The 62385-nt window shown below is 49.9% G+C and overlaps 1 protein-coding gene across 2 annotated transcripts; it reads right to left on the bottom strand.

The window, feature by feature from the left end:
* Positions 1-3849: 3849 nt before the first annotated feature.
* TBX4 (T-box transcription factor 4) lies at positions 3850-35703 on the bottom strand. Of its 2 annotated transcripts, XM_038759627.1 has the most exons (9): positions 35551-35703; positions 32616-32710; positions 20066-20185; positions 18024-18171; positions 9016-9168; positions 7533-7621; positions 7144-7379; positions 6310-6316; positions 3850-4462 (listed from the first exon to the last, which is right to left on the bottom strand). In XM_038759627.1, exons 1-9 carry the CDS (start codon positions 35701-35703, stop codon positions 3850-3852), a joined length of 1614 nt encoding a protein of 537 aa, XP_038615555.1. The 2 variants fall into 2 exon arrangements, with proteins under 2 accessions (XP_038615555.1, XP_038615554.1); XM_038759626.1 differs by lacking the exon at positions 6310-6316 and having other exon boundaries at positions 3850-4466.
* Positions 35704-62385: the final 26682 nt, after the last annotated feature.

The raw sequence follows: 62385 nt of genomic DNA, 5'->3' as shown, positions 1-62385 counted from the left end.
AAACTAATCAGGTTGGACAAATTCCATGTCCCACCTGGGGCTCACACTCTTATCCCCACTTTATAGGTGAGGTAACTGAGGCCCGGAGAAGTGAAGTGATTTGTCCAAGGTCACACAGAAGACAAGTGCCAGAGCTGGGATTTAGAACCCAAGTCTTTTTGACTCCCAAGCTTGTGCTCTAGCCACTAAGTTTAGACAAAACCTAAGCCTGCTCTCCTGGTCCCTCCACAAGCTGAATTCCCCTTCCTAGTCCTAGCTGCTGGAAGATAGTGATTCTTCAAAACCTTATTAAGGTCACATCTCCTCCATGAGGCTTTCCCTACGGTACTCTCCCAAGCACTTAGTACAGTGCTCTCCGCAAAGTACTCAATAAATACCATTGATTGATTGATTGAATGACCCTCTGGCAGCTCAGAACATGGATTCTCCACTAAGCATAGTTCTGTCTCTTCCCCTTGCCCCAATCAAGGCTGGGTTTTTTCCCTTAGGAAACAGTTATTTCATTGTCTGCTCCCTATTTTGGTTCCAGTCTTGCCAGAGCGGAGCTGGAACAAGTGAGTAGGGCACTGTTGGCACTGATCAGGTTGTAGGGTGGTGGGGGGCAGGGTCTGTCAGAACAAGGTCAGGGGGCCAGGCTGGGACTTTGGCTCTAGAAGGGAGAGTCCCAGAGGCCAACACTTGGGACCCTAACCAGAAGTTGCCTTGGAAACAAGGGGTTTTGAGTTTGTTTGGTTTTGTTTTATTTTTTAATGGTACTTGTTAGGTGCCTATTATGTGCCAAGCACTGTACTAAGTGCTAGGGTAGATACCAGAAAATCAGTCCCTGTCCCACATGGGGTTCACATCTAATTCAGAGAGAGGAGGATTTAATCCCCATTTTACAGATGAGGTAGCAGACACAGAGAAGTTAAGTGACTTACCCAAGGTCTTGATACCATTGCCAAGATCACATACAAGTGTCAGAGCTGGGATTACAACCCAAGTCCTCTGACTCTCAGATCCATGGGAGGTTCTGAAATAATAGCTGTGGGACACAGCTTTTAGAGGAAAGGCAACTGTGGAGTGAAGGTCCTGCGAAGAAATGGGGACCCTGCCTTAAATCCGACCAGCTCTTCTGCAAGAGAGGAAGGTAAAATCTGGGCGGTGGCTCCCAGGTTAGCATGTTTGTTGGGGGTGCGCAGGGAGGGAGGAGGGTGGAGTGAGAATGGAGGGGTGCAGGAAGGGGGAGGGGAAGTAAAGCTAAGCATCCAGATGAGGAAATCAAAGCCTGGATGGGATTTGGGGAGTAAAGCAACATCCCTCCCCTCTTCCTCTGTCCCAAACTAGGAATCAAGCCTCTAGTCAGTTGGCTTGTTGGGTCAACTGCTGTGGCCCTCGACTGTGAGACTCCTCTCCTTCTCTCTCGCCTTCATGGCTGATCAGAGAAGAGAAAGGGCGGGGGAGGTGGGGAGGGATTTTGCCAGGCACTGACTCATTCTCCCTAGGGTGAGGTTAGCTCAGCTGAGCTCACCCGTCTGTGTTGCTGCTCCAGGCTGGCCTGGGCTTTGACTCTAATCTTTCTCTCTCTCTCTCCTTCCCTCCCTTTCTCCCTTCCTGTCCTGGTTAAACAGCTCCACAAACCTCCCCAAGAATTCCCCCAGGGAGCGGACACCTCCTTGTATCTGGTCCAGGTTCTCCCAAGCTGCCCGAAAAGAGCTTGGAGCCGGGAAGCCCAGGCCAGCAGCCAGGGAGCAGGCCAGAGACTCGGCTGCAGGCTCCCTGTTGGTCAGGAAGAAACTTCTGTCCCCCCAGGAGTCCTTGGTAAACACGGAAACCAACTTCTCCAGCGGCAGGGTCAGCCAGTGCTGCAAGTTGAGCAAGGGCCATTATCTTGGAAAGAGAATTTGCTCTCTGTGTCTGCCCAAACCAACCCGCAGGACAGTTTCCACCCCAGTCTTGCCACAAGTGGACCTGGCATCCTCCTGACAAATGGACACGGGTCCAGGACCCCTGGCCTGGCCGTGCCCAAGGTTTTTTCCAGAGATTGCCTATTGAAAGTGGGAAGATATGAGGGACTTCCCTTCGGCGAAGACAACTTGGTCCCCTGGCAGAGAGAGATTTAAATGCTCCTGATCCTATGCTGGGTGTGCCCCACCCCTGCTGAGTCCAGAAACGGGACTGGGGGTTCTCATTCCAGCACTGCCCTCCCACCTCTCCTTGTGACTCTCTTGTATATCAGATCTGGAAGTGACATTTAAAAGTGACCAGCATCTCATGGCAGAACTCGGCTCTTTCTCGAGAGGCTGGCTTGATCTCTCAGGCTGAGAGAGAAGCAATGTTAACCCCAATCGAAGGGACCCACAGTCAGGATTGAATGCACCCAGACACGGCAGAGTTGTAAAATGGCTTTATGTTCTGATACATAAAATAAAATGTCCATGCTATGTAACAACACATAAAGTTCACCACCTGTATCTAATGTGGTTTCTAATAGATTGATCTGTAGTATATATATATATTTATATATATGTTTTTATCTAACCAATTCTTAGTTTTTACATCAAAATGTGTAATAAAAAAATCTTAAATAGATGCCTTTCCAAAACCCTTGCAACATTCATTTTATTAAGTATTTTCACTTGTAAAAGCAAAGCTGAATTGGACATGTGGCCTGCATTTGTGATATATATTTATATAATATATATATAAATAGCTATTCAGCATGCAAAGTTTGTAGTGATTTCCCAAATGTAATTACAGCCCACACTAGTCACCCATGGAGTCTGGTGACTTTCAGTATGGCAGATTTAGTTGAAAATAGCCTCTGTGGCAAAGTCCTTAGAAGGACTCTGTCAGAGAAATATGAGTTTGGGGTTCGCTGAGCTCCCTGGAATGGATTAGTCCGAAGGAGCTTGTGTTTTCTCAATTCTCAATTTACTGCTAGCAGTCTGCTTCCTTCCACGCGGGAAATCTCTCGGAGGCCGAACCCGCTTCGAGGAATGCCTGAAAGCCGATCCAGAATGGTTTCCCAGCTGCCCTGTTTGGCTAGATTGCTTTTAATTCTGGGAGGCAGATGGAAACCACAGATTTCGGAGGGATTGATGCCACAGCCAAGATCACTGACAAGAGGGGCAGTAGGTTACGTGTTTTTCCCTGATGACTGACTAGTTGATGAAAATACTCTAAGAATAATTGGCATCACATGGCACTTTGCACGTCTGTGGCCCTACCCAGCTGAGAATCCCCCTTCCTCTTCCTCCTCAGACCTCAGGGAAGGTGGGAATTCTTTCCCCAAGATGATGAGTGAGGAAGCAGCCTGCCCAAAGCTAGTGAGAGTCCGTGTCACAAGCCCCAATCCTGGGCTGACGTTACACACATCCTTTCTCTCAGCCAGCAGCCCGGGGATTTAGAAAACAAGATCAGGGACCAACCCATGCCTTGAGGCTCTCAGCTCCCCCAGAAAACAAAAGCGGAAAGCCATCAGATGAGCACCTCTATGCCCCAAGATTTCAGACAGTTTCAACCTACAAGGAGACCTGTCTGCTTGAGTGAACTGGAAATGTGCTGAAAACCTCATAATAGTACACAACCCCGGCAGCCCCGAGGGGCTGTGTTGGGAAGAGTCCTGTCAGATAGTGATGGGCCCAGGCCAGAGAACTAAAGTTTCTTCCTTGGTCACTGTTCTGTCTTCCTGACACAGCATCAGCTGGGGGTCAGAAGGGCGGTGAACTGCCTTCCTCCTCACACCCTTTCTCTGAAACACGTGTTTGTGTGGGTTTCTCTGTAGTGCCGGTAACCCACGGGTACTAACACTGGATTAACATTGTCCTGGATCGTAGACGTTCTCTGTCGGGATCCTGGGCCTCGGAGTCATCCATCAGTCCAGTTCTCCACAGTTCCCATTCCTGCGTGATACTGTAAGGACGATTCTCTAGACAAGGAGAAGCTCTGGGAATAAAGAAATTCGTTGGCAGTGTTCAGGTGTGGAGATGGGGGCTTCCTCTCACAGCCCGGCGGGAGCCCACGCTCTCGGGGGAAGGAGGCAGGTGGCCCCCGCTCCCGGCCCTGGGACTGCGAGATTTGATTGTAGACGCTGAAGTGGGTGTTTCCTGGTGGCGGGGCGCTCTGGCTGGTGATGGAGGGGAGACGGGGCATCATGGTGGTGGCAGTGAAGTGGGTGGGAAAAGGCTGGTATGGCACAGTCTCCATCGTCTGGACACTGTAGCTGGTGTAAGGGGTGACTGAAGTCCACATGTTACAGCTCAGAGGGGGCGGGGGGAGGTCATCCACTGCTGACACCCCGGCGATCTCAGCCCCCGAGCTCGAGTACATACAGGCCTCCCGGGGGGTCACCTCGCTGCAATAGGATGGACTCAGCATCTGTTGGTCATAAGGGGGAGGCGAGCGGAAATAGTGATCGTCCCCAACGGAGGAGGCGGCGTCCAGGTAGGAGCGCTTGCAGGGCAAGTCCAAGTGCCGGGTGCTCTCTGCCAGGACAGAAACAAGCCTGTAAGGGGAGGCGCCTGCCAGACCGCCCCTCGGGTTTCAGAGACATGGATCCTTCCTGCACTTTCCTGTCTATGGCACCAATAGGGCTCTCAGAGCTGTTTTTATTACCTGCGGTATTAGCGTGTGAAGGAGAAGGGAAGGAGTTGGGGCAGAATCCATGTGCAACACCATAAGCCAGCACAACGTGCATGAATCCTGCAGTTGGGGATTTATCCAATAAATTTACCCAGTTTAATCCTCCACCTTGCTGCTTTCCCAGCTCTGCCACTTGCCTGCTGAGGGACTTTGGGCAAGTCTCTGAACTTCTCCGCACCTCAGTATCCTCATCGGTAAAATGGGGATTGTCTGTTGCCCATGTGGGACTGAGTCCCAAGTGGGACATGGACTGTGTCTGACCTGATTATCTTGAATTTACCCTAGGGTTTAGTACGGTGCTTGGCACATAGTAAGCACTTAACAAATATCACAATTATTATCATCATTATTATTATTTCCTAGTTTGAGTCTGGACAATATTGTGAGACTCCAAGGAGAAGAGGAGCTTTGAGACTAAACCGGTTTACTTTCATGAAAAATTCAAATAGAATGCTTTTGCCTGGATTATTCAGGTAGTTGAGGTTAGATTGGTTTCTCCTTGAATTTTCAGGAAAGATAGCTTCGGTTTCCTACTTTAGATCTGGCCCGAAAATGTAGAAACCATATAAATCCAAGCTGTTACAGTTGCTATTATATTATGGCACATATTTCCCCAAAGAATGTTAATTCTGAAAGATACCTTCCTAAAACCTACATTGAACAGAAAATAGAAGGGGTTGGATTAGTCAAAGAAAAAATCACCTTCTATTTGGAAAGATAATATCTGTTCCTCCCATATAGGATCCTGCTGATGCTGATGTCCCCAGTCCATCTGAAAACATTTAGGGGCTGTGGTTTCCATAACTTGGCGATTTCTGTTACCATAGAGATAGTCACTCTTTCCTGCACAGATAACCTGACCAGGGGGACTCTGTAGCCTTTCTCTTGATACATCCAAGATGTCTTTGAAAAGGTCTTATCATATCCTCTCTTTCTGCCCTATACACACTGCTCTACATTTACCAGGTACCTTGCTGACGGTTTTGGACATGTTTCTAGATAAGGCCTAAGGCCTTTTCAACTAGCCCTCTGTCCCCCATAGCTCACCCCTCACCCAGTCTGTGTCCCTACTCCACCTCATTCCACTCTTCTCCCCCTTTCCTCTGAATTACTCAGTGGTTACACCATTACAGGAGCATGAGGGAGAGGAGTTGCTTGTGGGAAAGCACTCTTTGTAGCGCTAGTTAGAGCCCTGTATGGGCTAAATTTCCCAGGCTTCTTCTTTATTTTGGCTTTAATCTCCTCCTGTATCTAAATATACATTTAATATATTTAACCAGGAAGACACAGACAGCAAGGAGAGAGGAAGGAGTATAGCCCAAGCCTGAATTAACTGAACTGGTCTCATCTTCGACCCTGTTCTTGCCTGGGATCCGGGGTCAGGCCCAGTCTTTGCAGAGGTGCCAATCTAAGAAGTTGGTTTATGATGAGGATTTGTGAGCAGAGTCCTCAGAGAGACCTCATTAGGGACCAGTGGCCTAGTGGAAAAAGCATGGGCCTGAGAATCAGAGGACCTGGGTTCTTATCCTTGCTCTGTTGGTTGCCTCCTGTGCAAGTCACAACTTCTCTGTGCCACAGTTTCCTCATCTGTAAAAATGGAGATTTAAGGAATGTTCTCTCTTCTACGTAGCCTGTGAGCCCTATGTGGAACAGGGACTGTGTCCAACCCGATTAACTTGTATCCACCCCAATGCTTAGAACAGTGCTTGACACAGACCATAGTAATACTTTTCATTTTCCTTATGAGATTGGGAGAAGTCAGCATAATCATCCACTCATTTTATTTCTGATGAAGAAACTGAGGCCCAGAGAAGATAAGGGGTTTGCCCAGGGAGATACAATGCTAAGACTAGAACCTAGGTCCTCTCTCAGCTCCACTAAACTGCATTGCTTCTTGGAGAAAAAGATGATGCAAGTTTTGTAGATGGTGTCTAAAATAACAAGAACTGCCCTATCCTTAGCCTAAAATGAAAGCTTCTCAGCCTGCAAAACCTACCCCATCCTCAATTAACTGATAATCCTCATCTACTCCACAAGTCTTTGTAGAGCCTTAAATGAATGGAGGATAGAATTCTTAAGGACCAAGCGGAAACCACCAATTTCAGTGACTCGTGGCCCTGGGGACATGGAAAATCAAAATCCGCAGATAATCCAAAACCCACTGTAGCCTTTCACCTCCTGACAATGTTTCTCCTCTTCCCTGTTCCTGTCCCTCCTCTGAGGAAAGTTGAAATGACTAAAATCAGAAGGAACAAGGAGGAACAAAGAGATCTGGATAATTCATCCCTTCTCCTCAGGAAGGGTCCCAGTGTCCAACCTCTGCCTTTATGCTTCATCATTTGGTAGCTTCCCCTCCCACCAAAGGGGCCTTCGGGCTCCTCCAGGAGAAAATGGAGAGGACTGGAAGCATCCTCCAGCCCTAACTCTCTCAGAAGACCAAACAATCCATTGCCAAGAAAACCCAGAGTGACAGCCAGCAGAAGGTCTAGAGTAGAACAGTTTGACGGGAAGGACAGTTACCTCGTCTCTTCAGGCAGTGATAGAAGAGCCCTGAGTCTCTCTGTGCTGGGAAGGTGTTGAGGGGCAGGTCTTGAGCATCAGCTGTGGCAAACTGCATGTGGGCACCATTCTCATATTGATAGTGCTGCAGGGCCTGGTGGGGGCCGTGCAGGGGGCTCACATCCGGCTTGGTGGAAAGCTGAGTGGAGACAAGTCTCTGTCGCATGATGCTCTTGGAGATCACAGGGTATTCTTTACTGCAGGGGGTGGGGTGTAGGGGCGGGGTAAAGAGAGACTCAGTTAGCACCTGCTCTGTTGTCCCTGGCCACGCCTTCCCCTCCCCCTCCCCTCCAGGCTTCAGCCCTGCCAGGGTTCAGACACTGGTAGGGAGGCACCGATTCCCCTCACACCTCTGTAGCCGAGCCACACGTAGGTCACTATCGTCGCTGCCCCGGAAACCCTTGGCAAAGGGGTTGTTCTCGATTTTCAGCTGGGTGATCTGTCAGGGGAAAGCAAAAAATAGTCATGGGCTTGCTCCTCCCTGCACCAAAATCTGCATCCCCAGGAGAGGCAGAGATCCTGTTTATCAAAGCCCCTGGGGACTTCTGGGGCCCGGGACCCAAGAAAGTAGTCATCATCTCACCTCCCTTGACTTGAGTCCCTCCTCCCCTCATCCCTCCTCCCCTCACTAGAGCCCGTCTTCAGGCCCTGTAAACAACTCTCCTTCCTCTTGAGTCTGTCTGAATGGTTCTCCCATCCTCTTTTCACCAAACCACTTCCTTAAAAAAGTCTACTGACATCCCACCTCCACCAGGAGGTCACCCCTAATTGACCCTCCCACTGAAACGCCAGGTGCTCCAGGAATCCCTCAACAACTATAGGAAGAGTGGGGAAAGTAGTTCAAGTGTGGAGATGGCGCAGGTGATGGCTTGGAGGCAGCTCTCCGGCGGGCCAGAGACAAATTGGGGGAAAGGTACAAGCCCCACACCTTGTTACCCACACAAGTTATTACAGTCAACTCTCAACTATCTGGGTTATAGAAGGAGCAGCAGAGACAGTTGAATAATTGAGATATAGGATCATTCCCAAACCTTATTTTAGCCAACAGCCTGAACCTCTACCCCTAGCCAACGAGGAGCTAATATGGAACTGCTTTGGGCCAGGCAGGGGCGGGGGCGGGGGGGAGGCCTCTATCCCAGGAACAGGACCGTCCCCTCCCTGAATCCCACGGCTCATTCCCAGCAGGCCTGCACCCCAGGATACTATTTCGTGCTTTTTCCGTCTGGCAACCCAGCTCTATGGGCCAGCCCGACCCGGCATCCCTTCCCGCAGCCGTGCCAAGGAAAGAGGAGAGAAGAGGAAGAGAGACAAAGCAGCCGCTGCCTCAAGTCCTAACCACAGTGCTGGCTCCTCACTGCAGCGTTTCAGACCCACATTCCTTGTGTGTCTCCCTAAATGCATACACAGTAATTACTTTTCACTTGAGATTTACGAGTCAGCTTTGCTGGTCATTATTAGATTTGCTTGCAGTTCTGAGTGGCATCCCCAAGTTTATGAGCTCCTCGATTCATTAGGCACCGGGTTGAGGGCTGCTGCCAAGGTATTCCTACCACCCCCCCTTTGCCCTTGGCCTTCTCCTCCTCCTCCTCGGCAGCTGCGTCTAGCTTTCCCTGGTCCTTAATGGCTACGGGTCTTTTCTGGGAACTAGCTGTCCTGGCATACACCTGGTGCCTGTTCTGGCCTGGCAGCTCTCGGGCTCGGTTTCTATGGGGTCCACGTGCGGTGCCTCCCCACAGTCCCTGTTCCCTATTAGCAGGGCCACTGGGTAGGGGCTCCCAGCCAGCCTCGCTGGGTTTTGGGCCGGCGGACGGTGAAGGGGTGCGGAAGGGGTACCTTGTGGTTCTGGTACGAGGTGACTGAGATGAAGGAGGTCTCTGGGAACACGTGAGTGCAGAAAGCTGTATTCTTGGAGCCAAAAGCGTTGTTCTCGTCAGCCTTGACAATGTGCAGCCGCGGCTGGTACTTGTGCATGGAGTTGAGGATAATCTGGAAAAGAGCCGTTGTGTGTGAGGCCCCTGGCTGCTGGGGACCACATGCTGCCTGCACGGGGGCCACTGGCCAGAGGGATACCCGGAGTCCCCCTGGGTGCAGATAAGACTCCCAAGCAGCTGGGCTAGTGAGCCAAAGTACGGCCCTTAAGAGCACGGGCTTTGGAGTCAGAGGTCATGGGTTCAAATCCCGGCTCCACCAGTTGTCAGCTGTGTGACTTTGGGCAAGTCACTTAACTTCTCTGTGCCTCAGTGACCTCATCTGTAAAATGGGGATAAAGACTGTGAGTCCCCCTTGGGACAACCTGATCACCTTGTAACCTCCCCAGCGCTTAGAACAGTGCTTTGCACATAGTAAGCACTTAATAAATGCTATTATTATTATTCCCAGGGGCAGAGGCTGAGGGCAGGGAGTCCCGTCACCTTCCCCCAGCTCTCGGACTTGTGGCTGATCTTGGTGGGCGACTCAGGGAAGAGTGGAGGGTGCGAAACCCCAGCTCCAAGCTGTCTTCCTTCCCTCATCCCCCACTTACCCCAACCTCCCCCAGCCTAGCCCGGCTTAAACTTCCCTTAGTTTCCCTCCATCTACTCCCAGGGGCTGGAGCTCAGACAGGCAGAGCCAGAGCCGGGGCTGCGGCTTTTTCTGGATGCCCCAGAGGCAGAGGCTGCTGCTCCCCTATGACCTGGGGAGGCCCCAGGGTGACCCGGTTGGCCCCCAACCCTGCAGGCTGGGAAACAGTGGCCCCGATCAGAGGCAGGAGAGGGAGGGTCCCGGGCCCTTTCGGCTCGTGGCGGCAGGGCTCTCCCCACGGTAGCCGTGGCGGCATTGTGTGCCATTAAAATGTATTTTTTATTGTTGACAGTTTCCAGACAGCCCCCGCCCCCCACAGGAGGCAGAATGAGGAATTTGGGGCATTTTATCAGTGCAGCCCGGGCCGCCTGTTAACCCTTCGCCTGCCGGGCTACTACTCCTTTCCCTTTCCCTTTTGGCTCCTTTCCCACCCACCCCAGGCCCCGCTTCCTCCCAGCCCCAGTGTGGCACAGTGCGGGCTGGGGTTGGAACAGAAAAGGCCAGGGTCAGGGGAGTCGAGGGAGGGCCTGGCATCTAGAAAGGCCCAACCCGAGGGAGGTGGTGACCTTGGGAAAGCCACTTCACTCTCTGTGCCTCATCTGTAAAATGGCAATTGAAATTGTGAGCCCCACGTGGGACAGGGATTGAGTCCAACCTGATTTGCTTGTATGCACCCCAGTGCTTAGTACAGTGCTTGGCACATAGTAAGTGCTTACTAATACCCAATTACTATTATTATTATTTCCCCACCCTGCACTTAGGTCAGTACTCCTTGACTTTGATAACGAACCCATCCCCGTAGTACTTACAAATATATCCCCATATTCTGCCACTTCCCCTTTGTGTAATTTTAATGTCTGTTGTTCCCACTAGGTTGCAAACTCCTTAAGGACAGGGATTATGCCTACCTACTCTGTTGTACTGTATGCCCCTAACGGCTTAGTACAGTGCTCTGAGTACAGTAAGTGTGCTCAATATAGGCTATTAATTGATTGACCTGGACTGTCCCATCCTCTGTAATGAGCTGGCTGTGGGGCAGTCATGGCCAGAGGCAGTGGTAGCCAGACACCGGGGCCTGTTTGTGAAGTTCCTAAGTGACAGTTGAAAAGAGACGAATCTTTGCAGGGATGGGAGAAGAGAAAGCAGTAGTTTGGGTGAGTCAAGCCTCAAAACCCCCAGGAGGGAAATAGATAGAAGAGTGGGGGTGAGAGTCAGGAAAAAGGCAGGGAGAGGAGGGAAACTTTTCTGCAGTTCATCTAGCTTCTGAAGAGCACCGTTTGGTGACAGAATGGGAGAAGATTAAAGACACCGTTTGGTGAGGTTGAGGGATGATGGGTGGGTTTCATCCCCCTCCACAGGCTTTCCCTTCATCCTAACACCTTACTGCACATTAAAAGGCATGCCCAAATCTGGGCACCTACAGCACTGCTGGCCTAGTGGGGGACAGAGGGGAAGCACATGACCCTCAGGGGCAAAGAGCAGAGGGAAAAAACCTTTCTGGCTAAACCCAGAGGGACACTGCGAAATTGGAGCTGCTAGAAACTGCTGGATAATGCAGACACAGCTTCAACGCAGGCTGACCAGAGAAAGAAAACAGGCCAAAATGAGAATAGAAATGCCACAGCCTCAGCTACCTACACGCACAGACACACACACACACACACACACGCACAGAGTATCTTCACAACATATCTTCCCATCTCATTCACCCTCCCTTCTCTGTCATCTATGCAATTAAGTCTACACTCCAAAGCACTTAATCATCCCACCCACACTGCACCATGGTGTAGTGGATAAAGCCCGGGCCTGGGAGACAGGCGGTCATGGGTTCTAATCCCGACTCCACCACTTGTCTGCTGGGTGACCTTGGGCGTATCACTTCACTTCCCTGTGCCTCAGTTACCTCATCTGTAAAATGGGGATTGAGACTGTGAGCTCCTATGTGGGACAGGGACTGTGTCCAACTCAATTTGCTTGTATCCACCCCAGCACTTAGTACAGTGCCTGGCACATAGTAAGTGCTTAATAAATACCATAAATATTATTATTATTATTTATATCCTTATACTCTGTTGCTTTCCCTTTATGACACTTTAATGTCTGTCTACCAACTCTATTGTATTTTGCTGTACTCTCCCAAGCACTTAGTACAGTGCTCTGCACACAGTAAAGGCTCAGTAAATGCCAATGATTGATTAAAGTTAGCAATAATTACTCAATTACTTTGCACCCTGTAAAGAACCAGATCACTTTGGGGCCCATAATAGCCTATATGGTTCTCTTCATCAATCAAATTAACAGTATAATGGCCAAATTTCCACTTCTCATTTTTCTGTCCAGACACAACAGACCCAAGAGATCAAACCTCGCCAAGGAGGGCAGGATGGAAGAGAAAATTACATCATTTAGTGACAACACCCCAAATGATCAGCAGTAACCAAGAAGGAAAAAAGCAGAAGGACAAAGAGACCCAGTAGCCGAGCCAGAAACAGTGAAATCTCTCATCCCCAAGCCAGAGAGTCAGAGTCACCACCCCATCACTTCTAGGAGAGAGGCGAGGCCAGTCGGATCAGTTGAGACAGGAAGGACATAAATGAGGAGTCTGCAGACAGAGGGAACCCAATACCCCCATCACATGGAAGAGATAAAAAGTGAGGGTGAAAGAGCTACAGACACCTGTTCTGACATGGCCCAGTGACTACTCCTTCAATCACTTGTATTTATTGAGTGCTGTGTGCAGAGAACTGTACCAAGCATTTGGGAAAATACAATGTAAGAGAGCTGGCCCTCTCATTAGGGAATCTCTCCCAGTGACTCCTATTCCCTACCCCTTTCAGCAGCAAGAGAAGTGCTCTTGCTATCAGTGCTCTCAGCTCCATCAGAGAATGAGATGGGGATGGGGAGTTGGGGAGTTGGGGATGATGAGGATGATTCTACTCTCTCCATTCTCACTGCCCCAAAGGCAGCTGAGACTTTGGGATGGAATACAGCACTTTCCTCTGGGAGAAGGAGCTCAGAAGGGATTAAACACCACAACCAGGCTGGAGGTGGTCTTTTGGCTCAGATCCACTTGGCGAGAGGCGACAATTCAAACTCCCCTACCCTGGGGTAACTGGAACTGAACTTGTGCTCCATAAAGCATGGTTAGACTGTGTGTGACTAATACACACTTCACTCTGGGTTGGTGAATTATCCAGTTAATTTGATACATGTAGACAGCCAAACCGGACAGTACGGGCCAAAATAATCCACATGGATCAAATTAACCAGATAATTGACAAATCTCCACTTCCTTTTGGGCTTTGCCAAGAGCCTTGATCTAAGGGGAAACCATGCTGAGCAGACACACCAACAATCCCTGGGCCTCAGTGGGAAGGGAGATGGGCGGGTAGAAGAAATCTCTTTTCCCAGTCTCTATGAATGAGTAAACTTTGCCAACACTGCTCCAAAAACCAAGCGGGTTAACCGGCCCATCATCCCTCTCTCCAGCTGTACAAACACATGTGGCCCACACAGACAGCGCGCTCTGGCTGAAGCTGCCTGCTACGCTTTTCCAATGCGGAAGTATTTCTGGAATTCCAATCACCAGTTATTCCCCACAGAAAAGAGTGTTCCCATCTAATAAATGGCAGCCTGGCCAAGCCCTCCCCACTCCCTCTTCCACCATGGCTGGCACAGCAAATTAGTACAGAGAAGAGGGAAGGATTTTTTTCTATTGCACCTAGTGATGAGAGCAGCTCCAAAGATGTTCCCAGTAGTCATGGTATTTATTGAGTGCAACACACTGGATTAGCACTTGGGAAGGTAAAGTGAAGCAGAGGACATACTCCCGGTCCACAAGGACTTTACAATCAAACAAATAGCTCACCCTGCAATGGCTACAAACCTAGGCTCCGGAGCTTGACAGGTTTTCCACAAAAATTAGAAACCAGAATGTAAGTTCCTTGTGGGCAGGGAACGTGTTACTCCTTTATTCTGTACTTCCCGAGTGCCAAGCACAGGGCGCTGCAGCACCAAATGGGTGCTTAATGAATACTACTATTACTATTGTGATAGGGGGTTCTTTCAGATTCTTTTAGTAGATGAACAAAGTTTGCCATTCCAGAGAAGCCAGAGGCTGCTTGGAATCGCCTATCCCAGTACCACCTTCTTCCCCTGGCCAAGCTGCCTCTGAATCTGAATTATCTCCAAATTCTGGGCCTAATTCACAGAGAGGGCTTCATTTCTTGGTTTCCAGACTGGCAGGTGAAAATTGCCAAAACCAAATGGAACACTTAGCAGTCCATTCAGAGCTGAGGGGAGAAAGTGGTTGGGGCAGACCAAGAACAGAAAGGAGTTGGACTTGGAAAAGAAGAGGACGGACGCAACTGGTGGATGACTTCCAAGGACTCTGGTACCACTGGTGAGGCACAGTCAGACTAGGGCGCAGCCCCCTTGTCTTCATTCTAGCAGATTAGAGGGAGTCAACTGTGCTCCTTGCTGCATTCTAGATGGAACTGGAGAGCAGAGGGGAGATTAAGGGTAAAAGGGGCTTGTCCATGGTACCTGGCCCATTGAGAGTAAGGAGGAAGTCCTGAACCATAAATTTCCCAAGTAAGCAAGCTCTGCTGGAGCCAAGACTGAAAACAGAATCAATTCTAATTCAGGCTGAGGTGTTTGGGGCCCTGAATTTCGGGGATAATTGTCTCAGTGATCCATTTTCTGCTTTGCCTGTAAACCTGGCAGGAGGGAAAAGAGGAATGAAAGAAGGTAGGGAGAAGCTAAGAGGAAGTGGACTCGATGACACAGTGAGTTGTCCCCCATAACCCTCATCCCAACAATTCATTAGAAGACACACCTGACTCAAATCTTGCTGATAAAGCCAGCAAGTGAGCCAACCAGACATCCTGCCTTCCCACACAACACAGGAACTAACATCTACCCCATATGAGAGTGAGTTTTTAAAAGAAGATTTTCAGTAGAAAACTACCACAGCTATGAAACCTTGTGGGGCAAATCTGACATTCACTTGCTGACTAATGTTAGCAATGAGTGGGTTCAAATGGATGAAACAAATACCAGGAGAGGTATTTCAATCTATCAATATGACTGATTATTCAGTAGTATTTATTGAGTGCCTATGGTGAGCAGAGCACCAAGTTCTAGACTAAGTGCTCAGTAGAACTCAATAGTGTTAGAAGACACAATCCTTGCACCCAAGGAGCTTAAAGATGCAAATTACAAGTAAGAGGGAAAAGGAGAAGGGAAAGATGGATATGTGTATGACTAAGGACTCAAATGGTATAGCATGTACAGCGAACTGTACAGGAGTGCTAAGGGTGGTTGCAAAGGCATCAGGGTGGAGGCCAATCAATCAATAGTATTTTATGTGCACTTACTTTGTGCAGAACACTGAACTAAGCACTTGGGAGGATACGCTACAGCATGATCCCTACCCTCAAGGAGTTTATAGTCTAGGGGGACTGTTAGAGGCAAGTCTCATGAATCACTACTCCTGCATTCCAATCCACTCTAGGGCATCCTGATGTTGGCACACCTGATGGACACAAAGTGACACTCTCCACCTCCCCCACCATCTGTCTCCACATTCTACTGGCCAGCTTGGGTGCCCTCAGAGTAGACTCAAGTGCAGGTGGGTTGGAGTTGCGGCAAGGCCATATGCATTAGCTGTCAATTGAGCAGATATGAAGGCCAATCAAGAGGCCCTTACAAAGAAGCTCTGTACAGCCTTGCTGCCTGGTCTCCTTAAACCAAGAACTCTTAAGGTAAAGTGAGCTCAAATGCAACAAAAAACTGGTTCCTAATCCCACTTGCACTAGTAAAAACAAGGCAGAGAGCACTGGAACTATGAAGCAGCTTGTGGAATTTACTCACATCCTTTATTTACCCCCACCGCAAACTACCATAAAGTTAGCTCCTAAGGACACAAAAACAGAATGAAAAAAAGCAATGATCTGTACACCTAACCGAGGTATCATGACTTAGAATGGCTGCTTCAGGCAACTGGCAGGGAGGGAAGGGGTGGTGATGATGGTGTGATCAAAGGAGAGGAGGAGGAGGAAAAGGGGGTCAGGGAGAAGGGCAACGGGGAAGGAGATTACGAGAGGTGCTGTTCCGGCTTTTTTGGAAGGAGAACCACCCACCAACCTACTCTATCAGCTCCCTCCAGTAGCCAAGCACGGGTACCACAGCCATGGATCATTCCATTTTCATTTCCAAGAGGGGGAGTCTCCAGAAGTTTCCACCAGGTTTGACGGTTTTATGGGGAAACATGATTAAAAGCTGCTGCGTAAAATCCCTTTAAGGAGGCTCTGAGTCCCTTTTTAAACCTTGTTTGAGCTTATTCCCATCTCACTTTTGGCAAGAGAAGACCTTTCCCTCTCCCCACCCCATAACCCCCATCCTTATGCTGTCGCCCAAGTTGCACCCTCCCCCTAGGGCCTGTGGATTAAAAAGGCGCCGCTCTGTGTGTGTAAGGGACGGGACGCCTGCCCATCTCAATCCTGCATAGACCTCCTGGATTCTAAGGCTCCTTTGCTGAGGCCCTGTGGGGAGGGAGCCTTGATTATGCCTGGTTCAAGGCCATATCCTGAGGGAAGGGAAAGGGCAGACTGAACAGCTATGCTGGGCCAAGGTCATCAGGCACAGGAGGCTGTGGGAGTAATGTGTGGTTTTCTATCAAGGAGGCTTAATGGAGAAGCCCTTTTCCCTTTATGCCCCACGGCCCTTCAAACCCAAAGAGTTTTTTTTAAAAAAGACCACAGACAAAGATAGTGGGGTTCAGCTTAAACCCTAAACATTGGGGCAGCGATTTTCCTCCTCTAGGGGTACTACCAGTCCCACCCATAAACCCTTTTGCTCAAGGAATTCTAACAATACTACAAAAGTCCCGAGACACTGTGGTATATATCCATGCTGTGGGCACCTCTACAGAGAGGAAATGTATTATAAGATGCATCTACAGACAACTGTACTGTCCTACTTTCATTATGGCCCAAAATAAAAAGGTCTGCATGCTTTTTCTAGAACTGTGGTTCATAAACTCACTGAAACATTAGGCTCACTGAGCCTTAATTTAAACTAGTATATCCACCTAGGTGGTTTGGTGATTTCAGAGCACTCATTTGGGTTGAGACCTTCATGCAGTATGAGTAAGGGTTTCCTTATTTCCTTATATTGACAATTGAATTTTAAAAAGTATTTTTATCTCTGGCCACTTTGTGGATAGGAAAAGAGTTCACGTATTTATAATGAAGGAGATGAAACACATAGTAGGAGGTCCTCAATATGGATTAACAATAGATGCTGAAGAACAAGCCCCTAGGCTAAGGAAAGTTTAGTATGAGAGGAGGGGGGCAGTTTAAAGAGTTCCCTACCCCTGCCACCACCAAAATGCTGCTGGTCATTGCTTCTAGTTTCAAGATGCAACATTTCTGAGGACTCTTACCAATAATTTGAATGATTCCTAATAGAAAAAAATATACAAATTTAAGTTATCTCTATGTAGATACTTCATAGTTTAATTGTAGGCCATATGAAAAATACACACCACACTATGAAAATATGAAACCTTTCACCGCCATATGAAAAATACACACCACACTATGAAAATATGAAACCTTTCACCGTTTATTCTAATGGCAAAAACCTGTGCAGCATAAATGTCTATGTTAAGGGTGTACCACTTATGGTTGCCCCTTACTGAGCTACTCCAGTGGTGTTTCATTCAGGTTTCACTGGACCTCTTCAAAATGACTCCCGGTGGGACTAACAAGCCCCCACCAAAATACATACGCATCCATTACTGGCTGGGAAAATCTATACAATATATCCACATATTACACACCCCCGTGCTATACACAGACTACATACAATCATATCTACGGTCATCCTGGACCTCCATGACACTGGCCGTCTAGTCCTGAACTGACCGTACAATACAGTATCCATGCTGTGGAAGATAACTCCGTTATTTCCCAGTCCTACATCTGCAATACACATGAATTAAGATTTTCCAAATAAAATGTTCCCTCTTTTATGGGTCTGCTGAAGCCAGATTGGAAAATAATGAGCTTATGCAACCTGCTTGGGAGTGCCATGCATCCAGCCCGGACCAAGGGGTCAGGGTCAAACCTAAGCTGAGGGCCAGAGAATTCCACCCAGGAAGCTCAGCTGGACACTTGCCAGTGAGAGGCTGTAAGCACTCAGATGGCCGAGGGCCCCATCTCCTCTTTTTGAGCTAATTCTCCTCCCCCAGCTTTCTAGCGGGGCCCCACACTCACGTGACCAAAGGGGTCCAGGTGGTTGTTGGTCAGCTTCAGCTTCTGAAAGGAGACCAGCTGCCGCATCCAGTGGGCCCCGGTGGCAGGGGAGTCGGGGTGGACATACAGTCTCCCAGGCATGGCAGGTTCGGCCTTACCTGCCACCATCCTGCCAACACAACAGCCTTTGTTAATTATTCCCATCTCAGATTGATGGCTCTATTTTGCCCCTTCCCTTGTCCCTCAGGCCCAGCCCATTGTTTCCTGCTAGATTAATACAAAGCTCCAGCATCCATCCACTCTTCTCTGGTGAGTGACAATTTAAGCCAGAGGAATGATAAGGAATTCTAGTTTTCAGTGGAAGCAGACTCGGGAAGTTGGAGAAACAGATGGGGCGATAACTCTGATTAACTTGTATCTGCCCTAGAGTGCCCTATCTACCCTAGAAAAGTGCTTGACACATAGTAAGCACTTAACAAATATCATTATTATTAATATATACAACAACCTCACCTACCCACATCGTCTCTCTTGGCTTCCATTTTCCCAACTGTGAATGAAATAAGGATGATATCCCGGCAGCGAAGATTGCCAAGGTACAGCCTGAGCCCCTGGGTGCTATGACATTTGCCTCAACTTACTCAGCAAGTCAGAGGCAGAGCTGGGACTTGAATCCCCAATCCAGTCCTGCCTTCAACGCAGGCTACCTCCAGAAAGAGCAGCCTGCTGGGAAAGCCTCCAGAGAAAACTAAAGGTCTTGAAGCTCTTCGGAATCCAGGACCCCTGGCCAAGGCCATGATTAGGGCTGTGCAAGCAGATGCCCAGAAACAAAGTTGGGCAGTGGGGAGTGGAGGGGAAGTGGGGGTGGGGGACGGCTAGCAGTTTATGATTCAAGACTTGGGACAGGCGAAAGGAGGGGGAAGGGCTAGAAAGCAGAACCACCTCCAACTCCTAAAACTGTCCCTACCTCAGATCAAGCCCAAGGTGGTGTTAAGAGCCAGAACCAAGCCTCCTGATTCCATGCAAAGCACTACTAGAGCAGCGTATAGTTCTAGTCTTTAAACACCTTCCTCCGATCCTCCTGTTACAAAATACTCTGGTGGTGAGCTGTCAAATTGCACCGGAACACTTCTATCTCCGGTGTCAGTGTGCATGAAAGCATGGCAAATCCAGGTTACTAGCTTGTTTGGTAGCTCTCCAGCTACTCCTTTAGGTCAATGCCATAAGCAAAACATCTTAAATGTTAAAAAACATTCGGGAACCAAGACCACATCCTGAGCTAGAAGAAGTGAAGGGGGAGCACCAAACAGCCTTTCACTTGGGTACAAAAAGTTTACCTGTTCTCAATCTACCTTCCCCAGGAAATACATGGGAGGGAAACAATGTAACTTATCTAGAATAAATTGTTACATGTCCCAAGCAAGAGGGAAAGAAGCTATTCACAAGACTAAATTTAAAGAATAACAAGAAATGCTCAGAGTACTCTATACATACATAAGCATCCCCTGACTCCAGGTGGAGAAACTGAAGCCCAGAAAGGAAAAGGTCCCAGGAGAGAAGGGAGATGAGGAATAAGTGGCTATTGGCCAGTGAGTCCTACATTTAGTCCCACTTTCCCAGAGAAGCTAAAACTGCGGAGAAGTCAAGATACAATTCCTGTTCCTCCCTCAGGCTTATATCTTCCCTTCCTTGTCCCCATCTCCAAGTACAGCTAACTCCCAATTATCCATAGATGGAAAAGGAAGGTGAGGGGGAGGAAGGAAATTACCCAGATGATCTAAAAACCTCATTTTAGCCAATTGCATAGAGCCACTGGTAAGGAGCAAAATAGGCTAAGCTAGGACTCCTTGCTCACCTGCTATGGAAAGTGGTAACAAGTAGCAAAATGACTAAGAGGAGAAAAATGGCTTGGGAAATCCACAAACTGGATAATCAAGGGTTGGTTCTACTCTGGAATTGAACTTCAACAGGTCCCGGCAGAATGAAGTACTTCAGGAAACAATTCCTAGGCTACACAACAGGAGGGAAATAGCCGGGAGCACAAGAAGCCCGCAGCCTCTTACCATTTGTTGTCACAGAACTTGTAACGATGATCATCCGCAGGGACAATGTCAATCAGCAAGATGTATTTCGTCTTAGGGTTCATGCCAGTAACCTTCACCTTGTAGCTAGGGAACATCCTCCTGGGAGAAGTCAAAAGGAAACGGATGAGTGGTCTGCCAGAAATGGTGGTCTGCCAGGGCCTAGGCAGGGGATAGAGCAGACACTATTCAGAGTGTTTTAAAAGGGTCACTATACCCAAACCTCAGCATCTCATTCCTCCTTTTTTCCTCCCCCATCACAAACTGGAGCCTGGAGCACAAGACCAAGTCTGGGGTGGGTAAAGGATAGAATTTCAGGCCCACGTCCTGAATGCCAGAGTCTCCTAAGAGAGTTGGAGCAGTTGGACCCTGGGGTTTCTGCCAGCTCCTTTCTCCATGGTCTGGGATCCTCCTCACCACAAAATCCCTGAGATATTTTAATTGGCTTGTTGTTTATTTACAAAATTATTCAGATCCCCCCCGGCCCTCCCTTATCCTAGCTCCCACTTCCAGACTCAGAGACTCCTGGAGTTGGCAGGGGCTTCCGGAGGCAGGTGCAGGTCTGACCCACCATGAACAGTCTGCAGTCTGCTGTATTTATTTTTTTTATAGTCTCTAGGGATGGAGCCTCCACAAACTTCCTGTAACAGTGGTGCATGGCCCCCACGGACAAGAAGGTCTTTCCTAAAATGAGTCTGTTTGGCTCGAGTAGTCACTGAAAAGTCCGTTCAATCACACTGGTCCCCAACACTGGTCTCTCCGGGGAGGGGGGAAATGGGTTGGGGTTCTGTCTGTTATACTGTACTCTCCCAAGTTTTTAGTAGAGTGCTCTGCACACAGTAAGCACTCAATAAATGACTGAATGAGTGCTCTCCCAGGCACTTAGTACAGTGCTGTGCAAACAGCGCTCAATAAATACAATTGATTGAGTAGGGGGTGCAGAGGCGGCACTCTATCCTACAGGAGGGCAGGGAATGGGAATGTACAGTCCCTCTAGACTCGAAGCTCCTTGAGGGCAGGGAATGTGACTTTATTCTTGTAGTTCACGCTCCCAAGTGTTGGTCCAGTGCTCTGCACCCAGTAAACTTTCAATAACTAAGACTGAGTGAATGAAGGGCAGGGCCCTTGGGGTTCTGGGGCAGCCCAGGCCAGGGAAGCCCAGCCTCCAGGCCAACCCACCAAACCCATGTTCCCCTTGGGGACCCCTAAGGCAGGGCCCTGTCAATGGGGGAGTAGGGGGCGGTGGTGAAAGGACATCTTGTACGTCTCCCCCCGCCACTGCCGCTGATGCACGCACACATACATGCACAGAAGCCCCCGGCTTTGAACGTCGGGGAGTAGAGGGAAGGGGAGGACAGAACTGGCCGACACGAGGCCAAGAGCCGCTAGGTTCCCCAGGCAACGGGGCCTGTTGACTTTGGTGTGACCAGCCTCCCGCGCACACGCCTCCAAAAACAACACGGGGCCTTGGGGAGGGGTGAGGGGGCGCCAACCGGCGGGACCTGAGCACAAGGCAAAGCCCAGCCAGCACCGTTGCCTGAGGGGAGACCCCGGGGAGGGGTGGGGAGAGCCATTTGACCATTCCAGCGTGGCTGAAGAGAAGCAGTGTGGCTCAGTGGAAACAATATGGGCTTGGGGGTCAGAGGTCATGGGTTCTAATTCCTGCTCCGCCACTTGTCTGCTGTGTGACTTTGGGCAAGTCACTTAACTTCTCTGTGACTCAGTCACCTCATCCGTAAAATGGGGATTAAGAGTGTGTGCCCCACGTGGGACAGCGCCTAGAACAGTGCTTCACACATAGTAAGAGCTTAACAAGTACCATCTCATTATTCCCCACGTCCCTTGCAGCAACCTGCAGGGCAGAGGGGCCTGCAGGGCAGAGGGGCCTGTAGCCCCTCTCCCGGGTGGTCTGGACCGAGGTGAGCAGGGAGAAGGGCGGGGTACACCCGATGGGCTTCCAAGCCCTGTCGCGCCCTTGCCCGGCCGACCATTTTGTAACCAATTCGGGCCACAAAATGGGGGCAGCTCCAGCTGTGCTCCGCGTGGGCCCCCTTCGCGAGTGCCCTGCACATATTCCAGATGTTTCCCACGTAATTAGCCGGGGCGAATGGGAGGGAGGGATGGAGGGGAGGAATAGGGGACCCGGCCCACGGCGCTTTCGGCCTCCCCTCCGGCTCCTAGGTAGAGGGCACCTGTGCAAACACAGGATGATGATGATGGCATTTATTAAGCGCTTACTATGTGCAAAACACTGTTCTAAGCGCTGGGAGGGTTATAAGGTGATCAGGTTGTCCCATGGGGGCTCACAGTCTTCATCCCCATTTTCCTGATGAGGGAATTATTATAATGGCATTTATTAAGCGCTTACTATGTGCAAAGCACTGTTCCAAGCGCTGGGGAGGTTACAAGGTGATCATGTTGTCCCACAGGGGGCTCACAGGATGACAGTCCCCATCGTCCGACATCCTCTTCGGGTGGTGAGGGGGGACTGGGGGCCGGCAGGCGACCTGAGGGCCCTTGGAAAAGAGGAAACGTTCGCCTAAAACGGGGAGACGAACGGGAAAGGGCGTCAGCCTGCCGCCGGGCCGAGGATCCGAGGAGCCGCTCCCACTCGGAGATGTAACCGGCAGGCACAGGCCCGGCCCGGCCCAGGGGCGAGGGGAGGGGCCCGAGTCCTCGCCCATTCATTCCTACATTCATACATTCGTTCGTTCGTTCATTCAATCAATCAATCCGTCATTCAATCGTGTTCGTTCATTCGTGCAATCTTTCATTTATTCGTTTTTATTGAGCGCTTACTGTGTGCAGAGCACTATAGTAAGCGCTTGGGAGAGTACAATGCAACAGTATACGGACATATTCACATTCCCTGTCCACAACGAAAGTACAGTCAGTCATGCATTCGTTCAATCATATTTATTGAGCGCTATCTGTGCGCTGAGCACTGTATTAAGCGCTTGGGAGAGGATGATAAAACAATAAACAGACACGTTCACATTCCCTGTCCACAACGAGCGTACGATCAATCGTTCATTCATTCATTAAATCGTATATATTGAGCGCTTACTGTGTGCAGAGCACTGTCCTAAGCGCTTGGGAGAGGACAATACAACAATAAGCACACACATTCACATTCCCTATCTACAACGAGCATAGGGTTAATCATTCATTCAGTCGTATTTACTGAGCGCTTACTGTTGGCGTAGCACTGTAATTAAGCACTCAGGAGAGTACAATACAACAATAAGCAGACACATTCTCGTTCTCTGTCCACAACAAGCATACAGTCATGCATTCAGTCAGTCATATTTAAGAATAACAAGTGTGCAGAGCACTGTACTAAACTCTTGGGAAAGTACAGTACAACAACAGACAGTGACATTCCCTGTCCACAATGAGCTCACAGTCTAGAGTAGCGGGGGGGACAGATGTCAACACAAGTAAATAAAATTACAGATATGTACATACGTGTTTTGGGGCTGGGAGGGAGGAAGAGCAAAGGGATAAATAAAATCACAGCCTCCACCTGCCAGCGACAGCCGCCGCGGCGAGGATAAATTGGTCCTATGTCTGTTTTTTCATTCATTAATTAATTCCCTCAATTGTATTTATTAAGCGCTTACTGTGGACAAAGTACTAAGCGCTTGGGAAAGTCCCGCAGAACAATTTAGAGACACATTCCCTTCCCACAACGAGCTTACAGTACAAGAGGGGGAGACAGACGTTAATATGACAGCTATGTACAAAAATGCTGCGAGAGTGGGAGAGGGGATCAATAAAAGGAACAAGTCAGGGAGACGCATAAGGGAGTGGGAGAAGGGAAAAGAGGTGGGGGGGTTAGTCAGGGAAGGGCTTTTGGAGGAAATGTGCCTTCAGTAAGGCTTTGAATGAGTTACTGAGCACTTACTGAGTGCAGAGCACTGTACTGAGCGCTTGCAAGAGTACAATATAATAATAAACAGTCACAGAACCAATTTCACATTTGGGGGCTGTGGCACATTGAGGCGAGCTTGCTCGGGGTGGGGGGAGGGGGGAGGAGCGCCGGGGAGGAACAACCCTGACGCTCACTACACGGCAGGGGCATTCCACATTGTGCACCTGCCTCGAGCTTCCTCTTTTCTGGCTGCCCCTCATCTCCGCGGCTCCAGGATCTGGGCCCGTGGACTCTAGACTGTAAACTCGTTGTGGGCAGAGAAGGGGTCCGTTTATTGTTCTATTGTCCTCTCCCAAGCGCTTAGTAAAGTGCTCTGCACGCTGTAAGCGCTCAATAAATACGAGTGACTGAATGACTTCCCAGGCTGCTTACTCAGCTCAGAGCCTAGTCGGGATGGGCGGGGCCTTGTCCGTTGTACTGGGCTATTGTCCCAGGCGCTTAGTACAATGCTCTGTACACCGTAAGTGCTCAATAAATACGATTGACTGATTGACTGAGAAGCAGCGTGGCTCAGTGGAAAGAGCACGGGCTTTGGAGTCAGAGGTCATGGGTTCAAATCCCAGCTCCGCCAATTGTCAGCTGTGTGACTTTGGGCAAGTCACTTAACTTCTCTGTGCCTCAGTTACCTCATCTGTAAAATGGGGATTAAGACTGTGAGCCCCCCCCCCCCCCATGGGACATCCTGATAGCCTTGTAACCTCTCCAGTGCTTAGAACAGTGCTTTGCACATAGTAAGCGCTTAATAAATGTTATTATTAATATTATTATTCCCAGTCTGCTTATGCGGCCCTGAAAGCCTGATCGAGATGGCGGAGCCATGTCCGTTATATTGCTATATTGTACTCTCCCAGGCGCTTAGTACAGTGCTCTCTCGGCACACCGTGAGCGCTCAATAAATACGATTGACTGACTTCCCAGGCTGCTTACGCAGCTCTGAAATCCTGGGGAGGGGTCGGGGGCGGTGTCCGTAGGGAAACTGTCCTTGGATCCCGGCCTTTTTCGATTCCCAGCGGGCCGAATGCGGCCGAAATCCTTCAGTGGTCATAGGAGGTGTCGCGGGACTCGAGAGGCATCCCTCATTCCCTGCTGGGAAAGCCCGAATCCATTGCATTTCTTGAGCGCTTACTGTGTGCAGGGCACTGTACTAAGCGCTTGGGAGAGCACAACACAACAATAGAACACACATTCCCTGCCACAACGATTTTACAGTCTAGACGGGGAGACAGACGGTAATATAAATAAACAAATTACCGATATGTTCATAAGTGCTGTCGGTTAGGGGGTGAATAAAGGGAGCAAATCAGGAAGGATAGAGAAGCTGATTTAGGGGAGGGGGACTCTCGCCCTCCTTCTTCGCTGGGGATCTACAGGCTGGGCCATCCTGGGTCCCTTCTTCCACTCTCTGTAGACCCGACACCACCGGAGCCTGGACTCGGGGAAGAAATCCCCGAAGCAGCATGGCTTAGTGGAAAGAGCCCGGGCTTGGAAGTCAGAGGTCACGGGTTCTAAACCCGGCTCCGCCACTTGTCAGCTGTGTGACCTTGGGCAAGTTACTTAACTTCTCTGTGCCTCAGTTCCCTCATCTGTAAAATGGGGATGAAGACTGTGAGCCCCACGTGGGACAACCTGATTACCTTGTATCTACCCCAGCGCTTAGAACAATGCTTGGCACATAGTAAGCGCTGAACAAATACGAACATTATTATTATTATTATTAAATCCCCTGGCTCGCGAATGGGAGCAAGCAGGACCGTTGCTGCTTACTCATTCATTCATTCATTCAATTGTATTTATTGAGCGCATACTGTGTGCAGAGCACTGCTTATCTTGTCTCTCCCTCTAGACTGTAAGCCCGTTGTGGGCAGGAAACGCATCTACCAACTCCGTTATAATGTTATACTCTCCCGAGTGATGATGATGATGGTATCTGTTAAGTGCTTACTCTGTGCCAAGCACTGTTCTAAGCGCTGAGCACTGTTCAAAGCGCTGGTTTATTGCAGGGCTCTGCGCACAGTAAGCTCTCAAGAAATACTCACACCAGTCAATCTGGCATCCACCCCGTCCCCGGCCACGGCTACCTCTGGCCTCGACAGCAGACGCAGAGAAAGAGAAATGAAGGACCAAAGCCGCAGGTCCTCCCACAGGCCCCAGAATCGTGGCGTCTGCGAGGGGGAGAGCTGAGTCTCTGCCAAAGCCAGTGGCCTGCGGTGTCCCGATAGGCCCCTGGCGAACACGGGCCTTCAAATCTCACTTCTGAACTCCACAGCCGCCGCTTTGGCCCTGCTGCCTAAACAGCCGGGCTTCGGCCATTAGCGAGTGACCAGATAATCCCAGGATGTCTGCACTGCTCAGCTTTAGTGTCTGTGAGAAATACTCGAATATCACCCGTGGCTCAAGGATGTCAGAATAATAGCTACTCCCTGCCAGACACGATGTATGAGCCTCCGCGTGACAGTGCGGGTGCAGAGCGGCTAGGGCTTCAGCAGGGCTCCAACGCCCCCTCCTCACCCTTCCCCTACCCCTCGACTCCGGGGACAGGTCAGTGGTGGCCCCTTCTCTGAGCATCGAACAGGCCGGGTGGCCGGGCCAGGGCGAAGTAGCACTGTATCTCATTTTCGGAAATGGTTTTAGGATAAACTTTGGAGTAGAGCCCTCCATGCGTCTCTCTCACCTCCTAGTAATAACGACCAGAAGCCAAGGTCCTCCGAGCAACTTTCCGTCTCGCAGGATGCGCTTGGCTTTGAAGTCTCGTTCAGACAGGGAAGAGGGGAGTAGTGGGGCAATAATTCCGAAGATATACACCTCTCGGCTCTTCAAAATCCTCCAAAGATGACCCATCTCACTCCACATCACACAGGACCTCCTGACTATTGTCTTAAGGGCTCAGTACGGTGCCTGGTGCATAGTACATGCTTGACAAATACCATAATTATTATTAAGGGCTCCATCAGATCATTCTTTACCTCTCTGCTTTCTCTTCAGCTGGCACTCTGTGCTCTTCCTAAACTAACCTTTCTCTGCCCACCCCCAACCCCATCTTCGGCCTCCGATCCTTTGCTCACGTTCAGACCCTTCAAATCCACCATACTTCAGCTTTTCCTCCCTTCAAAGTCTTCCTGAAATCTCATCCCCTCCAAAAGGTTTTCCCTAACTAATTTTCACCATCCTTAATCGCGTCATCGCAACAGACCTTTTTCGATTTTATTCCCTTTTGAATTTATTTCATTTTTCCGTGCTCTTGCTGTTACCAATTGTGTTTATACTTTTCCTCCCACTCCCACTGTCGGGATACAATTTATATCTGCCCGTCTCCTCCACTAGATTTTAAATCCCTCAAGGGCGTGGTCCCCATCTTTTTACTTTTATTGTACTTTCCTAAGCGCCTAGTATAGTGCTTGGTCCCCAGTAGGCACTTAATAAATACTCATGCATGAATAAATGAAAAAGCAGCCATTTCCATGCACGGAATCCCCAACATCTCTAGCCAACTCTGGCAGATTAACTCGCTGGATCAGTTCTCTGTCTGAACCACGGTTGTCATTTGACCCTTTTTCTCATCTTGGCCAAAGTCCCCTATCTAATATAGGAGTTTCCCCGTCTGAGCAAAGGGAACGGTAAAATGGCCCATTGGAGAAAGTGTCTGCGTACTAGAGGGATGAGGAGAAACGGAGACAGACGGACAGAGAGGTAGACAAATGCGGAAAGTGAGAAAAGGCAGGGCAGAGACAGAAGCAAAGAGGAAGGGGCAAGTCAGCAAATTGACTCAATAGATGAAGCCTTTTCCTAGAAGCTGATGCACCAGTAGCAGTTGCTGTCTGCTGGCAACAGAAACCAGACCGTTTTGAGGGTTTTTTTTCAGCTGATCCAACCCCAACCTGTTTCAACTGAGGATGGCGGACTTTATCCCTGATCTTCGACTGCCAGTGAGGTGCAAAATAAAACGCAAACTGGCATATATCATTTTTAGGACTTTGTTCATCTTAAGCTGCACCTTGCATAGTCTGTTGCATGTGAATGATACCGGCTGGTCTAGAGTTGCCCAGAGTCCTTCATTAGACTGTAAGCTTGTTGTGGGCAGGGAACGTGTCCACCAACTCTGTTATATTATCCTCTCCCAAGGGCTTAGTACAGTTCTCTGCACATGGAAAGCTCTCAATAAATACTAATGATTAATAATTGATTCTTTGCCTCAGAGAATGACCGTCTCATCCCAAGAAGTCCTTGGAGCTGGAGTTGCTGAGGGTCCTATTTCTCATTCTCCACCCTCTCTCCTGGCTCCAGTGACCTCTGTGTCGGGGGCATTGCGGGGCACTGTGTGCCATCCAAACTCTCTCCTCCCTCCCCAGTGCTCCTAGGGACGGGTTAGTAGGGAGCTGGAAATTTTTTATGACAAATTAAGATTTATCTCTCTAAACTGTAAACTTGTTGCGGGCGGAGACTGTGTCTACCAACTCAGTTATATTGTGCTATCCCAAGCGCTTCGTATAGTGCTCTGCACACAGTAAACACTCAGTAAAGACGATGGATTGATTAACCCACATGCCCATAATCCTCTTCTCCCCTTCAAACGATTATTATCATTGCTGTGTGCGTTTACACATGTCGATTGCCCGAAGTTTCTCGAGGGCAGGTACCATGTCTATGCCGAGGTCAATCAATTCTTTTGAAATAACAAATCAGTCACTCAGGGTAGAGTAATAAGAATCAGGTGACCGACCCGATTCGCTTGTAACCACCTCAGCACTTAGTACGGTGCCTGGAACATAGTGAGCGCTTAACAAATACCATAATTATGGGGCAATGTGGGCGGGGTCACGGAGTTTTTGAAGCCGGAATTTTCGAAAACTATTTACAATGCTAACTTCGTATACTTCCTTTTTTTCTGAGAGAGAAAAAATGTTCTCTGATCCAGTGAGAGCATCTTAAAGAAATATTTTCCGGGGGGCGATGAGGAGAGGACCGGGGGGATTAATGCCATTTTAGGAAGGTCAGCTGTTTCTCTTAGCTTTTTTGATGGCATTTCCTTTTGATAGACTCTTGCTTTCAGAAAATACTTTAAAAGAGATCAAAGCGCTTTATCCCCGGGTCCCGTTTTCCCAGTGTATCCAAACCCTACTGCCCCTTATTTCTCTTATCACCCACGCCACTCGGCTCTGACGCTCTGTATACAGAGAGAGGGCCGTTAGCTTTGAAGTCCGGGATTAGCCCGAGCCAGATCCTTGCTTCAGAATAACAAACAATACAGGTTCAACAGGAGTTCTCATCGGTAGTTCATTTTTCAAACCCAAATTCACTGTCACTAACACAAGCAACATTGAACTCAGCAGGCTACGGGGCCGATAGGGGGAGATTAATCTGGTGGCAGAACCGTGACCCGGGGCTGAGAAGGTCAGACGGTTAGGAAATTTTCATTTTAGGAGGTTTATATTTAAATTTTTTGCGGAGCTCACTTTTATCTATGTTTGGAATAAAATGTTGTTTCTCACACAAGCAGGGGGAGGGGAAGGCGGAGATGGGGAGAGGTGGGAGGTAAAGAGTGACCGTGGGAGGATGGGGGAGAGAGCGAACTCCTTGAAGTCTCCAGGACGCTGTGTCTGTCAGGGGCAGGTAAGGGACAGAGAGACTGGCCGGTGTTTGGGTTTTGTCTCTTTTAACGATCGTTTGTTTATCAGTTTTACACAGGACACGGACCGTCTCCTGCCGCTTCTTAAGCCCTCGCGCCCCGTAGACACTGCTTTCGCTCGTGGAAAACCCGTTCCGCCGGACAAGAGACTCGGACGCGGAAGAAAATGTTCCTTTCCGGAGTCCGGACAAAGAAGGGCCACCGGGCCGCCAGGCCGCAGTCCTGGAAAAGCCACCCGAGTTCGGCTTTGTCCCTCTCCCTGCATCCGCGCAGACTGTATCTCATCCCGCCCAAGCAAGGAAGCTGATTTTTAAATTGCAGAGAAGCGGGCACACGTCCCGAATCACCAAGGAAGTGAGACACACGCATCCCAGTCTGCCCAGTGAGGTGGAGGGTAGAGCAATTTGGGTTTGACCTGGGGAGAACTGAACAAAATAAGCAGGATAATTCAGGCCACAGGAGAGGGTTCCCCCCGCACCCACGCATACACACCCCAAATGACCCGGCTCATTGATTCAACACTCCAACTGGTTGGCCAGGGACTGCCTATGTGGCTCTTTCAGTCCCTTTCTGACTCTCTTTCCCTCTTTCCTTCCTTCTGGCCCTCTCATACTCCCGGGGCAGGGGAGGGTCCAGAATCTGCTGCTCTTTTCTCACGGGCAAGAAGGGGCTATCCCATCCCAGGCCCCGGCGTGAAGACCAAAGGAAACAAGAGGGATACGCTCGGTACACACACGCCGCGTTCACGCACGCATGCACAAACCACACGCGCGCAGCACGAACACACATATGCACACACGCGTTTCCCTGTGCATATTCCTTATTGGAAACCTAAAGGAGTCACGGAGGGAAGAAAGGGAGAGCTAAAGTCCTAGCCAGTGAGGGTTCCAAACTAGGGTTCCGGGGATAGAGTGGGAAGAAGAAGGACGAGAGGAAGAGGGGGCTGACCAGGGACTAAGGAGAAAGGCTAGGGAAAGAGGAAGAATGAAAGCGAAGATGATCTCTATTGGGGAAACGAAAAGAGTTTCACGTCTTGACCCCGTAAATAACGGGAAAACTTTGTCATCAGTTCGTTTAATGTCAGGCAGGTGCCAACCTGAACAGAGCGGACAAATTTCTCTCGAGAGCTGAGGTGGCTATGATGCTCCGAAAGATACCCAGGCGTCCTGAGGGGGTTTGTTGTGGGGATGGGAGGTCATTTGCTTATGCCCCCTGAGGTATAAGCAAATATACCTACCATTCTCAGGTAGACTCCCTCGCCCGAAATTTGTTCTATCTGGACTTTTCTCTGCACTGACCCGTCTCACTTCCTAATTTTGATCCAAAGTTCCTACAGCTGAATCAAAACAGCGGGGCACAATGAGGGAAAGAGAGGAAGGGGGAAAAGGAGGGGATAACATTTTGTTTATCCCGATCCCATCTCTTGCAACATAGAGCTTTTCCCTCTTCTTTTCCTCTGCCCTCGAACCTCTCGTACTTAGCTCTCATAGACACACAGAGGTAGAGAGCTGGAATTGACACGGCTAATTTGATCAGCATAGACAGCCTATCGGGATAATTCTGGGTTTAAAGTGAATAGTTTCCTCACAAATTATCCACTTTGGCCCTCTCCATTGCCTAATTTGACACAAAAAGTGCCATACTTCCCCTTTTTATGTTGCCAGACCCACTACACCTCAGGGCACAGAGCCTCTCCCTCCTGCTAACTATACTAGGAAAAAAAACAACTCGGGAATTTTTCTGCCTCCAGGTGGGGAGATGGAATTCCAAGAGAAATATCCCAGTCCACTCCTCAACTCTAGGCTATCTTTTTCACGACAAAGCCCAGAGGGATATTGAGGCGATCTCCCAATCATAAAAGAAAAATATTAGGATTACTTAAAAACTGTTTTGCTATGCCTCCACAGGAAAAAGTGGAGTAGAGTTGGGGTAATACTCGTAATTGAGGGAGGGAAGAAACAATCTTTGGATTGAGGAAAATAGAACAGTTAGGGATCCAAAAGACCCAAATAGACTGACTGCATTAATCAAATTCGCCTGATAATTGCTCAACACTGCCCCTGTAAGCATAGCCTATATGTCTCTCTCAATCCCTCTCTGACTCTCCTCCCTCTCTCCTTCCTCCTGGCCCTCGTACTCTCCCACAGACACCGGCGCATTTTAAAGATGTTTCCACTTTATAAATCACGCTCCTGGCAGCCGACCCAAGAGCAGTTCACCCCGCCCTCTTTCCCTTCGCCTTCCACCGACTCCGCCCGAAGGAGTCCGGCGTTGAATAGAGGGGGACATCCGGGTACCGAGCCGCCCCCCACCCTCCCAACCACCTTGTTGTATATTGCAGTAAAAATCGTCCAAGCCCCACTTCTCCCTTCTGGCAGGGTCCGGAACCCTAATTCTCCCTTTCCCCTCTCCTTCAGACAGGATGGGGTTTCAAGGATGCTCTGTGCTGCACTCTCTCTCTCTCTCTCTCTCTCTCTCTCTCTCTCTCTCTGTGTGTATGTGTGTGTTTAAGGGCTCATTTAGATGGAGAGAGGGGAGGATGCATTATTCGGACAACACCCCGTTTTCTGCCAGGGCCGGGACAGACGCCGAGAGTTGAAGCCAGAGGCACAGGCCTGAGCCCAGATCCCTCTAGGAGCCCAGTACTTCCTTGCATATCGTTTGCATCATCGCACTGCCTCCTCTCCTTCTCTCCCGGTCCCAGCTTTGGATACGGGATTCTCTTTGGCTATACCTGGGCACCGGGGTACCGTCATTGAGGTCCGGCCCTGCATCCCCTGAGGCTGCATGTGTTGTGGAGCGAAACGCTCTCGATTGGGTTTGTTCTGGATTTAGAAACCCAGAGCTCAGGTTGGAGGGAGGAGTCGGAGACGTGACCTTCCTTCCCGGCTTCCTCAAGGCCCCCTCCCCACTTTTCCCCTTCCCAAGCCTCCACCCCGCCCATACACATTTTCCCCACCCAGCCCCCTGCTGACCTTCCAGCCTTGGTGATGATCATCTCGGTCCCCGCCTCATGGAACTTCTTCCACAGCTCCTTCTCGTGCAGAGATACCTTGATGTTCTCGATGGTCTGAGGGGAGTGGAGGAGGGAGAGAGGGAAATAGCTCACACCGGCCCCGAACCCCTGAACCTCAGTCTCCCACCGTCCGCCTGCACCGACTCCTCTCTCAGCCCCCTCGGACAAGCTTGGGCCTTGAAAAACTCGCATCAGGTCCACGGGTCCAGGAATCAGAGTTCCCTCCCTCCTTCCCCTGCCTCTTCTTCTCCAGAAGTCGGTAAAGAGATCCCGAAGGGGTCCCCACTCTTTCCGAACCCCGTTCACACCCTTAGGGAAATTCGAGGAGATGGAGTTTGCCCGAGGCCAGTCCGGTTTCGGGGGTCTAGGGGGAGACGCATTCATACTGAAACAGGATGCCGGGGGCTTTGGGGGAACGAATGAAGGACCGTCGGAGTTGACATCAGCAGGGGTGATATCGGACAGGAGTGGTACCTGAGACAAGTTTTGGGGAAGGGAGGGAGAAGGGTGTTAGCTAGCTCCGAACTTAACAGCAATCAGCCCCGAGGAGATGCAAAGCAGAAGCCTGGGGGTAGCGGGGTTCCTCTCAGAACGCCCCCAACCTCCCACCTGCCGCCCGATTTATCTCCCCCGAAGCCGGAGAGAAAGAAGAAGTCGGATACTGTGAAATCTCTCTGGGCGGGGTCCGCGGTACCTGGAATAAAGTCTCCCACGTTAGCTCTGCTTTCGGGCTTTTTGAGATCAATGAACTCAAAACGAATACATTGAAAAATCATTTTAGAAACGAACGCATCTTTCTCCAAAGCAGGGGTCTCTTATTTATTATTAATTCACGGAACTACGTTTCCGCACTGACTCGGGGCAAGGGGAACGGGAGGGGCTAAGAGGAATCCGGTCCTTCCTGCGAAGGTGGAAAGAAACACGGGGGGAGTGGTCACTCCGCGGTTCCGACGGGGTAGCCGTTTTGACCCCCAACTCCAGTTCCTGTGCCTTGATATGGAGAGATGTTCCGCCTCCTGGGCTAACTGAAATAAAAAACCCGTATTAAATAAAATCCCGCTCTTCTCCGACTTCCCGGATAATTGGGGGGAAAGGACTGTGCAGTTTGTCCGTTGGCTTTTCTTCGGATCTAAACAGTAGAGGCTTTAAGAGTAGGCAATGAGGTCAACGTTGGAAATTCCTTCTTTCCCTAACTCCTTATCAACTTCGCTCTTTCTGGAACGTATGGCGAGGGCGAAGACAAATTGCAATCGAAAATGTCCGACTGAGCGCTAAGGTGATACTTGCCCAAGCCGCCAGCCACCCTAGAGCCACCATTGATCTGAATTATTCGGGAAATTGGGGCTCCGCAGACCGAACGTCACGGCGGAAAGCGAACTGAGAAACTCCGGCAATTAACCTGGTGACTGAGAAAGTCGACAGGAAAAAAAATACGCATTGGCTACAATTCGCCTGAAAACGGGTTGGGAGTTCCGTGTTCCCCCACACCTCCATCCCGAAGTAATCGAATAAATCTCTCCATTTTCCGCTTTGCTTTGCCCATGGTGACAGAGCTGGAACAGGACCTCGCCACCCGACCCCCGAACCTTTTATGTCTTTCCAACGGGTCCTTTTGAAGACCCCATTAGGCCTCGGCCTCACTCCCGCCCCAGCCCAGCGCCGCCTGACCCATTTTCGGGGGGCTCTGAGTTGGGCTTCTCCTGCTCGCCCGCACTGTAGCCCGGGAATGTCGACGGCCGCTTCCTGCACAGTGACAGGGAATGTGCTCCAAAGCGGCATTTGGGAACAGGAACGGTTCCCACAGTTGAGTGCGATGGAGCCGTTTTTACCTGTTGCTCCCGTGTAGACACGGGCGACGCAAGGAACAGGTTGGGCCTCGGGCCTCGCCTGAGCAGCCGGGCGCGGGGGTGGGGGGAGCTGGGAGCTCCGGAGTCCGCGGGGTTGCTACCCTCGCCCCCCGCAATCCCGGGTGCGGGGCGGGGAGCGCCGACTGGCCTGAACCCGCCCGGACGTCCCATAAAGAGGAGCTCCAAAGCAAACCAGACCCCGCCGATAGCGCGCCGGGCGAGGAGGGGGCTGGGGACGCGGGGGAAAGGGAAACGTTTATAGGCGCGGCCATCTGGGTCTGGGGTAGTAAATTCTTGATTTTTATGGCAGCTCGGGAGGGAAGGGCCCTGGGGAGAGCCCGGGATGTTGGGGGGAGACCGGGAGTCCTAGCCCGGCCCGGGGGAAGGGAGAGGAAGAGAGGGCGGTCCTGACCCGGGACAGAGAGAGACCCGGCGCGACTGTGATCCTTGGAGATGGAGGAGAGAGAGCGAGAGAGACACAGAGAGAAAGACAGGGAGAGATACAGGGAGAGACAGAAAGACAGAGAGAGAGACACACACGGAGACAAAAAGACAGAGGGACACACAGAGAGAGACAGAAAGGCAGAGAGAAAGACAGAGACAAACAGGAAAACAAAGAGACAGAAAGACAGAGAACAGAGAGACACAGAGAGATAAAATAGTGATAGACATAGAGAGAAAGAAAGACAGAGAGGGAAAACAGTGAGAGACTCAGAGAGAAAGAGAGACTGAGAGGAAGAACAGTGAGAGGCACAGAGAGAAAGAGAGACAGAGAGGAAAAACAGTGAGAGACACAGAGAGAGTCCCGGGGTACAGAAAGATGAAGGGTTACCTTGGGCGAGGGCGGAGAGAAGCCCGGGGAGACCTGACCCGAGACAGAGACAGACGGGCAGAGACCCCCCAGCAACCCTGCCACGGCCCTGCCACGCGAGCATTTGACGCCCGCCGGCAAAGCAACCTGGAGATACCCGAAGCGAACGAAACCAGACAAGAAAGGAGAGTAAAGGGGCTGGGCCCCTCTCCCGGGCTCCGGTGCCGGTCCCCTACCTGCTCGGCGTCCTGGCCCTGCGGGCTACTGAGCGGGGGCACGCTGAGCCCCGTGCCGCCCAGGGCGGGCGATCCGGCGGCCGGTTCTCCATGCGCGGGGGCCGGGGCCCGGAAGCCCTCCTCGCTCTCCGACAGGCCCTTCTCCTGCAGCATCTCCTGCCGGACAGATGGACAGATGGACAGCCGGGTTAGCGCCACGGACCGCGACACTAGTCCGCTCCCCTGAGCCCTTCCTGAGCAATGCCCCCCACCCCCCCAGGCCCTCAAACTCCGGGCTGTCTTCCCGGACTCACGATGTCCGCTCCCATCCACTGACCGCTGACCTCCCTACACGGCGATTTCAGCCTCGGAGTCCAAGCAGCGCGGCCCACCCGAAAAAGGAGAGGGAAAGCAGCTACTGGCCCGGAGTAGGGTGAGAGAAGGCCCCTGGGAAAGCGCCTTTTACGTTATTAAAAAGCTAAAACGAAACTGCCCCCGGTCCTGTCCCCACCAGCTGCCCCGGCCTGAGGCCTCAGACCCCCGGGCTCCTCTACCGATCCAAAGAGAATTGAAACGATTATCCGGATTGTTCAGACCCCCTTTCCCTTCCCCTTCCGTTCTAGTGATCCAGGTAGCTGCCTCGATTTTCCACTGTGTTCTGGGTGTGGAGGACGAATATCCCAAATAGCCAGGCCGGAGAAGCCAGGGGGGTCGGGAGGACTCGTTCGAGTCTGATGTTTTGGGGTCTATTTCCCCTGCCTGTCCTAGGCGTCCCAGTCTGTCCCGTCCTCCCAAGTCTGTCTTGGCTCCCTCAGTCTCCCCCAGACCATCCCGGTCTCCCCTCATCTGTCCCTAGCCCCCTTAATACCCAGCCTCTAGCCCCGCTCTCCCTGCTGCCGGGTTTTTCGCTTCACACTCCTCAATTCCCCTATTTTCAGTGCTTTGTGGCAACCTATCGCTTCCATCTCGGCCCAGTGAGACCCTCAGTCGAGACGTCCCTCCATGGACCGAATTTTAGTGGACAGGAGGGAAATGGTCCGTCCTAAAAGTCTGCCGAGAGCCCCCTGCCAACCACCCGAGCCGAGGCAGGAACTAGGGCCCGGGAGAGGGGACAGGCCAGGGTTCTTGGAGACCCTCTTTGCTGCCCGCGAATGGAGCCGCATTCTCATTCTTGGTCTGCTGAGGGTCCAAGCCAGACGGTTTGTTCCCTGGGACCCTGACCCCATCCCCTCGCATCTCACCTGCCCCTCCTCAACCCCTCTTTTCCTCCCCTCCGCCCGGTAACCGGGGTTCCTTCCTCCTTCGGTTCAGCTTCGGAGACCCCGGCGAGGAAGCTGCGGCCTTTTTCCCTCCGCAGGCTTTGCCACCGCAAAGACAGGCCTCCCGCCCCACTCCGGGCCTTCCCCGGTTCCGTGGGTGAAAAAGCCAAGTGCAACCGGAGGGAGAAAAGTGACTGGGAAAGGCCCGTGAAATTAGGGGCGTGCTTAGGGACAAACCAGCGGACAGGCAGACACACGAGCGCACTCAATCAGTCAATCAACCAGGGGCATTTATTGAACGCTTACTATGTGCAGAGCCCTGTTCTAAGCGCTTGGGAGAGTATAACACAAGAGAATTAGCAGGCACGTTTCCTGCCCATAGTGAGCTTACCGTACCATGGCCCATCCGCTCCCGAGGCGCCCCCTCCTCTAGCCTCTGCCGCCGGCGCCTTGCAAAGTCTTCCCCCCCATCAAGGCTTCTCCCCGCCGAACCCCAAGTCCTTTTTCCCTGGGGCTTCTCCCAAGATGGGAAAGAAGTACCAAGGCCAGAACCGCCCCGCAATTCCCGGGTCTCGGACCGGTTTGTCCCTCTCAGGGACTTGGGGAAGAAGGGGAGGGAGGCCCGTGGATGGGGCCCCAGGTGCGAGCGGCCACAGAGAGCAGCGTCCAAGTCCCCCCTCCCCCCACAAAAAAAACCCTCTCTCCCACCCTGGGCTCTGCTCTGCAGGAAGCAGCATCCACAGGCCCTCAGGCTCCTTGGACAACTGCTACCCAGAAGGACAAGGCCCGGGGCTCCCGCAACCCAGCTCCAGAGTCTTTCCCGGGCCTAAGGTCCGGAGCGCTGGAAGGATGGGGCGGGGGGCGTCCGAGGCCGGGGTCCCTCAAGGCCCGCTGTCGCAGAACGGCCTGGATCTCCCCTTGTCGGCACGCGGGGGACCATCCCGGGAGTGACCTCGAGTCCCTCCATTGCACTGCTCATGTTCACCAGGGCCCGGCCAATGGAAACCGTCACGATTCCCGGCGTTCTTGTCGCCGTTCTGGTCCCCTCCCCATCGCCGACCCCGATACCACTATCATGCTTGTAGGTCTTCATATTCCTACTCGGGCGCATTATTCCGGGCCCTGCATTATTATTATGGTGGTTCCTCTTCTTGCTGCTTTCCTCCAGGCTGTTGACAATGTTCCTATCTCCTAGGCCCCTTTCGTTGGCATTTTTAGCGCCTTAAAGTATTCTTCTTGTAGCTCTGATTTTTGTAGTTCGCCTCGTTGTATATTGTTCTCACAGTGTTGATGGCGTGACGAAAGCTATTACTGTTCTGGCCGGTATGTTTGTATTTAGTAATGATATTTTTCTTGCTCTGTCTAGGTGGGTGAATCTCATTCAGATCAGGACTTTTCTTCTTACTCCGGTACAGACTTCGGCATTATTACTATTTTTCTGGTTATTTAAGATTTCAGCACCAATAGAATTATTACCTCTGCCTGTTAGTTGCACTATTCCTATTATTTTTCCTATTGTTGGTCTTATTACTCTCTTTGGGGTTACCATTGTTTGACATTTTATTTTTCACTACTTGGGCAATATTAAACCATTGTTCCAACTGCTCCTGGACTTTGGTGATCAGTTAATACTGTCCTGAGTTTGTTGATTTTGCCACTGTAATTCCCTAAAACTCTGACGGCCAGTATTGATCCTGACGTATTTTTACACCTTTCTGGTTGTTTTGGGAATGTCAATCTCTGTTTTATTATCCCGTTTATTCCTTTGATTCTCCTGGTTAGTATTTTTCTATATTTGGAGCTTTGATTTTGGATTCACACGTTCTTTTTATTCCTGTAGGAATAGTAATAATATTCCCGCGGCTTTCGCGACCTTTATTGATGTTAAATATTGTCGGCTTCTCTTTGGTTGTTGGTTTTTTTTTTTGGTTAACTTTTTAACTCTAACCGCATTGTACTTATTCATCGGGTGGCATAATAAATCACAAAACTATGGCCTTAATTATTGTGATCGTTATATCACAATCATAATTATATGATTATTGGCGCTCTTCCGATCGTTCTTGTTATTTTATCATTATCAATCGCATTCTTATCACCTCCCTTTCTCGCTGTTAAGTATTTCTACCACCGTTTTGAGGGCCTGACTCGTGTGGCTAAATACGGTTCCTGCCGCTCTTAATTCTTTGGTTATTATTATTAGTCATATGATCCCGCTTTGTCATTATTCCTGAGGTTACTCTCGCTTTCGGTCCTTGGGCTGTTCGGATTAATCCCAGGACTGCTGTTTCTGCCAGCCTGACGGCTCCTATCATTTGGGTTCCGTTATTTAAGAAGCTTCCATGGCTCGCTCCTCTCCGACTGTCGTAGGTCAAGTCGTCTCCATCGCCTGGCGATGGTCTCTAACGTCCCGGCTCCTGAGTTTCTGTCGTGTCGCCCCGTCCCTGCGGCCCCGGGGTGGGGGCAGCCCCCACTCCCACCCCCCACCCTCACCTCGGACCCCTGCTCCTCTCTCTCGGCGACCGGTCCTGGCCCGGTCCTTGGGCTCCCAACAGCCCGGGCCTCTAGGCGTGGGAGTCGGTCCCCCTCCCACCTTCTCCCCTGCACCCCCTTGCTCGGGACACTTACCCCGGAGGGTGGCTGGACTCGGGCTAGCTAAAGCTGCTGCATCCGGCGGCTCCTGCGGCCCGCGGGGAGGGGGGCTGGGGTCGGGGGATTCCGGGGTCCCGAGTTCGGAGCCGGCAGTCAGTGTCCCGCCGCCCGCCGCGCCCCCGGGGCCGGACACATCCCCGCGCTGGAGTCTGGCCCTTGATCTCCTCGGGAAGCTGCAGTTTGGGGCCTCTTCTCCCTCCCTCCCTCCCTCCTTCCCTTTCTCTCTCCCTCCCCCGGCCCCGGCCCGGCCCGACCCCCCTCTCCCCCCACCTCGTTGCTCTGACGTTGCTGTTGTCAATCAGAGCCGCGTCTGCCGCCCCCCCTCCCAGGGGTGGGGGGGGAGGGGGAAGCAAGTACCCCCCGGGCAGCCCCCCACCCCCCTCCCACCACACCATCTCCCTTCGGGCATCCCCAAGCCCCTAACTCGAGTCTAAGCCAGCGAGGGAGGCTTTGCTCCGGCCTCTACTGTCCGAGAAGGCCCCGCGGACTCCGCATGGTTCAGATTAGGAAGGCAGGGCCCGGCCGGGGACCCCAAAACCGGGACCTCACTGAGTCACAGAACAACCGGGAACCGAGAAGCATACGGGGAAACACGCTCAGGCCCTGATCGGTCCACCCAGACACTCACACGCTTACCCACAGGCACGGTCCCACGCGGGCGCATCAGCAAGATGCAGGGCCACATGGACATGCAGGATCTCGCACATTCCGACACCCAGGAGACACCCTCCACAAACACAAACACCCAGTCACACACAGACGCCTTCACAAACGCCCAGTCACACGCAGACTCAAAGGAAACACACCCGTAAGCCCGAGACACGCGGGCCTACACGGAATGATTCACAGATGCACGATCGCATCAACAAGGGCTCTCCCATCCTCACCCTCATTTACACCTCAGCTCCAAGCAACCCAGCTCCCACACACAGCCTCATCTGGCCGCAGCTTGTAGATGACACCAGGGACGAGTTCGCCGTTCGGTTTCCCCAAATCCGGCGGAGACTTGTGGTCAGTGAATCTCGAATATACTGACAGAGCAGGCCGCTGAAGGCCTCCCGGAAAAGGTCCCACTCTCATCTCCCGAGCGAACCGCACCACTCAGCCGATCCGCATTGTCTGGTGTGCGGGCCTGGAGGGTCCCCTCGGTCAGTACTGCAGCCCGCGACCCTCGCCAAACGCCCCCGGGATACCGCCCTCCCCGAGCGACTCTGCACACTCCAGATACTTCCACCTGTGATTAGGTTGATGGAGGGTCTCTGGCCTCCATCTGCCTCTCAGATAGGGAGTGGGAGAACCCCAATCGCCCTCCCCGCCCTCTCTACCCGACCCGAGGGGGAAACTGAGGCCCTGAAGGGCGGAGAGTCTTTCCAAAGGCAGAGTCCAGGAGTCCTGACCCTCAGTCATGGCCCGGCTGGAGGTGAGAATGGTTCCTCCAGGATTTCCTCTTAGCCACTTTCTAGCCCTGAGCTCCGTCTTAGGCCCAATTTCCGCCAAAGCCCGCGGACCCGGGTGGGGTCCTCTGGGGGTGATTCTGGGTCTCCCCGACAGCGAGGACCCCTATCCTTCCCCGTCCCCACGGCCAGCCTGGCCCCTCCGCCCCCACCGAGTCCTCCAGTCGCCACTCCCCCTGGGTGACGGATGGTTGCCGCTTTACTCCGAAGCGCGAGTGTGGGGAGGGGGAGTGTGAACTGGGGGGCTGGAGGCCCTAACTCCCTGCCTCCTGGAGGCCCTTACTCCCTAACTCCCTGCCTCCTGGAGACCCTAACTCCCCTCCTCCCCGGCTTCTTCGAGCCCCCCGGCCCCAGGTACCAGACCCCAGAAAAGCTTCGAAGCCCCAGGCCCCAATACCCCCGCCCCCCAAGGCTGAAACCAGCCTCGGGCCTCGTCCCCCCAGCTCCAATCCGGATCCCTCCTACTCCCGCCTTGATCCGGATTTAGCCCACTCCCATTTGTCCAGGATTTTTCCCAAAGCGCTCAAACCTCCGGAATTATCTGGGAGATGCGGCCGCCTCCGGGTTTGAAATAAAAAAAAGCTCGCTGGACGTTTGAACCCCAGGCCGGGGACCGGCCGCCCCCCTTCCCCGATGGCCCCTCTCTGGTCCTGGGACGAAAATGCGGGAGGAGGAGAAGGGAGAAGGAGCTGGGGAACCGGCTGCTTCCCGAGTCCTGGGGGAGGGTTTATTGGGGACCCCGGAGAGAATGAGGGAGCCTGTTAGCGGGAGCTGACCCCAGATTTGGAGTCAGGGCAGGGGGACTGGCTCTCCCCGTGCCTGACTGCCCCCGTCCAGGGCCAGAGCCCACAGGGAGCCGGGCACCAGGAGATGGGTTTGGGGGCGAGAAAGGCTCCCGTGCCCGCCTGTTGGCCCCCCACTCTCCCAGTCCCGGGGGATTAAGGGCTGGGAGCCGGAGGGTCCCTGGGCTGGGAACCCGACGGGGCTGGGTCGGCCCCCAGAGCCCCAAGGAGCCCTCGTTTGCCCTCGTCTCGGGGAGGATCCGCGGCTCCCGGCAAGAGCAGTGCCTTGCACATAGTAAGCGCTCAATAAATGCTATCATTATTATTATTATATCGCCGAACCCCCGGGGAGTGGGGACGATTGGGGCCCAGTGGGACAGGTTTTGCCGTTGGGGGCCTCTCCCTCCATCCCTTGCGGGCCGGGGTCTGCTGGGAGCGAAGGGTGGGGGGCCGGGGTCTGCGGGGACTCCTTCTCCCTCCGGCTCCCCCGTCTAGCGGGCGCTTCTCTCTGGTCCGGGGGGAGGGGAGGCCGGAAAACCTCAAACCTCAGAGAAATAGGCCTCCCGCACCCCTCAGCCGCCTGCACCCCTCAGTCGCCCACACCCATTCATTCAGAAGTATTTACTGAGCGCTTACTGGGTGCAGAGCACTGTACTAAGCGCTTGGACAAGCCACCCCTCAACACTCACACGTCCCCGACCTGCTCCACTCGTCCCGAGCCGCTCCAGAACGTTTAGGGCTGGGGCCAACCGCGACCGTCCCGTCGGAAGCACCGAAGCTTCTCCATTCCCCGCTTCTGCAAGCGCTGGGCGAAGGGGAGTTGAGGGGGAAGAGAGAGAGAGGAAGAGGGAGGAGAGGAGGAAAAAGGAAAAACGGGTTTCCACTGCTCCCAGGCCTCGAGGGATTGGAAAGGGTTAACTGCCAGGGCACAGTCCCCCCAATGCCTTTCCCTCAGCCCCAGCTGTCTGAATGCACTAAGTTGGATGACAGGACCCCTGGTTCTTTCATCAATTCCCCTATGTGTGTGTGTGTGTGTGCATATGTTTGTCCCTCAGATTCCCAACTGTAAAATGGATAGATGGGTTGGGGTTAGAGGCCTAAGGCCTGAGTGGGGTTCTCTCTGCACTGCCAGGTGATGGCCAGAGCCAAGCAGGGAATTGGGGTCTGGTGGGGGATCTTGGGCCAAAGCAAGGTGGTTCGGGGCCAGAATGCAGGGGATTGGGGGTCAGCTCTGGAGTGGGCTCTAACTACAGAGATATGGCACTGGCCAAGCAGAGAAAAGCAACTGGGACCCAATTGGTGTTCACAGGGGCTCAGGAGTGAGTGGCATCTCAAGGCTGGAAGACCTTCATCTGGAGGTGGAGGGAGCAGGATGATTTCTTCAATCAAGGTTCCTGAAATCTGGGCCCATGTGACCGTGAGAAGAAAGAGCAACACTTTCATTGCCCCCAGACCCATTCAATTCAGATGTCCCCTTGAGAATCCTAAGCCTTTTCTCATCAGGCCCCCAAACTCTTGGGAAGCCTGTGCCATCACACATACCTGGTCCCTCCATCATGTATTCATCCCCCTTCAGTTCTCCCAGTTCTCCATCTCCAAGTCGCTGTGACCAGAGTGAATTGGGGAATTCAGGCTTGGGTCTGAAATATCTAAATTGGGGGCATGAATTATTGGAAAAACAGCCTCAAGGCTTCTCCTGGCTCTGACTTGGGGGGCCTGGCCATCAAGCTCTGCAGAGTAAGGGAAAGGGAAGGGTGAGGCTCATCAGAGGGATCACTCTGCCCACTCTGTCCTTTGTCTTCCTCACTCTTGCCCCTACCAAACCTGTGCTAGGAGAAGCAGCCACCGTCCTGACCCATGGGGAGGTTTGGTGAATACATCAAGGCCTAGCAAGCCCAGCTGAGTGACTGCAGGGAACTTGGCAATGGCATATCTGTAATTTATTTATATTAATGTATGTTTCCTCCTCTAGACTGTACACTTGTTGTGGGAAGGAAATGTGTCTGATTATTGTTGTTGTACTCTCCCAGGTGCTCTGCACACAGTAAGCACACAATAAATGCGATTGAATGTCTGACTGGCTGACTGACTGAGGAGAGGGGTCTGACACTTTCATGCATTGACAAAGCAGGGGCCTGTGTCTGGTCTGTTTGGGTGCCCCAGGTGATTCTGGTATATCCATTCCAGGCCACCCTTCTGGATTACCAACTCTATTTTACTGTACCCTCTCAAGCGCTTAGTACAGTGCTCTGCACACATGAAGTGCTCAGTAAATATGACTGATTGAAGATTTTCCCTTAAAATTGGATCCCCTGGCTCAGGTCCTGATCATCCCCCATCCAACTTCCTGTCCTCAGCTCTGTCCTTGTCCCAGCCCCCTGGCAGTTCCCACTTCCAGCCCATCAGACAATTGGGGTAGTCTTTGGCCTCAGCAGCCATGCTCTCCCCAAATTGTGGCCACTTCCAGGGTGGGGGTGGCAGGACGGGGGACTTACCTGTTTCAAAGGACCAAAAGACTCCCACAAAGAACAGTCCCAGAGTTTTGTGGGGAGGCCAAGTGGTGGCCCCTGATCAGGGCTATCCCATTCATTTTACTCAGTTATGCTTTCTGGGACCAGGTCTCCCTGGTCACAGTGACCTGGGTAATCCAGATAATAATAATAATAATGATGATGGCATTTATTAAGCACTTACTATGTGCAAAGCACTCAGACCCTTCTCCTCTGCTGCTTTTCCTTGAATTCCCCAGCTGGGGCCTAGGCTTCACAGTCCAGGGGAGGTGGAGAATTGAGGTGATTTATCTATGTGAGGTGAAGTTTACTGTTAATTGCTTCAACTTTTTCAGTTTTTTCCACTTTGCCCAAGGAAACAGGGAGATATGAGGGAATTGAAGGAAAATTTCCCCTCCCTCCCAAGTCCACACAGCTCTAAAGGAAACAGGTAATCCCAGGAATTTGTGCAAGAAACAATTTTCCATCTGTCATCTGGGGATTTTGCCTGGATTAGCCAGGTAATTATGTCAGTGTGGACAGGGTCTCAGAGAGACTGTCCCAGGTCAGATATTGTACTACTTAGACTGTGAGCCCCATGTGGGACAGGGCCTGTTTCCAACCTGATTAAGTTGTACCTGCCCCCATGCTTAGAACAGTGTTTGACACATAGTAAGTGATTAACAGATATAATAATGATAGTAATAATGAGTGAACTGTCCCAGAGAATCATTGTACATAGGAATTCGGTTGGACAGGACTTCTTGAGTCTCTGAGTGGTGGGGAGAGAGGTTGAGGCTTTCTCTGTTGCCTGGCTACAGAGAATGGGGACCAAGATAAGAAACTGAGAACTGGGCAAGCTAGAAAAAGCAACGAGTTGATTTTTACAGTGACCCAAGTCTGTAAAGTCTTATGGGGTTAACTATGGTGCACAACCTTGCTCTGCTTCCTCAAGGATCAGGCTGCGGCTGGGTGGAGTGGGGCTGGAGGCATACATTGTAGCAGGAAGGATTTGAGATAGACATCAAGAACAACTTCCTGGCCATCATTATTCCATGATCAAGAGGATGTGATTGCTCTCTTTCCCTACTTATCCTATCTCTTCTCCCACTATATTCGAAACTGTGCAGTATGCCCATCTCAAGCCAAACTGCTCCCTGTGCCTTGTTCTCATCTCTCCCACCACTGACCTCCTGCTCACACCCTGCCCTGCTGCCTCTTCTCTCCCTCTTCTCATTTCACAGACCACTGCTCACCTCACCTTCAAGGCCCTTCTGGAATCATATCCCTTCCAGGGGGTCTTCCCCAGTTAATCTCTTAGCTCTCTATATCCCCAACCAACTAATAATAATAGTTAAGCGCTTACTATGTGCCAAGCACTGTTCTAAGCACTGGAGTAGATACAAGTTAATCAGGATGGACATAATTCCTGACCCAAATGGAGCTCACACTCTGAATTCCATTTTACAGATGAGGCACAGAGAAGTGAAGTGACTTGATCAAGGTCACACAGCAGACAAGTGGCAGAGCCAGGATTAGAACCCAGGTCCTTCTGACTCCCAGGCCCCTGCTCTATCCTCTAAGCCATGCTGCTGCACTACCACTTTATGATATTCACCTCCTCTACTCTCCATGTAACTTATATACATCTAACATTGCTTCCTTCTACCTGTAATTCATTTTAGTCTTTGTCTTTCTTGCTTGATTAGAATTCCCTGAGAGCAGGGATCATGTCTACTAATTCTATTGTTCTCTTCCAAGTGCTTAGTACAGCGCACCACACAGATTAAGAGCTCAATAAATGCTACTGGCTGATTGGTTCAAGAAAGAAAAAGGCTAGGATTCCACCTCCCTGCTGTGATCTTGGGTAAATCACTTTCATTCTTTGTGACTCATTTTCCTCCTATGCAAAATGGAGATTCAATACCTGTTCTCCCTCCTGCTTGGATTGTGAGTTCCATGTGGGGCAAGACCTGGTTCCTACTTGATTATCTTGTGTGTACCCCAGTGCTTAGTACAATGCTTGCACATAGAACTGAACATATATCATCAATCAATCGTATTTATTGAGCACTTACTGTGTGCAGAGCACTGTACTAAGCGCTTGGGAAGTACAAGTTGGCAACATATAGAGACAGTCCCTACCCAACAGTGGGCTCACTGTCTAAAACAGGGAGATCATAGTTATTAAGTTGCCTTTCTGCCCTCAGGATCAGGAGGTGGGGAGGCCCTTGTGCAAAGCTTGTGGTTAGATACATCAGACCACTTAACCAACCCCAAGGAGAGTGGGAACTGGAGGGAAGAATAAAGAATCCAGGACTAGTAAGGTTGAGAGGAGACGGGATGCCCAGGCAAACTGCTGAGGGAAGTGTGCATGGGTGAATGTGTGTATGTTTGGGTGTGAGCAAGTGGGAATGTTGGTTATTAGCCATAGTTATGATTGTGAGCGTATGAATACTCATGCATGTCTGTCTGCATGTGACCATTTGGGGAACAAGCGTGAATGCTTTAGTAGTGGGTGGGTTAATCCAGAAACCAGAGTCCCTAATTACCTGCCAGGTCCCCACATTCCAGCGTGTGTGTGTCTGCCTGTGTCTCAGGGGATGAGTTTCGAGCTGTATGGTTCTTGCATGTGACCAGATTTGAGACCTGTAATCCTCCCTGTGTCCCAGGGGAGAAGGGGAGAAAAGGAGTTGATAGCGGGGAGACGAAGAGGAATTGTGTTCATCTGGGGGCCTTATTTCTGCAGAGGTGCCCCTTTGGTCCCCTCTGCCTCAGGGCCAGATCTCTGGTTTGTGAGCTTCTCAAGGAGAAGAGGGTGAGCATGTGAGACAGGAGGAGTAGGAGAAGGAGGAGGATGGCAGGAAGGCTCCTGTGTGGGAACTCATGGCTTGGTAAATGAATGGCCTCAGGCTTCAGCCCAGCGCAGGGAAGGGCAGCTGCCTCCCCTGCAGGTGCTTCCCCCTCCTGCAAGGGCTCTGGCCCACTCCCCTGACCTCTCACCCTCCTGCTGTTCCCAACGGGAGCCCCACAGAGTGGAGGCTGCTAATCAGGGAGGTGCCAGGCAGAGCAGAAGTTTGGGACTAAAGAAAAATACTTTCCAAGCCCCAAGGAGGAAGAAGAGATGGATATGCCCTGAGAAGCCTATTTGTCCATTCTGGGCCAACCATGAATCCCAAACTGGAGTGGGGTAGGGGAGGGGCAGATCTGAAGCGCTCTGCTTAAGAGCCTATAAAAAATCTAAAATGTCCAGATAAGACCTCCAAATGGTGTTGCCGGGGGATTAGAGTTTAGGAGCAAAGGCGTGTTCCCTGATTGAATGAACTCAGATGAGTATAGTCCTGGTAGAGACTTGATAAAGCCCTAGTAGAGAGCTGGTATAGCCTTTGTATAGTCCTGATATAGACCTAGTATGACAATGGTGATTGGTTAATGACAGATGAGTCTTGATCCTGAGACTTTAGGTGTACTACTTGCACTGGGCATGGAGTGCAACAAGGAAATAGGCAAGCAGGGGGTGCAACACAATGCATCTGCAAACTTTGTCTTCATTATCCAGCTACAGGCAGAACTGGGACTAGAGCCCAAGTGTAGATCTAGTGTAGCCCTGATCTGTGAACAAACATTGCAGGGCTCTACACAGATTTAAAATCCTTAGCCAATCTGACCCGGCTAACCCTCAACCTAGTCTTTTTCTGACTAGGCCTGGCCTGAGCTGAGTGCTAAGGCCGCAACAGCCAGGTGTGAGCAGGTCTAGAAGTCACCATACTACCCTCCTGGCAAATGCTCTCCTATCAGTAATTTATTTTTGTGTCTATCTCTCCTGCTAGATTATAAACTCCTTGAGGGCAGGGATAATGTCTACTAATTCTCTCTCCCAGGTGCTTATTAGAGTGTTATGTGCATAGTAGGGGCTCAGTAAGTTCTACTGATCAATTGACTGACATATCCCCAGGGGGCCCGAGGGGCAAATGAGTTCCACCCACACCTGGCCAGGTTTCCTTTAGCCTGGCCTGACCATGCCCTTGGGTTCAGGATTCCAGATCACATGAGCTCACCTGATTCCATGAAGAGTTCTAGAGTATGAATCACTAGACTCAAGTCTTGAAAGAAATCAATTACAGGTAATAATTAGAGAATCAAAGAGGTCTAACGGAAAAAGCCCAGGCCTGGAAGTCAAGATGACCTGGGTTCTAATCCTGACTCTGCCACTTGTGTGATCTCGGGAAAGTCCTTTAGCTTCATTTTCCTCCCTTGCAAAATGGGGATTAAATTCCCATTCGCCCTCCCTCAGACTGTGAAACCCATGTGGGACAAGGACTGTGTCTAACCTGATTATCCTGTGCCTTCACCAGCATTTAGTATAGTGCTTAACAAATGCCACTATTATTATTATAATCGTTATTATCAATAATAATTATATTAAAATTGGAAATATGAATCCTGGCTGGCAGTTTTCTAACCACTCCCCAACCCTGCTGGCCTTTCCCCTTTCCTCTCACCCAAAGCCTGCATGAGACATTACCCCACTGGAGTTCAATGTTGTATTTAGCCCTTACCACAGGCTTGCTTTCTGATCACCCAACTTCTTCCAAACCCAGGTTGGAAGCAGCAGGGAGTTGAGAACTCAGATCTGTCTGATTTTTTTTATCATCATGGAGGTAGGGGGTGACAATGGGGAGAAACCCAGAGACCCCATTTTAGGGCATTGCTCAATCCAGAAACCAGACTGGAAAGAGCACAGGGACAGAACACCATGTGGACTCCTACCTTTCTGCCTCAGGTTCTCCTTGCAGGCAGGACAGGGTCATTAAGATCCTTTCAATCATTGAGTACCTATTGCATGTGGAGCTCTGTACTTGGGAGAGTGAAATAAAAATAAAAGTCACGGTCCCTGCCCTCAAGGAACTTGCAACCTAATGGACTAAATTTGAAAGCCCCCCACCCCCAAGTCTCAGGAAGAAAGATCACAGCCCAGGGAAAAATAGGACTTGGGCAATTCAGGGAAGACCTGGAGCTGGGTAGATTGTGGCTAGACTCTCCTGCCAACCATGTGCTGGCCACTCATCCTTCTTCCTGCCCTTACCCACCCAAAAAATTCAGGAAATGAGAAATTTAGTGCTCGACTGAAGGAAGAGTGAATAATCTTGCTCCTGAGGTGCAGAAAACATGCCTACCAACTGTGTTGTAGTATACTCTCCCAAGTGCTTAGAACAGGGTTCTGCACACAGTTAGCGCTCAAATACCATTGATTGATTGGTGGCTGATGGAGGGAAGGAGATAATTTTGATGTTATGTATATTTTTATATTTGCACATGTGCATTTGTGAGGTTCACAAATGCTTATGTAGGTGAATTTGTAGATGTGAAAAGCTTTCTGGTTGTAAATGGGGGATTCACATAATTGTGGGCACTGGGCATACAAACATGGTATGATCTGAACCAAGAATTCCCGTGACTACTGCTCCAGGGGCTCACGGCTCCCCACCAGCCTCAGATTCCCATCTTTAGAATGAGCTCTGTCCCTTCCCCACCAACCCAGCCGGCTGGCCACATGCTTGCACTGCCTTCCAGGACCCAGAACCCCTAGTCAAAAGAGTTCTGGAGTCTCAGGAGATCTGAGGAGTCCAAGTCCTCCCACTTAAGCTCCCTGGAATTTTTTAGGGCCTGAAAAAGCAATTCCCTGAACACCCATGCTAACACCCTCACTTCCCAGGATCAGTCTGCCTGGAGCTAAAGCTTCATTACTACCACCATCAACAGTATTTATTAATTCAATCATATTTATTGAGCACCTACTGTGTGCAGAGCACTGTGAGCACTTGGAAAGTACAATTCAACAATAAAGAGAGAGACAAACCCTGCCCATACTGGGCTATTTCCTGCATGCAGGACACTGTAGTACTAGGCATGTGTTATTTATTTATAATAATGTCTATCTCCCCCCTCTAACCTTGTTGTAGGCACAGAATGTGACTTTTGTTATATTGTACTCTCCCAAATGCTTAGTACAGTGCTTTGCACACAGTAAGTGCTTAATAAATATGAATTAAAAAAAGGTGTCTGGAGGACAGAGCTTGTTATGGGCAGGAACATATCTGCTAGTTCTGTTGTACTCTCCCAAGTACTTAGTACAGTGCTCTGTACGTAGTAAGTGGCCAATAAATGATTGATTCCTGCCCTCACAGTAACTGCGATCTAATGGGGAAGATCAGCTGATATAAATGGATAAATATGCATTATGTAAAAGACCATTTGCAAGTATACACATAATAAACTCAAATAGTTACATCAATAACAGGTGGTTGAGGTGTGGAAAGAACCAGGAGAGCTGTTGGGTAATGGGGGAGGGATTAATTAAGATCATAGTTTCTAGATGAGGTGGCTTTATAGGGGGGGCTTTGAGAAGGGGTGTATATGGTCTGTCCAGGTGAATGGGGAAGTATTCCAGGGTTTCATTGGAATAGGGGTGACAAGGGTGGTTAGAAAGCCAAGAGAAAGTGAAGAGGTTTCTTTATTAATATTGTATTTGTTAAGTGCTTAGTACAGTGCTCTGCACACAGTAAGTGCTCAATAAATCCTATTGAATGAATGTTGAGCACTTACTATGGACCAAGCACTGTACTACGTGCTGGGGTAGATAAAAAAGATAATCAGGTCCCACATTCTAAGTAGGAGGGAGCATAGATACTGAATTCCCAATTTGAATATGAGGGAACTGAAGCACAAAGAAATTGAGTGACTTGTCTAAGGTCACACATCAGTTAAGTGGTCGAGCCTGGATGAGAACACAGATCTTTTCCACTAGACCACACTGCTTCTCCTTCTCCCTTCTTTGTGGCTGCAGGAAATTTTCTGCCTCTGACTTTTTCCCCCGTTAAGCTTAGAGTTGCCTGTTGGGCTTCTGTTATTGTTGAGGCCTGAGACTGCTTGGAAGAAAGGATGCCACTCTGCCATGAGGCCTTCCCAAGCCCACAGAGGACTGGGCAGGTGACAGAGCACCAGGGTAAAAGCCTTTTCAGTTGTCAGAGATGGAGATTTGCATGTCTGCCAAGGGAAAGATGGAGAATGGGAAAAGGGTGCTTGGAAGCAAGGGAAGTTTGAAATGAATTCTGCTCCAGGAGGTGGCCTGCCCACACTGAGCTGAACCAGAAGGGAAGGGGGCAGAATTCCAAAAATGGGGAGGGGTGTTTTCCCCTGCAGTGAGTGAATTTCATGCTGGAGAAGTTGGCTGGTCTGAGGCTTGCAGCCAGGGTTAGCGAAAACAGTGTCCCAAGAGAGGCATGGCTAGCCAACTGAAGCATGCTCTTCAGCCCAAGTTTGGCCTTTTTTCCACCTTCTTCAGCAAGTTCAGGTACCCTTGCCTCCTCATGTGCTTCCCCTTCCTGTCACTGCTGGTGCTTTCCTTAGCCACAAGGACAAGAAGCCTACATGCCCATGACATCAGGGGCAGGAGAAGTGGGGAGGGATCACTCCCATGGCTGTTCAAGCTGGATCCCAGCTGTGCTCATCCCAGACTCACAAGACCTGAGAGTTTCCAGTAAGAGCTGAAAAGAATCAAAACAGTGGCTTTAGGCCCGTTAGTTCTTTCAAGACCTTGCCCCCTCCTAGTCCTCATCCCCCCTAAAGTCCCCACCTCCACCTTGGTCCCCATATTCCAACTTTAAAGTTGGCATCTACAACAGGATGTGCTACCAAGCAGTTGCAGTGGATCAGTGGTTAATGTGGTCATTCTTAGGACCACTCCCAACCATCTTGAGCCCAGAGATTAGAGGAGTTAGAGGGATGGAAAACTGAAAGGTTTGAGTCACAGAACCTCAAAACAATGGCAATGGAAAGAGCCTTAAGAGGTCACCTCATCAATGCCCCTGCCTCTGAGCAAGACAGCACTCAAATCATTCCAGGTAGATAGCCAGCCTCTCAAGTTTGAAGGCTCTAAGTTTCTCTTGGTAATATATTTCAGGGTCTTAGATTTTAGAGAAACAGCATGACTCAGTGGCAAGAGCACAGGCTTTGGAGTCAGAGGTCATGGGTTCAAATCCCAGCTCCACCAATTGTCAGCTGTGTGACTTTGGGCAAGTCACAACTTCTCTGGTCCTCAGTTACCTCATCTGTAAAATGGGGATTAAGACTGTGAGCCCCCCATGGGACAACCTGATCACCTTGTAACCTCCCCAGCACTTAGAACAGCACTTTGAACATAATAAGCACTTAATAAATGCCATTAGTATTATTGTTACTGATTAGGTAGTTTTTCCCAATTAATCAATCAATAATACATCTATCTATATAAATTATATACTATGTCATAAGCCCCTGGGCTCATACCAACCAGGACCTTCCCGGACCAGGGAAGCCTCAGTGACACATAGTGGAGTCAAACCACACCACCAACCAAGGTTTCTGTTTTACCAATGTGCAAGGGAGTGACACACACATACTCTCACTCACTCCACTAAGGGTCCACTACCAGTGTGTTGGTCAAAGGAGCCCATTCTGCCAAGGCTTCTTCTTTCTCCTTCCAAGTGCTTCTGCCTTCAAGGGCTGTTCTTCTGCTTGAATGCTTGCTCACTTGCATGCTTCTTCTTGTGCCTCCTCTGCATGCTTTTGGTGATCTCTTCCCCTACATACCTCATTGCTGCTTCTGCTCCAGGTGCTCCCTCATGAGTCAACGTGCTGCCTTTTATCTGCCTTAGGCCTCACAGCTGTGGCTCTATATGGCAATCATTGATTGTTCCAGGCCTGTTACTGGATAGAGCAGGGAGAGAAGTCCATGCCTCCCTACATGTTCCACCCCCACAGGCCGGCAACCACCTGTCTTCAAGTAGAGCCCTTGAGTGCCAGTCTCTTCCCGGTTGTTGTTCAAGAAATCACACACAATGACTTGTAAGGCAGCTTGTTGTGGGCTCACCACAAAATACTTTTTATATTAATGTCTATTTCTCCCTCTAGACTGTAAGCTCGTCGTGGGCAGGGAACGTACCTACCAACTCTGTTGTACTGTACTCTCCTAAGCACTTAGTACAGTGCTCTACACACAGTAAGAACTCAATAAATAATGACAGTATTTATTAAAGCTTACTATGTTCCAAGAACTGTTCTAGGCGCTGGTGTAGATATGAAGTAATCAGGTTGTCCCATGTGGGGCTCACAGTCTTCATCCTTATTTTACAGATTTTACAGATCATTTTACTGAGACACAGAGATGTTAAGTGACTTGCCCAAAGTCACACAGCTGACAAGTGTTTCCCCCAGTCATTCTTGCTTTGCCATGGCTTTTTTCACCACCACAACTCTCTCCTTCCTCTGCTACCTCCCATCTTACCCAATTGCCTCTCTCATCCTCTCCTGCTCTTTCACCATAGCTCCTTCAGTGCCATTGTGACTCCTACCCCTCATTCTGTCCCATCCCTCTAGAATGTCCTCTAGACAGACTCCTAGACTGTGAGCCCGTTGGGTAGGGATTGTCTCTATCCGTTGCCGATTTGTACCCTCCAAGCCCTTAGTACAGTGCTCTGCACACAGTAAGCGCTCAATAAATATGATTGAATGAGTGAGTGAAGTGGCAGAGCCAGGATTAGAACCCATGACCTGTGACTCCCAAGTCTGTGCTCTTTCCACTAAGCCACGCTGCTTCTCACTGATGATGATGATGATGATATTATTTACATCTACAGTGTGCTGAGCACTTTATTAAGAAGAATACAACAGAGTTCAGAGACACAATCCTTGCCCTCAGGGAACTTCCAATCTACAAGAGGAGTCTATGATCTAGTGGGGGAATCCTAATATCTCACCTAAATCCCTCCCGTTGCAAGTTTAGTCCTGTTATTTTTTCATGGTATTTGTTAAGTGCTTACTCTATGCCAGACACTGTACCATGCACTGGAGTATATACAAGATCATCAGGTTGGACAGAGTCCCTGTCCCACAGAAGGTTCATGATCTTAAACCCCATTTTACAGATGAGGGAATTGAGGCACAGAGAAGTTTAGTAACTTGCCTAAGGTCACACAGCAGACAGGTGACAGAACCCAGTTGTAACCCAGGTCCACTGATTCCCAGGCCTGTGCTTTATCCATTAGGCCACATTGCTTCTCGTGTTGTCCATCTTGACCTGTCTATGACAGAGATGGAGACCAGCTTGAAGGTATCTCCTGTCAGGATCAACAGATGAGCTTCAGTTCTGATATTTCAGGACCAAGTACCTGTACAAAGGAATTGATTATACTGATAGTAGTTTGCACACTTTTCCATCTCTGTCTGTTGCTTTCCCACTGGGGTGCAACGAAGAACTAGTAATAAACTGGCAAACCGGAGTGCCAAACATTGCAAAGTGCTCATGAAGTCTGTAAGCTCACTGCAGGCGGAACCAAGACTAGAACCCAGGTCCCGATTCCCAGAGTAACGTTCTTCCCACTGGACCAACAACAAGGCATACGAGGGGGCAGTTTTTGCTCTTGCCTAACATCCTAGGGCATTTTTGGTAGAGAGAGGCCATTATCATCATCATCATTCACAAAATCAATAGTATTTATTAGGTGCCTTCTGGGTGCACAGCACTGTATTAAATGATTGGAAGAATACAAAAAAGTTAGAAGAGACAATTCCTGCTCTCAAGTAACTTATAATCTAGCTGGGGCCAGATTTCCTCTCCTTGTTTCCAATCCATGTCCCTCTTGGAGTTTCCACCAGAAGCAGTGTGGCTTAGTGGAAAATTCACAGGCCTGGAAGTCAAAGAACATGGGCTCTAATCCCCGTTCTGCCACTTCCCTGCTGTGTGACCATGGGGCAAGTCTGTGCCTCAGTTACAGTGCTCCAGAGCTTAGAACAATGCTCCAGTGCTTAGAATAGTGCTTGGCGCATAGTAAGCACTTAACATGTACTATAATTATTATCTGTAAAATGGGGATTCAATACCTGTTCTCTCTCCTACTTAGACTGGGAGCCTCCTGTAGAACAGGGACTGTGTCTGGCTTCATTATCTTGAACCTACCCCAGGGCTTAGTCCAGTGTTTGGCACCTCGTTAGTGCTTAGCAAATATTATTATTATTATTATCAATCAATCAGTGGTATTTATTGTGCACTTATTATGTGCAGAGCACTCTACTAAGTTCTTGGGAGAGTGCAATACAACAGAATTAGCAGACATGTTTCCTGCCCATAGTGAGCTTACAGTTTAGAGGGGCAGATAGACATTAATATGAATAAATCATTTATAATATATAATTTAAAGATATGCACATAAGTGCTGTGGGGTTGGGGGTGGGGTGAATATCAAATGTCCAAAGGTCACGGATCCAAGAGAGCTGGGGAAAACAGGACCTTATCGGGGAAGACCTCTTGAAGAGGATATGACCTTAATAATGCTTATTATTATTATTATTTTGGGCTGAGCTGAGTTGGGCTGAGCAGAGATGAGCCTGGGCTCTGATTGCAATGCCTGTGTCTTCCTCAGAGCTGGGGTGAGTTTAGACTCAGGTCCACTTGGTATCCCTAGGGTGATGTGGTGAGATCCTGAGGGAACTACTGAGCCCTAGAGCTAATTGGCTCATCCCACAAAGGGAGGGAGTGGGGGAAGGAGTCACTGGGGCTCAGAGCTTCAGATCTGGGGATTAACCAATGCTTTCTGCTGCTCTGGCACTTTGTGAAGTTTGTCCTTTGAACACACCTTATTTATTGGGTTTCATTTAACCCCAGCCTTGTCCTCCCGAGATCATTTATTTGGTAACTGTCACTGGGGGCTGCTCCTGCATTAACCTTATAATCCTATTGATTTCCTCATTGTTGGTTTTTCTTTGGCCGTGTGGGATTTATCCTCGGCCCTGTTCATTACCGTCGAGACGCTGCCCAGGAGTCTGGGGCCTGTTTGGAAATTTGTGTCTGGAGCCCTTGTTAGGTTCCTGCTCTCCCAGCCCAGGGCCTCCTCGGGTTCCCAATGGTCTGCGGCCGGCACTGGAAGGATAGTTTTTGACCGTGGCCAGCCCCATTGGGATTTCTCTGAACTGGTGGCAGGAGGGTGGGGAGGGTTATTAGTGCCAATAGGCACGTGACTTGTTGGAACCAACTTGCCTGAAGACAGCTCAGTGGCTTCCTGGTGCCAGCCCAGCCCAGTTCCCTGAGTGGCCCAAGAGGCTGCCCATCTGGCCTATGGCCCCGTGTCCCACCAATCTCCAGCTCTGTTTCCCCTGGAGATCCTCCCCCATTCACCATCTTGTATCCTAGATCCACAGGGGGATTGTGGAGACTGAAATGAAAACATCCCGAATGACGCAGTGCGGGGGGAGAGGAAGGGGAAATAAATGAGTTCTGATCCTCTCCACACCACCGCCACCACCACCACCCAGGAGCCTGTGGTGGTTCCCTGGGGACCTGGCTTCAGGAAAACCAGCTGCAGCTGCAATTCCCAGACACGACCCCGGTCCGTTGTCTCGGGGGGATTAGCTCCCATCTCTTTCCGGCAGGGGTGGTCTCAGCAGGGGTAGCCGGACTCCACAGTCCTTGACTGGGGATGGAGAACAACTCCTCATCTCCCTCCCTGGAGCCCTCTCAGCTCCCCGCTACCACCACAGGGAGGGTCCAGCTGGTCACCGGGATGGGGCTGATTGGGGCACTCGGTTCTGTCCCAGCTCAGAGCCATTGGGGTCCCTCCGTGCCATATGTCATGGAGACGCTCATTTCCCCTCAGTTTGCGGGAACAGCTCCGGGGTAACCTGGTGTGTGACCTTGGTGTCAGGAGCCATTAATGACCTCCATACGGGCAATAAACAGGCAAACAGGCAATTTTGGGGAGGGCCGGGGGGAGGGGCAAGCAGGAGGCTTGTTAGTGTTTTATTCATTCACGGGGTGGACGCAATTAGCCGAGCTCCTTCATTTCCAAAATGGACGCCTAGCGTCTCTTCTCTGGGTCGGAGTCAGGGGTGAGTGGAGAGGAGGGAGAAGGTAGGGGAGAAGAGTTCTCTGGGATTTCTCTTCTAACCCCAGATTGCTACATAGAAGAATGTAACTGTTATATTGTTGGGTTGTACTCTCCCAAGTACCCTGCACATAGTAAACGCTCAATAAATACAATTGATTGATTGAGAAGCCAACAGAGAATCATAAACCTTTCAGACTGGTGAGACTCTCCACAGTTCATCTCACCTTTCCCCCTGCCTCTGCACAGGATTCCTTCTTAAACCATCTTAAAGGGTATGGGAACCATTCCAAGTAGACAGGAGGGCTATCTCCAGAGATGATGTTCCCCATTCCAATATCTTAGGAACTTAAGTAAATACTGATGACGATGATGATGATAATTATGTTCTTTCTGAAGTCTAATCTAAATCTCACTTGCTTCAGTTTAAGCCCATTGCCTGTCCTCTGTCCTCTGTGGAGATGAAAAACACCTAGTCATTCTCTTTATAAAATGCAAAGGCCTCTCACTAATCCAGCAAGCATAAAATTCATTTCATCCTCCATCACTAGGTTGTAAGCTTCCTGAAAGCTGGGATCATGCCTACTATCTATCTCTATTGTACACTCCCATTGCTGGGGTAGATACAGGATAATCAGGTCTCACAACTGATTGAAAGTGTCTTTCAATTCTGGTCTGGGCTCTCCATCTCATGTGCTGTTATCTGAGATCCTTCCCCACTTCTTTGGGCCAATATTTTCCCCAATGTTTCATCAGTTAGCTGGGAAGGAATAGAAGTGACAAATTCTCAGAATAGTCAGGCTAAAGTTTAAGGTCTCCCTCTCTAGAAGTCATAAATTTAGTGTATTGCTGGATTAGCTCCAACTTAATTAGTTGGAAACAGTGTGGCCTAGTGGAAAGAACCAAGGCGTGGATATCAGAGGACTTGAGTTGTAATGCTGGTACTGCAACTGGCCTGCTGTGCAACTTTGGGCAAGTCACAACTTTTCTGTGCTTCACTTTCCTCATTTGTAAAATGTAGTTTCAATACCTGCTCTCTGCTCCCACTTAAACTGTTAGACCATGTAGGACAGGGGCTATGACCAATCTAATTATTATGTGTCTGCCTCAGTGATTAGAATAGTGGTTGGCACATAATAAGTCCCTAACAAATACCACAGTTATTTTTATTACAAGGGACAGGGGTCTGTGTCAGATCTGATTGTTTGCATCTAACCCAGTACCCAGTACAGCGCTTGGCACAGAATAAGCATCTAACGAACACTACAATTATCATAGTTAATTGTGTACCCAGCCCCTTTTATCCTCCCTTACTTCGTACCCAAGGCCACGCTTTATGGAGCAATGCTGTGGGTGGAGCGGAAAGGTGGGAAGGCAAACTTCATATGGAAGAAATTTCCCTGAATCAAGTTTCAATTAACTGCAATAACTATGATTGATTTGCTCATGTGGTGGGATGTTTAGCTCATTTTTTTTTCATCCTGTAGAGAAATTGCATTTGACTGTCACATTAAATTCCCTCCTTAGCGGGACCTGCAGCCAGCAGGTTTATTAACATTTTACACTTACACAGCACAATTGTCCAGGATTAATGAGCTCCTTAATCCCTCCCACAACAGCTCCTCTTACCCCAGAGACCCTGCTTCTCTCCTTCCTTGCCTTTGTCCCTCTCTTAATAATAATAATGATTAAGATGCTCATTGTGGACAAGGGAATGTGTCTATTTATTGTTGCATTGCCCTCTCCCATGTGTTTAATACAGTGTTCTGCACACAGTAAGCACTCACTAAATACAATTGAATTAATGAATGGTATTTGTTAAGCGCTTACATGTGTCAGGCACTGCCTCTATTTTGTCAGGTTAAGTTGACTTAGCAGGGAAAGAGAGCTGCCAATCTGCTCTCAGCTCCTACTCCAGCCTGGGTGGATTCATCTATCTTGCTGTCGACCCCTTGCCAATGTTCTACCTCTGGCCCCTTCATATCTGACTAGTGATCACTGTTCTCACCTTTAAAGTCTTATTAAAAGCACATCTCCTCCAAGAGATCTTCCATTCATTGGTTCATTCAATCGTATTTATTGAGTGTGTACTATGGGCAGAGCACTGTACTAAGCGCGTGGGAGAGTACAATACAAAAAATACAAGAATAAACAGACACATTCCCTGTCTACAGTGACCTGACTAAGCCCTCATTTCCCCTACTCCCTTGCTCTTCTATGTCACCCCTGCACTTGGATTTGCCCCCTTTATTCATTCCACCCTCAGCCCCACAGGATTTATATACATACCCATAATCTATTTATATTATTTATATTAGTATCTAGACTGCAAGTTTCTTGTGGGCATGGAATATGTCTACCAACTCTGTTATATTGTACCTGTCCAAGACCTTAGTACAGTGCTCTGCAAACAGTAAGTGCTCAATAAGTACGATTGATTTATTGATTGATTCATCATTGTCATGGTTCCTGCTTTTTCAGTGGCTACTTCCATCTTTCTCTTCTAACCAATGCATTTTAGTCTTTGAAAATGGTCTTAGCTTCCCTGCATTTCTCTTTCCCTTATGTGGCAAAACCAACTGTATTTATATCAACCATACATTGAAGAGGCAAATGCTTTATGTTTTCAATATATTTTCAATTTGCTGTTATGCTAAGTTTCAGTCCTTCTTCACCTTTTCAAGGACCCCAACAATAACCAGATTGAGCTGTTGTTTTTCCCATAAATACTGAGCATGTTAGACACCAAAAATCAGTCAGCAATATTTGGGCTCATTAAACCAACACCCAAAATGTCAATAGAACACTTAATTCAGACATATATGTGCTTCCTGACCTGATTTTGACATATTGGTATCTGGTGACACGGACTGAGGGGTAGCTATTAATTTTGGAAGCAAACAAGAAGGCAACTTTCCTTCTCCTCCTCCGATATTTTTAAATCAGTGACACAAGGGACTCCTAGTTCTGAACTTAAATCTGACTTCTGCTGGTGACTTGCTGTGTTACTTTCTTTAAGTTGCTTCACCTCTTTGTTTCTGGGTTTCCTCATATAGAAAAGGGAGGTGATGAGTGACCCTAACTTACCTATCAGGAATTCGGCACAGCATTAAAAATATTGGAGTGGACTAATTAAATACTTGGCTATACTAGAATCCTAGGAACTATAGTTACTTATTTCCTTAGGGGTGATATTAGCAGCAGTATTAGTAATAGTATTTATCAGTAATAGTATTTTTTTAAATTAAATGTCTACTGGACACAAAGCAATGTACCTGGGAAAAAAGACACAGATGAGAATTTGACTTTGGTTCCTGGCTCCTGCAGAGCTCAGAATCTAAAAATAATTGGGGGGGGGGGGGGGGAGGGAGGACGCAGGCTGGTGACAGACACAAAAGGAAAGATGAAACAATAAAACAATAACCATATAAAAGAAATGGACAATGATAAATACAATAAGAGCAATAGGATTCTGTAGCTAGAGAAGCCAAGTTTCTGGCAGCTCTCAGTCCCACATTACAACAGTTGCAATGACTAAAGGACACAACAGAGGGTCAGTGGGGTGGACAGGTGAACTCCTGGGTCCTGAGGGAATTTGGCCTCCAGGCCCAGGTCCGGAGGGGTTGGAGGTTTGTGGCTTCCCAGGATTCTAAAGTTGTAAATGCAGTCTGTTAGGTAATGATAATAATTGTGGGATTATTGTAAATGTCTACAATATGCCAAGCACTGTACCAAGAGCTGGGGTAGCTACAGGGTAATCAGGTTCCACATGGAATTCACAGAGTAAGTAGGAGGGGAAACAGGTAATTAAAACCCTTTATTGCAGATGAGGGAACTGGGGCCCAGAGAAGTTAAGTGACTTGCCCAAGATAACTCAGCAGGTAAGTGGCAGAGCTGGGATTAGAACCCAGGGGTCTCTAACTGCTTGGCACATAGTAAGCGATTAACAAATACCGTCATTATTATTATTAATTCCCAGGCCTTTGCTCTTTCCACTAGGCCATGCTGTTGGGGTCGGGGAGGGGACGCTCTGTAGGCCTCGAGGTATTTGACAGCCACAGTTCCAGTGGTGAGGGAATGAGTTAATTCCCAGCAGCCTTTGGGTGAGTCAGTGAAGGGGAGAGGATGCTCCACAGAGTTCTGGATATCAGGAGGTCACAACTCAGACAGTTCTCAAACTCCTCCTTCTTCCCTCTCCTTTCCCTACCCTCAGGAGATGTGGGAAGATGTTCAAGCCAGATGACTGAGAGGGTGAAATCCAGACTCAGAGCTCTGGGTGGTCTTCATCCCCATTTGGGTCCAGGTGTACAAGGACAGGACTGAGAAGCCTTTGCTAATAGACCCCACTGAGGGTGGTTGTCAGGGACATGAATTCTAGGATCTCCTAGGGAAGGGGACTGGAGAGTCCTCTATAATAATGATGGCATTTGTTAAGCACTTACAATGTGTCAAGGATTGTTCTAAGCATTGGGGTAGATGCAAGCTAATCAGGATGGACAAAATCCCTGTCCCCCATAGGGCTCACAGTATTAATCCCCATTTTACAGATGAGGTAACCGAGGCACAGGGAAGTGAATTGACTTACCCAAGGTCACATGGGAGACAAGTGGCAGAGCTGGGAGTAGAACTCCTTGAACTCCAACTAATTTAACACAGCAAGGTTGTAGGTTGGCTATTAGAAACCCTGCCGATGAGCCTGGTGTTTCTGTCCCAGCTCTGCCACTTGTCTGCTGTATGACCTTGGGCAAGTCATTTCACTTCTCTGGGCCTCAGTTCCCTCATCTGTAAAATGGGAATGGAGACCATGAGCCCCACGTGGGACAGGGACTGTGATTTGGTTAGATCCACCCCAGCACTTAGAACGGTGCCTGGTACCAGTAAACACTTAAAAAATACCACAGTTATTATTATTCTGGAGGATTAGCGGGGGGGCATCTAAAAGACCCACAGTCTGAAAAGTGATAGGGGCTTGAGGGATTGGTAGAGAGAGTCAGGGCCATGGGGAGATGCCATGGAGACTAGTGAGAATCCTATCAAAGAGCAGGAACCAACAGGGCTAGGCTGCAACACTTAACTGTTTATTATTATTTATACTTATATTTATACTATTATATATTATACTATTTATATTCTTATACTACATATACTATTACTATACTATATTTATTACTATTTATTACTCTATTTTACTTGTACATATTTACTATTCTATTTATTTTGTGAATGATGTGCATCTAGCTTTATTTCTATTTGTTCTGATGATTTTGACACCTGTCTACATGTTTTGTTTTGTTGTCTGTCTC

The sequence above is a fragment of the Tachyglossus aculeatus genome, chromosome 17 (genome assembly GCF_015852505.1).
Source record: "Tachyglossus aculeatus isolate mTacAcu1 chromosome 17, mTacAcu1.pri, whole genome shotgun sequence".
Taxonomy (NCBI): domain Eukaryota; kingdom Metazoa; phylum Chordata; class Mammalia; order Monotremata; family Tachyglossidae; genus Tachyglossus; species Tachyglossus aculeatus.
This window is presented reverse-complemented; position numbering and strand designations above follow the sequence as displayed.

Excerpts from the sequence above, each read along its gene's own strand:
- TBX4 (XM_038759627.1), bottom strand. The coding sequence starts at position 35,703 with ATGCTGCAGGAGAAGGGCCTGTCGGAGAGCGAGGAGGGCTTCCGGGCC. Across the intron at positions 32,711-35,550 it reads AGGGCCAGGACGCCGAGCAG|ACCATCGAGAACATCAAGGT; the intron begins GTAGGGGACCGG and ends CACTCCCCTCAG. Across the intron at positions 7,380-7,532 it reads CGTGTGGCTCGGCTACAGAG|TAAAGAATACCCTGTGATCT; the intron begins GTGTGAGGGGAA and ends CACCCCCTGCAG.